This window comes from Miscanthus floridulus, chromosome 1, assembly GCF_019320115.1.
Source record: "Miscanthus floridulus cultivar M001 chromosome 1, ASM1932011v1, whole genome shotgun sequence".
Lineage (NCBI taxonomy): Eukaryota > Viridiplantae > Streptophyta > Magnoliopsida > Poales > Poaceae > Miscanthus > Miscanthus floridulus.
Window position 1 is genome coordinate 163,992,476 of NC_089580.1, and position 72,089 is coordinate 164,064,564.

The 72,089-nt window shown below is 46.7% G+C and overlaps 2 protein-coding genes across 2 annotated transcripts; both read right to left on the minus strand.

The window, feature by feature from the left end:
- Positions 1-13,258: 13,258 nt before the first annotated feature.
- LOC136500449 (uncharacterized) lies at positions 13,259-14,170 on the minus strand. The gene has a single exon (XM_066495802.1). It carries the CDS (start codon positions 14,066-14,068, stop codon positions 13,391-13,393), a length of 678 nt encoding a protein of 225 aa, XP_066351899.1. The 5' UTR covers positions 14,069-14,170; the 3' UTR covers positions 13,259-13,390.
- Positions 14,171-27,846: 13,676 nt separating this feature from the next.
- On the minus strand, positions 27,847-29,020 carry LOC136500458 (uncharacterized). The gene is made up of 2 exons (XM_066495810.1): positions 28,542-29,020; positions 27,847-28,092 (listed from the first exon to the last, which is right to left on the minus strand). Coding segments are annotated over exons 1-2 (354 nt in total). The 5' UTR covers positions 28,895-29,020; the 3' UTR covers positions 27,847-28,091.
- Positions 29,021-72,089: the final 43,069 nt, after the last annotated feature.

A 72,089-nucleotide genomic window follows, 5' to 3' on the forward strand; every position in this document is an offset into this window, starting at 1 on the left:
ACCGGATGCGTTCGGTCAGGACGATTCAGCGTCCGGTCGGTAGCAGTTTCGCGGCAGTTCGACCCCAACGGCTACTTTCTCAGTGGGGCTTATAAATACAACCCCCAACCGGCTATTTGAGGTGTGTGGAACTAAGGAAACATACCAAGGGTGTTGATACACCATTTTAGTGATCTTCACATGCATAGTGCTTAGTGTTTTATTAGGTGATTAGCATAAGTGCTTTGCGAAGTGCTTAGGTTGATTAGACCACCGCTTATGTGCTTGTTCTAGGTGTATGCCTAGTGTTTAGTGAGGTTTGCATACCTCTTGCCACCTCATGCTTGTGAGCACAAGTGTTGTACATCGGAGGGGCCTGAAGTCTTGCGAGATTATACCAACCGCGTTGGTGGTGTGGCCGCCACCATGTACCGGAGGGAACAAGGCCCGTGGCATTTCAGCCGAAAGCTTGATAGTGAAGACGGTGGGAAGCATCCGAGAGAGGCTCGCCGAGAGGCACATCGGAGACCCACTTGCACGTGGGGAAGGCCCGAGGCTATCCACGGAGTCACCCGACCGGGAGATTAGCCCTTGCGAGGGATTCCTTGCGAGGGGCTCCAACAAGAACTAGGGGGAAGCTTGCACGCTTCTCGACACCTCAGTAAAAATACCAGAGTCATCGACGGGAGTTTGCATATCTCTACCTTGCTCTTTAGCTTCCGCATTTACATTGATTACTTTACTACGTTTGCGGTAGAGATAGCAATACACTAGCAAAACTATAGTTGCACATCTAGATAGCTTATCTATTGCATAGGTTTTGCTAGGGTTAGAAAAAGAGGCCATAGTTTTAGAAGTTAGAATTTTAAGTTGCCTAATTCACCCCCCCCCCTCTTAGGCGTCACGCTCCCTTCACTCACCATAGTAATCCTGTACAGATTTATCTCCTTGTTCTAAACGCATCAATTTCTTACGCAAATCTCTATGATAAGAAGGAGGAACAAAATGATCATGCATAGCTACCTTAAGTTCTTCCCATGTACCAGGTAAAGCATCCTGTGCAGCTAGCCCATTCCACCAAATAATGGCAAAATCTTTAAACTCACTAGTAGCTTGACGAACTCTATGATGCTCAGGTATAAGGTGGGCACTAAACTTTTGTTCTACTATCATCTCCCAATCAAGATATCCCTCAGCATCGTAATGACAAAAAAATGGTATTGTGAACTTAATCTTAGCATAAGGATCATCGGGTACATGGTGATTATTACCTTGATGGTGGTGGACATCACCCATACCTATCGTGTTGCGGCAAAGACATCGTCGTAATCTTGCTTGTTGGAAGGCTGCTCGATCCATGTTTCTAGCGACATCATGCACCATGTCTTTTGGCAAGAGACCATCGATGTTGCAGCTAGAGACGTCATTGTTGTTGACCGCCACCAATGTTTCCAACTTAGTAACCTTGTCGATTAGTGTGGAAATTCATTTATCCAACCTCTCCATGTTGTTGCCAATGTTGAGTTCAATGAGTGCGTCAGTGATGGCCTTCCTGATGGCCTCATTCATCCTTTTTTGGGCATCCTCTACAATAGCTTGTAGTTGCTCTTGACTGACACACTCGCTGAAACCCTTAGGGTTGTTATCTCCAGTCTGTTCACCTCCTTCCATTGAAAACACAAAAACATGAACAAACGGTGAAAGTTATCCCTACCAAATGACTACGTGGTTGCAGTGGTGTCACTTTTCACAGCAAGTGGAGGCACCTTACCAAGCTCTTATAAAGTTCTTACCAACGCAAGCAGTGGGCGGTACAACCGGCGGCTGGTTCATGATACCTGTGAGGCAGTGGTACCGAGATTACAAAGCCCTTTATCTGTACTGATCTGAAGAATTTGTGAAGCTTGGAAGGCAAACAAAGTGTAATATGTATATCTGGCACACAAGTCAGTAACAGAAAGTAATGCTGAATTATAGTCCAAAGTACGTGTTCTCGTTGCTGGTCTAAAGTGTTGCAAGTACTAGGTGTGTGACAAAAGTATGGTGGATAGCAAGGTGATAGGTGTGAGAAAAACAAGTATGGTGGATAGAAACAGCAACACAAACAAGGAACCAGATAGCATACGCTAACACAGCTCACTTTGGTCTTCTCTATGTGCTGATCTAAATATTGTTCCTCTTTTGCCTCTCTTTTTTCTATTTTTGGGCTGTCGTTGTTTTTTTGGGAAATTTCAATTTTTTATTTTATTTTTTTGATATTTTTCCTTTACTTAGGAGCACAAAAGAAGTAACCATAGAAAATATGAGCTTAAACAAGTGAAAGACGTGGCTTGTGGAATTTTTAGAAAACTGGATCAAAATCGACAAAAACCTTATGACGACGAAAAGATGATCTTGTGACCACTTTTTGACCAATTTAAAAATCTCTGACCCTAGCAAGATTAGGGATGGATAGATCCAAAAAAATTTTCTGATCGATTTGCATATATGGAATGTCGAAAATGGAGTTCGTATGTGAAAACTAGACCAGTTTTAAGAATTGGCTCCGAATTAGAGGACAAAACAGGAATAATGTGCGCAAAATTAGTCATGGAAGCAAAGATTTGATAGAAACAATGGGGGAAAACACACGAACTGGACTCTAACACGACCTAACCAGCAACAAGACCTCGACCAGGACACAAACTCAACACGACTGCAACCAAATTGCAGATGAATGATTAAACTCACAAAGTTGGGGTCTCACAAACCGATGAACGGCGAAACTATTCTTGACAGAATAATCTAAGCAAAACCCGAACCCTAATGGAGGGGCGGCAGCTGTTTATGAAGACTCTAGGGTCATGCAAGACCCCTGAACATGCCCCTAATGGGCCCAAACTCGATACATGGTCAAACGGACCAAAAGACGATGTCGCAGCACCTTGACAGATTTTGGACGCTAACTTGTTTCAACAATTCCTATTGATTCCAAAGAGCTTTTGACATGAGACCACTTGGGTTGGCTTTCTTATCAAATAAGCTTTCCATCCATATGTGGATTGTTGAAAACGGAGTCCGGATGCGTCCTGGGTGACCAGTTTAAGGCAGACTGGTCCTGGAGGCGGAGGCAGACTCGAAATCATGTTGGACTGGGCCTCCGATTCATGTTGGACGTCCTTGCTGGTCATCATCACCTCCTCCACGTATTCTTAGTCCCTCTTGACCCTCTCCAATGTTCCTAAGCAAGATAACATCATTAGGTAGTAGTCTATTCTCAAAAGTATGAAAATGATCGCTTAAGAACGAGCTCACCTCTAAATTGAGTTGACGCATTCGAGCCCGGGTCATTGGACCTTACATGACGGTTGAGGATCAGCTGGTACATCCGAAGGAGTGATGTCCTCATCATCAAGCCACTCGATCCTAGATCAAAAGACTATGGTTTGAAGGCCAGCCCATGGAGGGCCTAAGGTCGCCTCATGTCGAACAAAGAGCTAGGGGAAAAACACAGATGAGCCTCAGTGGCCTGTGCCCATCCCACTTAGAAACAAACAAGATCATCTCAACCTTCTCATATGATCCAACCTCTAGCCAAGGCCATAGACTCCCCATTGAGGGGGAATCTATTGGAAGGTGGGTTAAGGAGAAATGGAATGCCCCCCAAGGGCTTTGCCGACCCCATTACAACCAACAGAACTAAATTCTGTTCGAACCTACCCGTCAGCGACCTCACCGAGCGCGTCACTCAAGCCATCAAGGCAAGTGGCATTAACTCAACCCCTCCGATTACAAAAACTACAGACGGGGCAACAGTCATGAAAAATAGGTTGACCCTTGACTGAATCACTGCCACATGCGGGGGCTCGAGGAAGGTTGGACTTACAAGGAGACCTAACACACAGTCGTAGAATAATAGCTAAGATCCTAGGGAGAGGGTACGTGTGAATACAAGAGATGCATTCTCCTAAGTTTCGCTATCCTCCCCTCGATTTTCAGTGACATCCGACCCTAGCAACGGCAAAGGGACGGATCTCACTCGGGGCTGATAAAGGTATAAGCAGTGTTTTCCTAAACGCTAAACGGTAAACAGTCGGTCACCTACCGTTTAGCCATTATTCGGGCAAAACATCCCATTAAATGGGCTAAATGGCCAATTAAACAGGGTAAACGAGTGATTAAACAGAAACGGCACACCACTGTGTAGCATTTACATGGTGTAAATGGGCTAAACGACCGTTTAGGCGAACAGTGGGTATAAGTATACCTTTTCTGAAACAGTCGCCATGTCAGACCTCTTCTTCACGTTAAGCCTAGCGGCAAGGTTTGTGGAAACGAATGATTGATCATGCCTGGTTGGACTACAAACACCCATGCCTCGGTGGCTATGGTGTCTTTGCTCACTAGCGTGGTCAAAGTTTTCCCCTTACACCTCGGGCCCTATGGTATTAATGAATGAAAGGGTCAGAATACGTGAGCCTTCTCTTTTCGCATACAAAAAGGGAAGGAAACAAATTCAATCAAGCAAAATGAAGTTATGAATTTTTTGATGCATAAGGGTCGGCAGTTGTCCACAAATTACAATAATGTTCATCTGAATTCATCTGACCTATATGACTAACTAGCCCCTTAGAGGGGGGAGAACTATGTCTTCAACTTTGTCCACCAGGTTCCGTGCGAGAGGAGCCACCGCCTTCTCTATCTCATCTAGCTCGGAGGCTTCATAGCCAGGCACGAAGCCAAGGCTCATTGTCTTCAAGCCAATACTATCGGTGTAGTGGGAGCAGGCGATAGCGAAGGCTTGTGTGATCCCAGAGTGAAGAGCTTCCCTCTTGAGCTAGTGCACCCATGCCTTGATATCTACGGCATGGGCCACAAGCGAGTTGGTCCCCTCTAACCCTGCCACCTCCAGACTGTCATAGACCACTCCAAGGGCAGTGCGTAGGAGATCGTGCTCGTCGCTCTCTACTTGAAGGCTCCTCCACGCCTCGACGAGCTTGTGGCTAGCTCGATAGAAATGCTCTTGGCCTCCAGCCTTTGGATTGCAGCGGTTCTGAGCTTGGCCTGGAGGGAGCTGATCCTTTGCTATGCCTCATCATGCTCTTAAATGGCCTGGTCATGCTCCCCATGGGCCACGCCGTGCTCTGAGCAGAGCCTCTCTGTAGTCTGGCATAGCTCATCTCGCTCCTTGAGTAGCTAGGAAACTACCTCAGCATCCAGGTTTGCCCTCTCCTATAGGGCCATGAACCCCTCCTTGGCTCCTAGCTTGAGCTCCAGCTCCTTCTCAACCTCAACCAAGAGGTCAATGACCCGCTGGTGGGTCTCAGCGTCCCTCTAGAGCAGCTGGTCCCACTCCCTCCAAACTCTGGCGAACTCCTCCTCATCCTGCCGCACCCTCACCGACAGTTCCTCAAATGCCTTCTCAGCCTCCTATGTGTCCCGATGGGCCTTGGCCTCCCGCAGCCAGAGATTGATCGCCTCCTCAGCTAGGGGAGTTAGCTCGGTCACCCTCTATTGGGCGATAGCAAGCTAGGCGCTCACATCCCCATGTAGCCGAGCCTCGTCGGCGAGGCGGTCCCATTTCTCCTTCTGCTCGCGAAGGAACCAGGATTTCTCCTGGCTACGAGCAATATGGGACTGAAAGAAGATCAATGTTAGAACACAAAAATACATGAAGAAAGAAGAAAAATGAGAGGAGAGATTAAGTGAATATCTAGCTAGTAGGAACGACGACATCGCGCAGGGTGCCCCTAGCCTAGTTCAGAGCTTCTAGCACGGCCGTGATCCCCTCATTGAGACTCTCCCGCTCTATGCACTCAGTAGCATCATCGAGTGAGAAGAGTATCGACGTTAGGTCTCGCGAATCCATCCACTGGAGCAATGGCTCGCCCCATGTGGGTGAGTGGCTACCCCTCAATGTCAGGGCCAAGAGCGACCCCCCGCTGGTCCTCTCCACCACCGCCACAATGCTTGGGGACCCCTTGACTGTGTCCCCCTCCGTCTAGCCCATGTCGGGCGCCGTCACTTAGGCCGCTAGTGGCATGGATCATGCCACATCCTTGGGCACCACTGCGGCTACGTCCGGCTATGCCTGGCTTGTCACAGTTACGGCCACCTCTGCTTGCATCGGCGGGGCCTCGATCGACGACGTCGTGCCCACCACAGTCGATGCCACAAAGCACGAGCGGCAGCTCCATCCGCTATGACGTCGGTAGCAGAATCACCTCCATCACTGGTTGCTCGGCGACCTCCGAGGGTGCTCCTTCAGCCTCGACGTTCGCTTGCCCCACCGAGGGCATGGGCACCACTATGGGCGATGCCTGACCGGCCGATGAGGCTATGACGTCGGCTCCACTTCCGCCTGAAATGAGAGGAACATTGGGCGATGGCCGCCGTCTTGCCTGAATGGTGACGCTCTTCTTAGGCGCCAGCGCCAAAGAAGTACCCCATCTCAGGACGCACCAGAAACAAAAGGCGTCAGTCACACTGAAAATAGAGAAAAATAGAGAAAATAGAGGAGTCAATGACTTATATCGACGCTGTCTGGCAGAGGATACATTTGGGAGATGAACCCCTAGGTCCTTGCTCCACCTCGTCGAGGCAGGGCCCTTTTGAGCCCACCCCTGATCCTAGGCAGAGGGGCTCACCTCCATTGCATTCGAGGCCACAACGGCAGAGCCACCCCCCTCTGTCGGCTCCTCAGGCATGGCGGCAGATCCACCCACCCCTACTGGCCTTAAGGTGCAGCGATGGGGCCACTCCCCTCCGCAGGCACCTCGGGCATGGTGGTAGATCCATCCACCCCCAATGGTTCTGAGGGTAGGCCAACAGTCTGGCCCGCCTCCTCTAGACTCACGGACGCACCTTCCCTTGCATGGAACAGGAAGGGTCCCTGCATGGATGAGTGGATATCTATCAGCGTATCCTCGCTCTCTAGGTCATCCCACTCGGTGTCGGCAACTACCTCATCATCATCATCATCACTATCCATGTCCTCCCCTCGCTCCCGTGCCTCCAGCTTCTACTGCTTCTTCCTCCTCTCATCCTCCTATGCCTTCTGCCACCGCTCGGCCACGGTGCGGTTGGCCACCATCACGGATGGGTCCTTCGAGAGTGGAACTGGGTGATCCATAAGGATGAGTCTCTTCAATTGGAACCCCTATCCCAATATCAGCATCAAGAGGTCGGGAGTTCAATTAAAAAGGAGGCATGAGGAAAGAAAACTTACAAAGACGATGTGCCCCAGTTCCGGCCGCATTGGGGGATGCCCTGGCACTAGATACACAAAGTCGAGGATAGCGCCGGCATTGTCCTATGGAGGCTCCATCACCTCCATGATGTGTTGCACCACTTCATAGGGAGAGAGCACTCCCTCGGCGAGCGTCGCCCCATCGAGTGATGCCCTAGGTGCCATCATGTGCAGGGCAAGCACGCGCTTCATCAGCGGCGCCACCCTTTGCGTGTGGTAGGTGCCAATAATCCTTGACCCCTTCATACCCCTCTCCTTTAGGATTTGAATGGCGGCAAGATGGTCTTAGATTCTCTTCTTGTCTTTCTCCAAGACCCCCCACTTCCTTCATGATTCTAGGACCTCTTCGATGAGGCACCTGGTGAACTCTGGCAAGGAGGCAGCTGCGTCGTTCTTAACGTAGAACCAATGCGAATGTCACCCCTTATTGGAGGTTGACATACACATCGGCTGGTACTCGCTGACCCGGTTGTTGTAGAGCTGAATGCCGGCGCATCCCATTAGCACGTTCAACTCCTGCTTCTTCTCTTCCTTCTTTAGGAGGGTGATGGCAAAGAAGTACCGCCACAGGTTGAAGTGGGGACTAATCCCTAGAAACCCCTACGAATGCTATAATGTGTTGGATTCCATTGGGATTAAGGTGCTATAACTCTACCTTGTAGTAGTACAGCAATCCCCGAAGAAACTTATGGGCGAGGGTGGTGAATCCCCACTCGTGGAAGTGAGTGAAGGACACGACATAGCCGTCGAACGGCGATGGAGCGTCCTCATCGCCGGGCAGCCGCCACTCCTCAATGGTAGTCCATGCGGAAAGAAGACCATGATGACCAGGCCCTCCAGGTGCTGGAGGGTGATATCGGAGCGGCACCACGGCTCCATTGGAGGGTTAGGGTGGGTGGATACAAATTCGACGATGATTGAGATGCGGATGTGGGAGGCTTAGGCGATTAATGGCGGAGGTTGTAGATGCATAGGCAAAGAGGCAAAGTACAAAACCCTAGGGGTGAACCCTTTGGTTTTATAGGGGCAACGGATGCGAGGAAGGCAACTGTCCACCTAGATCTCTGCGCCTGCCACGATCCACCACCACGTCACGTCACAGGATATGTGCCCCCAATCCCTATCCTTTCCCTCTAAAGATGCGCCAAATGTTTCATCTCCCCGGGCAGACCAGGACTCTTTCTAGCAAAAGGGATACAGGTCAAAAAGCATTCCTCTGGCCCGCCTAGGCCTAGGAATTCGAGGGCCGGCCCATCAACGGTTTCGATGGCCGACCCAAGGCACCCTTACGACAAAGGATGGGCTTGTAAGTAGCCAAAACTCTGGCACACGAGCTTCACAGGAGTCTCGACCATGATCGAGTCTCAGCCGGGCTGACCCTAGTCGGATCCTCATGAATGGGATACCAGGATCCCAATTAAGCTATCCGGCTAAACAAACCATCAAATCTCACGACCATGCCCGCAAAGGGTTCGACCTCGGTGAAGAAGAAATTGCCATCTTCAGGGCACGTAGTGGGCAACAATAGAGGGCCAAGGCTATCAGAATCCTCTCTTTAGGAAAACCCTCCAAAGGAGTATCCTACTCCTCTGCAGGCTCGGAGGATACACCCACCGGGTACGATCGCACGCACCCACTGGTAAGTTAAAAAATCCTCCAGGCCATTCTACTCGAATCGCCCGGGAACTCGGGGGCTACTGTCGGGGACCAATATTAGGGTACCCAAGGAGGAGGAGCTAATGACCATCGACGTTAATTCATCCACGCAATTAAGAGCGTGACTACACCGCTTGTCGGGTCACTCCTCGTCCGTCCACCGAGACCATGGGCCCCGCCTCAAGCTGACTCCTGAGGACTGGCTCCACCTCGCCTGATGTCTAAGGGCTTACTCCGTCTCACTCGACCCCCAGGGGCTGGCTCCGCCTCGCCCGACGTCCAGGGGCTGGCACCGCCTTGCTCGATGTTCGAGGGCAGGCTCTGCTTCGCTCGACATCCAGAGCTGGCTTCGCCTCGCCTGACGTTCGGGGGCTGGCTCCGCCTCGTCCGACGTTTGAGGGAAGACTTTGCCTCACCCGACGTTTGAGGGCTGGCTTCGCCTTACCCGATGTCTACGCGCTGCTCCTTCATAACTACGCGCGTAGATAAGACAGGGCGCTCAAGTCAACCGCAATACCGAGGACCATACCATGAACATCTGCAGGAAAGTACCATCAGGATATAACAAGATGGGTGCTTTAAGCCTCCCAGGCATGTCAAGGCCTAAACAATATTGTAGGCGCCGATATTTGTCTTACAGTGTTGTGGGCGCCGCCATTTGCCCTCAGGCGTAGATCCTGACAGAAGCATACAACATTCACTACGGTCCAGGAGGGAACTCGCATAATCTATAGTAGCGGTCGGGCGGTCATTGCGTCGTCTGCTCCCCGTAAGGCCGTAGATCAGCACCCTGGTTTGTCGTGTTGTCCGCTGGGGCGGGATGAGACATGACCACTTGCTGATCAAACCAGAACATGGCATCCTTAGCGGACAGACGCCCAGCGCAGCCCTATCAGGATCAGTGAACATGCACCCAGCATAGAGCTACCCCTGGCACCGTCTGCTGTGTCAGCAGGGCTCGCTCAGAGAAAAAAAAAGACCCGACATCTTTGAAGGACCTCCTTGGCCTCTGATTTTTTTTCTTTTCTCCCATCTATAATCCCTACTTCCCCTTGGTCTATAAAAGAGAAGGCATGACACCTCACTAAGAAGACCGATCGATTCAACACACCACTCATATCATCACACATAGCTGAGCAGCAACCAAGCTCTCGGCATCCATTCGACCTTTTCATCAGAGACTTGGGACCTGTCCCTCTCTTGCTCGTTTATAACCCTTACTACAAACTTTTCAGTGCTAATAACACAAGCAGCAGCCACGAACGGGATGTAGGGACATTCTACCCGAACCAGTATAAATCTTATGTCTTTTTAGTATACCATCCAGATCAGACACGCAATAACATAAATTTACTCGTCGGTGTTTACTCGAAACACCGATACTAACCAACAGAGAGTCAGACCGATTATTATGCTGCCACCAATTGAGGTATTCACCACATGAATTGCATCTGCAAGCTCAACCTCAAGTGCATCCGAAAACATTAGACCACGCTGTTAGAGTTAGCATTTCATTTACTTCCACTAAAGGAGTCCAATAACTCAAATGTAAGGCCGGGTTTAGTTGGCGAAATTTTTAGAAAATAATACTGTAGCACTTTCGTTGTTATTTAACAATTAGTGTTCAATCATAGTCTAATTAGGCTTAAAAAATTCGTCTCGTGAATTTCGTCTAAACTGTGTAATTAGTTTTATTTTGTATTTATATTTAATGCTTCATGCATACATCCAAAGATTCGATGTGACGAGGAATCTTGAAAAATTTTATAAAATTTTGGGAACGGAACAGGCACTAAGTCAAAAGAAATATGTAACATTGACCTGTACAAATTCTCTGGCCGTCCAATCCAGACAATAGGCATTTGTCAGCTTGGAGAAAACGCCAACTTCATAGTTGCTCTCAGACTGTATACCTGTCCGTGGCACACGTTGCAGATTAAAGAATTGGAAACACAAATTCCGTGAGCAGCAGGGTGAAAGGTTAAGCACTCAATATTTAGACTACATAAAAAGGACTATATCTTTTTTTTATGAAAATCGAGACGAGAACAAACCAAAGCATGTACAAGTACATGAACAAAACAGACCCTGTACTAGAAATACTGATTCTACAAACTAGAAGGTAGACGTCGCCCGTGCATAGTGGCTCTTATCAAACTGGAAGTAACCCTAGCCTCCAAGTGTAAACCCAAAATATGGCTTAACTAAGACAATATTAGGTAATCGGCTGTTTTTTTTAGTCCCGAAATTTAGAGTCTGCCTCTGCATGAATCGCGAAATGATATCTAAAAAAGCTCTCAGTCGTCTATCACGAAACCAATACTCCGTGACACCTGAATCACACAGATACAGTCCAACCGTCAGCTGCACATAGCCGGAAATTTTTTATATTTTTAATCCTCTTTTATTCAATATTTTAATAATAATCGTACTTTTTTTTTTGCGGATTTGACCCTTTTGTCACGCCGGTGCTGCTGGCGCGACCAAATAACGCGGACGCACCGCATGCATTGGTGCGACAACACCTGCCACGTTAGAAAACGTTTCCGATGTGGAAAACCTTGTCGCGCCACTCTGGTTGACGTGACAGTATTGTTTTGTCGCGACATCGGGGTAGCGTGACAAGGCTCAAACTTTGAAAAATCATAATTCTTTGATTCGACGTCGGATGAATATGATTTTATATCAAAATTGTAGATCTCGACGAGATCTACAACTTTCTAGTTTTGAATTTTTTTTCCATTTGAGGATATTAAGATGCTTAAAAAATATATATAAAATTTCAGCAGCATAATAATCTCGTACTATCGCTTGTCGCATTAGAAAAATAGTATCATCTTTGTATGGTATTAAATGAAGATACTTCTTATACCAAAGTTATAATACTCAATGAGATCTACAACTTTATAGTTTTAAGTTTTTATATTTAAGGTTCTTAAGATGCTCGACAAAATAATATAAAATTTCATCCTGGTATACCGCTGAATTTAAGATCCTCAAAAAAATTTCAGGTACGATTGTTATTAAAATATTAAATAAAAAAGGATTAAAAAAATAAAAATTCTCATGGTTCAGGTGCACACTAACGAACAAAACTGAGTACTATCAGAGGACAACACATCATTCAGGCAGTATGTAAAGCAAACACCTGTATACAGCCAGAAAGCCAGCAACCTAAAATCAATCAGTGATCAATCTAGTGGCAGCCTAATCATATACTGTACAGTAGTAGGAGTATTAACTAAAATGCACAAACAAACGTGCATCTAACAATCAAATCAACCAATTCAGACACGGATTCAAGAAAAGAAATTGTATATGTATACTATGTAAGTATGCAATTCTAGCTCCTCGGCCTTATCCAACAAAGAATGCAATGGGTCCGGCTTTCAGGTGCATCCACAGCTGCATGCCTCTTGTCAGCCACACACCACCTCTCCGCCCTACCTTCTCACAAATCTCACCTGCAATTTGATTGACATCAATGCTCGTGTACCGATAGTGTGACTAAGGGGCCGTTTGGTAGGGATTCTCTACCGGATCCTGGAGCTCTTTTGCGGCTCCCTCAGCCAAACGCCAAAAAACGGAATGGCTCCTCACTAGGAGCTCCTGAAATCGCGCTGAGACGATCGAGGAGAGAGAAGAGGAGCCAAAAATACTAGCTCCCACCGGATTCGACTCGCACCGGTGGCCCCCACGTGCGGCCATGGTCACCTTTGACCTTGCGGAGGGCGCGCGCACGGTCGAGGCAGGAAGGGACGACGGCGCGGCCGCGCGACAAGGGACGTAGGCGGAGGCGGCCGCAGGGACGAGCGAAGATGGCATGAGGATGGATGGCCGTGGAGGGACGAGCAGAGATGTCGCGAGGGAGGAGCCGAGACAGCGCGAGGGTGCGGCTGCAATGGCAGGGCAAGGAGGCGCATGCGGGGAGGGAGGGAGGGAGGGAGGGAGGGCGTACGTGTGTAGAGGAGAGAGCCGGCATGGAGGGCGGAGCCGACGTGGGCGTAGATGGCGTATGCGGCTGTGGAGGGAGGAGATAAGGTTGAAGATGCGGTTCGTTCGCTTGAGGCCTTGAGCGGGGAGCAAATAAGGTTGGGAAAGAAAAGAAAAGAAAAGAAAAATGAAAAGAAAAAATGAAAAGGAAAAAAAATGAAAAAAGGCTATTATGGACATTTCATTCATTTGGACTGTCGGACGAAGCTGTTTTGCCAAACGGTTCAAAAAACTGCTTTAGCTCCTCAAGTGAATCTGCTCCCCTGATGAAGCCACAACTGAAGCTGTTTTGATTGGAGCCGGAGCCCTACCAAACGGGCCCTAAGGGTGTCTGCGAGCGGAATAAAATAGGGGCATGCAGGTAATCTTGCTCGGTTGCTAATCTGGAATATGCAGTAGTAATAATTTGAGAGCAACAAAAGAAATTTTAGAGAAAAAATGTACATGTTCGCATATCTATAGACGAACTAGAGCTCCTCAAGCTTAACTGCTGCTACTAGTTGTAATCAAGGATAAACCAAGGAATGAATGAATCTAGCTGATGCTCCTCTCCATCATCTCGTTGTACTGCACCCACGAGATCTGGCGCTGCAGCTTCATCTGCGCGTAGAACCTGGCGATGAACTCCTCCGCCTTGACGTCCACCCCGGCGTCCTCGCCGTTGTCCCCTGCCACCGCCGACCCGGCCGTGCTCGCGCGGCAGGCCTCCACCACCACGTGCTCCAGCAGCTGCTCGTCGTCGCCGCAGCAGCTCAGCTCCTCCTCCTCCTCCTCGACGTCGCGCGCGCTCCGTGGGTCGTCGCCGTAGCGGTAGTACCCGGCGTCGTCCTCGTCCATCTCCCGTGCGGCGGCGGTAGCGAAGAAGTAGCGGTGGTCGTCGTCGCCGTAGAGGCCCGGGGTGTCCGGCACGGCCGGCGCGATGCAGGGGATGAGGCGGAGCACGCGCGCGGACGGGGTGCGGAACCGGAACGCCGGCGTCTCGTCGATGGAGTACTCGCGCTCGCCGTGCCGGAGCCGGTCCCGGTCGCCGCGCGCGCCGCCCAGGCCGGCGAGGCCGTGGCCGTGGCGGCGGAGCGTGCGGAGGAGGCGCAGGCTGTGCGTGTGCGCCGCGCCGCCCTTCCGCGCCCACAGCACCGCCAGCCGCAGCAGCCGCCACGCCCTCGTCCCGAACGACGACGACGGCTTCTTCATCGCCGCCTTCCCCGCCGCCATTGCGCCTGCGCGTCGAATGGAAAACGCCGCTGGATTGGATCGTTGCTCTGCGCTGCTTTGCTCAGGTGAGATGCCGAGATGAGAGAATGAGATGAGTGGGGCAGGGAGAGGGAGAGTATAAATAGGAGCTGGCGGGGCGTTGCTTGCGTGCTCGCTCCCGTTTGCAGCGGCGCGGGCGCGGGAGGAGGAAGCGAACGCGTTTAGCTAGCAGCTGCCCGACCGCTTACCTGGAGGCAGTGGGCATGATTGAGCGGGGGCGCCGGGGCGGGCGTGGCGTGTGGGGCCCGGTCGCCAGGACGAAGGTGGCCATGGCACTCGCCGGTTCACACTTTCGGGATGCTACAGCCGGAAGCCGGAGCAAAATGGTGTGCGTGATTGGGGGCTGGGTACAGAGGCCTAGTAGAGCAGAGGGAACAGGGAAGTGGCTTCGGGCAGCCCGGGTCCTGTTTAATTGAAGCTAAAATCTACGATATTTTCCACTCGCGATAAAAACAGCCCCCCGGTCATAGAGGGCTACCTCTGGTTGATGGGCGGGACGGGGGTGCGGGGTGCGACCAGCCGGCCACGGCTGTACGACCTGTGAACGTGGGGGCCGCGCCCCTGTCGTGGCCTTGGTCGGCCCTCGATGCGGCGAGCGAATTCCTGGGATTCCCTGAGCTCGCAGTTGTTTTCGTTTTCCCCACACGGTTTTGCCCTGGCCCCTGGCCCCTGGGGGCGGGGAGACGGTCCATCCCTCGTTTTGCTGCGTTTCACCGCGCCGTGGCTCCGGGCTGCACGCAAAGTCGGCCGGCAGTGCGTTGCTTCTACCCGACTACCCCTACCACTACCGGGCTGCTTCGCGCTACCTGTTGCAGTATTTCGTTTCCAGCCAGTTGTGAGCTGCAATGCAGTACTTCCCTGAGGAACAGTATGGTGTGAGATCACTCACTCCCTCCGTCAAAATAAAAATAAACATTTCGTTTTGGATTACTCAATCAATTTTAAATTTGACTATATTTAACTGAAATAGTATTAGCATATCCATTTCGAAATTGGCTTTGTCAGTAACACTATAAAAATGTATTGGATGATTAATCTAATGATATTTACTCGATATTATAAATACTAATGTGTTTCTGTATATTTGATTAAACCTGAGGTTGGTTAATTAAGCCATAAAAATGAGATGTGGGACGGTAACGGGTGGATTCGGATCGGGTGGAGTCTGTGCACCCGAACCCGAAACCCGAAACCGCATCGAACACCGATTCGGGTGATAATCCATCCACAAAACCAAACCCGCGGATACCCGAAACCCGCTTTGTATGGCAACATAGTAAGAGCAATAAGGACTTTCTATAAACATATGCTTGATATATGTGGCAGAACCGCCTAATTTAATGCCTCACAGGAGTGCTTGTCTTTCATTAGACACTAAGCACTCAGGGGAGAACACTAGATTACTCGGTTCCATCGGACACACCCCAGGGGAGAACCCGAAAATCCACATTTTTACCACCAGAATCACAAATGAGAGAATAAAGCTTACATCATTCGTAACCATTTCTTACATCACTTTTAATACAACATCAGAGTATAATATTTATTAATATAACAGCGGAATGAAATCATGTTATCAGAGTTATAAACAATTTAATATACAGCGGAATATAGACATGTGATCAGAATTACAGCGGAAATAGATATCTAATCATGGCATGATGAATTATTGATACGTAAATTATGACACAGTTGTAGTACTGTCATTCATAAAAACATTTGGTGAGAGTTATAAATAACAACTACGATCGCAGCGTAAAGGAAATCCTCTCTGAGCCCACCAGGAGGAATCCACACACAAAGGTCAGCTCAAGCGTCCACCTGTCACCTGCAACAGGGGGAAGTAAAACCCTGAGTACTCAATTGTACTCAGCAAGACTTACCCGATAGGAGAAAAGAAAAGACTCCAAGGATATGCAAGGCTATCAGGTTTGTGGGTTGCATTTGCAGAAAGCATTATTAAGCGTGCGTCCTTATATTTGATTTTTATTAATAGACGCATTGGTTCATTAACTAACCATTCTATGTAAGCACCTGTGCTACTTTCAAGCAAGTGGTAAGCAATCAGATTTCCTTTGTCCATCTTCCATCTTTCATCTTTCAGTTCTTACTACGATGCTAAACCGTAGACAAGCCGTACCGGATAGCCCGGCGATTCGCGAATCAATGCCCCCAGCTGGATACCCCGAAAACACACGCCCCGCTTGTACCCCAGGCACAAGCAGGACCGACCCATCACTCTCCTGTCCCGGGTGTCCAGGTCCCTGTCCAAACTGGGACTCCAAGCCCTCGCTCCTAAGTCCCGGACTCAGTGCGGTGCAAGGACCTCCTCCACCAAAATAAAACCCTGACAGTCGGTCCGGAAAGAGCCAGATCCGCGACAAGAGAGCAACAAGCTTTCCAAGCGCCCATACACAAGTATGTGCTCGGGATAATAAGTCTGTGACCTGCCTAGAGTCATATGCACGATCGGTCCTTAATCGACCAGACAGGGAGAAACGGTGTAACCAAGCTATGACCCGCCTCCGCGGCGACACAACTTCTTACACCCACCAATACCCAAATCATATCCCTGCCCGGTCACCATTTTTCTTTCCACAATTTTCATATTTTCCAAGTGATAGTAATCCAATAATAATATATTTCCTATCTCTCGCGAGTGACAGTCAATCACTCGACTTCTACCGGAATTCTGTAGCATAGCAATCTACCCGATCCTGTCATACTAGTAAGACTCATAGGATAAAGATATATATGCAAGTGGTGTCATTCAACTCCTTGAAACTTAATGCACAAGTATAATTTAAACTGCAGAAAGTAGGGGTTATGCACCGGGGCTTGCCTGGGTAAGATATATTAAAAATTAGTGTCTGCATCTTCAGATCATCCATCATCAACTGGATAGAAGGCCCATTGCATCATCTTCGGATTCCCAACCATCCTTCGATCGATCCGTTGATCCATCATCGTACCTATATGATATGCATGCGATGCAATGCAAAGATGTAATTAATCAACTGCAATCGTGACTCGTATAAATACACTTTACGACTCTCGAGTAACGAGTTAGTTCTAACGACGACTGTACATAGGCTACATATTCCCGTTGTCGGATAAGGCGTATTTCCCAACGATTAATTTAGTTATATAAACCGACGGTGTTTCTTTATTTTATCCTATCGATTTAATCATTATTCGAAATAAGACATCATTATCTAATTAGCAACTAGTTATTCCGGAGCTACAAAAATTACGGCGAGTAACTACTACTGCTAGGAGTCTACTATACAAATTTTAGATTCAACAATATTACCAACTTACCATATCAATTCCTACAAGTTCCCCTTTTCGTAATATTAGTATTAATTATCTCTAATTAATTATATAGCTTCCTAAGAACATTATCCACTATGTGAACAAATCATACTAGCAGGTAGATCATGATTTTAGGAGACTACAAAACTGGTTTGGCATTTTTATAATTTTTCTACACTTCATTCTCAATTTTTGAAAGGCACTAAATTAACTAAAACTAAAACAACGCAACAAGACCAGGCCTAGGCGGCCAACTCGGCCCGCAGGCGCGCGGCGGCCCAGCAGCGCGGTAAGGCGCGGCGGCCCAGGCGGCTGAGCGGTCAGCCCACAAGGGCGCGCGCGGCCTTCCCACCCAGGCGGCCCAGCCAAGCCAACGAGGGCGCGCGGCCCAGGAGGCAGCAGACCCAGGCCGACCCATGATGGGGGCACGAGCGGCCCAGCGCGCAAGTCACAGCGCGGGCGGCCCAGGGCGCGGCAGCAGGCCGACCAAGCCGGGCAAACAAGGCTCAACATGACGTGGTGGCCGCCTATTTATGAAACGACCCCTACACTTTTCTCTAATCAATCCTAGGTCACTAGTACTGTTCAATGAGTCATGTATTTTGCAAAAAGGAACCCCGTATAAAGCTGCGTCTTGGATTTATACCCTCACTCACCTCATCTTCTTCCCAAGAACAGAGCGCACGGAGCAGAGCCACCGGCCGGCGGCGAAACCCGGCAGGAGACCGCGGCACAGACGACTGTGGGCCGTGGAGGCGGCGTGGTACTGCGACAGCGAGGCATTGGTGCTCGCGCGATGTGAGGCGTGGCCACAGTGAGGACGCGCGACGCGAGGACCGAACAGATCCACGGCGGGACGCTTCGGAGCGCGGCACGGAGGTGGAGGCGTGCGCTTAGCCAGTGGTGAGGGCGAGCCATACGTCCGCACGACAAGGCCACCGATAGGTGTGACGGAAGCGGTGGAGGACGAGCTCGGCTCGCAGCACCCACGGCGACAGGCGTGCTCGCACGCGTTGGCGACGATGGGGCGCGGATGCGATGCGACTGCAACTCCAGCACGGCCAAAGGAGGAGCCGCGGTGGCTGTGGAGTTGTGCTCGACACGGTCCTGGGCAGTGGCGGGCGCAGGGCGCGATGGTGGTGCGGACACCGGGCAGAGCTCGGCTGGCTCGGCCAAGAGCAATGGACCCAGCGCGGCGGGGCACGGTGGCCGCGGCCATGGCGACCAAGCGTGAGCCACAGAGGCACGGAGGAGCAAGGCGCGGAGGAGCTTGAACGGCGGGGCAGCGCGGGACCAAGGGGGCAAGCGGGAGAGGTGGCGCTGCTGGCACAAGCAGCGGGGATGCGGCCGTGCCTGGCACGGGCGCGCTGCGCGTGGAGCTGCTGGTGCCACGCGGGACCGCGGGGATGCCAGCGCGCGGCGGCTCGGGCGCTATGGCGGCTGCGTTGAAGGGAGAGGAAGAGCAGCAGGCAGACGCGGGGCCGAGGGGCGTGCGAAGCACGGAGGGACCGCGCTCGCGGCCTGCGCCCGGGTTTCGCCGTGGAGAGAAGGAGGAGAGACGCCGATGCCTCACGGGCCCAGGCGCGCAAGGAAAAGGTGACGTGGTGCTGCGGTGACCGCGAGCGGGGAAAAAGGAAGAGGAGCGCGGGAGAAACCGACGACGGCGGACTGAAGTTCTTGTCTGGGGCGCTCGGCTCAGAAGAGAAGAGTTGAGACCGAGACAGACAGGCGCACGAGGCAGGCGTGGGCTACCGGGAAAGAAAGGTGGCCATGTATCCGACAACGGAGGCAGGCAGGGCTTGGCGCGATGCACATGAAAATGGAGGGGTCAACGCGAGCAGTGCCCTCCGATGGCTCTAGCGGGACAAGCAAGGCAGGGGCATCCCATCGCCATTGATACCGGGCCCCAGGGGCCAAGCGGTCGGAACAGTGACCAACAAAATTTTTAAAACGTCGACCAAAGCCAAACAAGTAAGACAACTTATTACATGTTTCCTATTAGGATCTCATTAGTAGGTTTTCACCTAACATGAACTCCCTACAATGTTCGTTTAGTTTTTCTTAATCGCAAAAGCGACTCACGTAAGGTTTGTTTTATCATTGCATGCGAGTTTAAAATTTAAAATCCATGGAACTCGTGTTGATAATTTCTCTTAAGCCTATATCACGGTGCTAAGTAAACTCGTAACACCAGAGGTGTTACAATATATATACGCATATTCACATGTATAAACAAGAAGCAACAAATAATAAATATTTTCATGAGTCAACTTAGAATAAATTTAATAATCTAAGTAAACAAGTTATTATTAACATATTATAAACACATGAGTTTTAATTCCAAATAATTTATTTCGGATATCCATCGGTGGAAAACCAAACCCAAAACCGAACTCGAAAAACGTGGGTGAGAAATCATTCCCGAACATGGACCCGCGAGACTCGAAACCAGCGGATATCCAACCCGAACCCGCCCGTTGCCATCCTTTGTGCACTCTTTTTTTTTTCCAAACCACGTCCTGGTGGCTAGCTCTGCCTAGCTGTTCATTTTGGGGGAAGTACCACTGTACCAGTACGTGTCATCGTGGTTTCTTAAATTATTTATATATATATAAGATAAGATTATTAATAAGACGTGAACCGCGTAATATCCGCGTTGGAGTACCACGACAACAGCATAGCATGAACGGCCTATAATGCGGCACAGGACCAGTTGAAATCATACAACAGCAGTTCCGTGTGCCGCACAACTGAAATCATACACGCCACTCGCAGCGGTGCCGCTCTCAAACATAATGAACACAGCGTTGTATATTACAGTAAAATTTCAATGATTCCACCTCACAAGATAGTGTGGAAAAAAAATGAGTTAAGCATTCCATTGAATCTGTACAGAGCATGTGAAATATATCCAATGAGCATTTAAATCGAAAATGTAGAGCCCGGACAAGGTACGTTCAGTTGGTTACCCCAACTTGCCATGCCACGCTGCAACTTCCATGCCCAAGGACGTGTTTGGTTGCCATACTGTCCTGAGGCTGCTCGCCCAGGCAAGTTGATCCGGTCGCCCGAAGTTTTGGTTCATTGCCAAACTCGCGGCATGCCGTAGCCTCACCATCACACCCTAGTTCATTTTTTACGCCAAAAGGTGCCGCAAAGTGTGACAGATGAATTGCTCACCTTAGTTTTGGCGTGGCCGCAACAGCGGCACCAATCAAAAAGGGCCTTTAGGCCGTACCATTTTAGGTTTTAGGGCTACACACATGACCTTTTTGGCACGGCTCAAAACACGGCATTAGCGTGGCACAGCACCATATAAAAAGGCATAAATTTTGGCTCATGCCTAGATCATTGACACGATGGGGCTACATGGCAGGATCCACATGGCCACATCTTAGGCTGTGCTTAGGCAAGTCGCGGGGAGAATTATGCACATCTGTTGGTGCTTGCCGGCCCTGTTCGCTTTGCTGAAAAGCCCGGTTGAAAAGTACCGTTCGCTGATTTGTTGTGAAAGTAAAACACTATTCCTTTGCTGAAAAAGTACGGCTGATAAGCCAAACAAACAGGGCCGACATATCATCTACAACATCGTCTAGAACACACAATCAGATCTCGATGCAATAAAACTGGGCAAGCTGATAAGCTACCAAAAAAAATTTGTATAGTATGGCTGCGGGCTACGGCACGAATACGGCCCGACGGGCCATGAGCCATGGTTATGCGAAGGAAAAGACCTGACCTGTCATGGCCTGAATGAAACAACATAAAGCACGAGAGGGGCGTGTCGGCCAGCACAGCACGAGGCCAGGTCCCACCTCTACTCAAATGCACCAAGATGTTCATTCTGCTAGGATGCATAAACTTAGCAACACTTGAAAAATTGAGACAAGATTGCATAAAATTGCAAAATTGTAGACAGCATTAAAAAAAGATTATCAACATGACATGCGTAACAAATAATTAATGCAAAAAAAAAAGCAAACAAAGGAAGCTTCCCACAAATTTCAGGCAAGCAATAAACGCCAAGTGGTAACAAATTTCTAATGCCCCTCTGATATCTGGGGCCACACACCCACATGGTATCCCCAGGCTGACAACCAGAAACAGTAGTCACAAGCTGGAAAACATATAGTCGAGTCAAAGAGTGCTGTCGTGCACATACTACCAAACTGCTCCTCACAAACACACCTCGTTGTCACATTCAGAATACCCAGGTTGCTTTTGTGCTAAGGCTCAACTAAATGGACAGTTCAACTGAATTTGGAGCTTTGCATACGGGAGATATGCAAAAAGGAGCAATAATACAGGCCATCAGCAACCCGAGTACATCAAATTAAGATCACTGCTGTCAACCACCATCTGGTATTTTGGTTTGGATCCACTAGTAACTAGTAGTCCAGTATTATCTAGCTACCTATTAGTTGGATGTCGTTTGGATCCACTTGCTAAAAGGTAGATGTACTGGTGGTTTTGTCTTTAATGCCCTTCCTCTTCTATTTGTTATTGATAGAAAACATGGATAAAAATAGGTGGGAGGGCAGAAGTGTCTTTTTGTAATCTATTAGCTGCTATTAGATGGGTCCGTTTAGACCCACCCTAGCTAATTTTTAGGAGCTGGATGGATTCGAATGGGGCTTAATATAGTAGTATCTACCAGTTGCCAAATGCTAATCATGGGCGTGACGCATAGGTATGACGAGCATTGGCAGCTTAGCATTGAACGAAGACAGGAGAAGGTTGCCCAATGCCCACACCAACAACCTGGGACAGCACAAGTGCACTGTGCACAATAAGGTGAAGTACAACTACGACAAATAGATTCAGGTCGAAGGACCTTGGAAAAGCCAAGGCCCAGACTGGATGTCCCAGATAAACGGCATACAAGACTTGCTTGATATGCTCCTTTCAGTTATGTAGAGACACCAACAGTTTTGGGTTATGAAAAACAAGATCTATACATGCTTTTGAAGAATATACGGCCTTTAAATTACATCTAAAATAGTATTTTCCCTAAATTAAACTTTATGCCCCCTTGCTTAAGAGAAAAGGAGAACGTTTGGAAAAAAAAAAAACCCAACAACAACAACAACAACACAAGGGAACATAAAAGATTTCCCAAGGAAGGCACTTATCAGTCATATGCCAGTATAACCTTCTCAATTTATCATATCAAATGAGAAAATGAGCTTCAAGTGCCTCGATTTTTTTCCCTTTTCATTTTTGGGGTTACAGATGCATGCACACTCACTAGTCTCTACCACACAACTAGACTGCGAAGCCCAAGGCTAACTCTATGACCTCGTGGAGCAAAAGCTTATGCCACTAAAACAATCATTGCGCCTCAAATTGGACAACCAGAATTTGAACCCCAGTCGGTGGAGTTGCTATACTCGCACAACTTCACAACCAAATAAAGAGGTAGCTCGGAACAGGGAAAAAGCCATAAAGTGCACCAGATCTCGTACTAATTGAGTAAATTTTAGGAGGCTTATATAAGAAGTCTAAATGCACTAGTAACGACTAGAACTCCAATTTTAATAAGGAACCAAAGTATGAGGCATAGGGAAGTACATGCCTATCTAGAAAGGCGAAGAGTAACTAAATTAGCCATCCAACCTGTCCAAATCACAGCTCGATAATGTGCAATGTGGGATGCTTATAAGCAGTAACAGTCCCATGCAACTGCATAAGTTTTAAGGTTTTATTAGTGCTGTATGGCACCATTTCTAACATTTGTATTTCAGATGCTCCCTTTTCAGAATAGGGCCTAGCACACGATCCTCAAAGTTCAGTACTAGTATAGGATCTTATATTGAGACCTGCTAATCGATAGATCATTCTTGTTGTGGAAGTAAAGAATACAGGTAAAAGCAGGCGGGGCTAATACACTATGCAGTTTCCTCCTCATTGTTATGCAGTACTTAGACTACCCTACCAGAACAGAATTCAATCAGTTGCCTAGCTCTGATACTAGACTTTTTGTAATCCTTCAGAAGGTAAACAATAAGAACAAACCAATTTGGGATAAGATTAGGAAGTCAGCCCTAAGAAAAGCAATAATTTCATTTGTTCCATCACAAGCTCAGAAGCATACACAGGATCACTTAAGCAGGCACTGACAATCAGGATTTATATTATGCAGAAAACAATATGAAGTACTTTAAAATAAAGCATCACAATAGTGCCAGAAAAACAATACAGTCTTCTCTGAGGAGAACTGAGAGTCACTTGGTGCTGATATAGTTCTAGATGGCCATAGTACCTTAGCCCTTAAACTGCCACTCTCTACGGCACATGGGGCAAAGGGGTGTGGATGTTTGAGAATTGACCCACTTCAGTATGCAGTGAAGATGATAAGCATGGTTGCAGGCACCCCAAATGAGCGGGCAATCGTCACCAGGGAACTTACAGTCAGGACAGCAGCCATCAAAAGCCATCCTGCATATGCCACATGTCTCATCCTGTGCATCCCACGTCCAAGAAGCCACTGCATGCCACTGAAGAATCTTGACCTTCATACTGTTACCTGGAATGCAACAATATATAGATGAGGGCCGTTGTACTCCTGCAACTTGTCATATGCAGAATCCATCGAAAAAGTAATGTATGGACAGTTTGAATTAGTACTCCACTACGCAGCAAATAAATCCTCAACCAACTGATGGAGAGAATGAGATATTTGGACTTTAATATATTACTGTTCAGAGTGACTCTTGCAGGAAAAAAATAACGAATCCATTGAAAATAGGGTTTCCCACCAAAATACAACCCCAAATCCAGATAGGTCTCCTGACAGCAATGCCAGTGCCAGTAGAGAGGAGGGAGTAGGAGTAGAGAGGAGGGAGTAGGACAAGAACTAGTGATGGAAAAGTTCCTTCAGGGTTGCTGGATGCTACATAAGAAACAGTGCCCCAGAACTGAATCAACAGGATTGCTAACTATTACACGAGAGACTATGGGATTTTCGCATCTATTGATGACTTGATTTCAAGTTTCATGGTGAGGAATAGGTATGCAGGGCGGGTTGTCCACGAACCCACAGATAGGCTAAATTTTGCGGGTTATGCTCAAGCATTTTTGCTAGTACATGCTTGACGCCTCTTGATACTACTAAACGTCCCAATTAAGTACACGATAAAACTAATCAATACATTTCCATTCCCAATCATACGAGCACTGAACTACTGATTGTACCAAAACTTCTGCAATCTACAGTACACGCATCATTGCAATTGCAAATCCGATTGAAAAGCAAAGGCACTTAGGCGGCAGTTAGGCACACTGCTGCCGACCTGCGCTCCAAGAGTCTCTGTGCGGCGTGCGCTCCTCCTACCGCTCAGCTCCCGATGCGGCCGGCCGCTAGGGTTAGGGACGGAGACGCGAGGAGGAGAAACAGAGGGGAAGACGCCACGCCTCGCGCACAGCCTCCCACGTGCACGCCGCCGCCGCCGCCGCCTCTGCGTTCCGAGCCGCTTGACGCCGCTGCGGCGTCCCGCGTGGCTCACCTCGCGCACAATCCCGCTGGACAGCTTTTCGCCGTCACTGCCTCACTTGTGCTCGCCGCTCCCGCTCCGCTGGATGTAGCCTTTGCCCGGCCTAAGCCCACAAGGCTCAGTGGACAGCACAGATCCTGCTAAGAACAAATGTTCTCGGCCCAAAATACATATTTTACCTATTGGAAAAAGTCCATATCATCTCTCTCAACTTTTGCGAAAGTCTTGTTTTTTCTTTCTGAACTCTAAAACTGGCCAAACCACCTCCTTGGACTTTTAAAACCGTTTGTTTTACCCTCTGACCGGTTATAAGCGGTTTTCAAAAGCGGTTTTGTCTTTGTCTTTTTATTTATTTATTTCGGCTTAATCTTTGAAAAATAATAGTAAATCACAAAAAATCATAAAATAGAAAATTTAATTTTGTTGGACTCTACATGTGTAGATCTACATAGAGAACATATAATATGGTATGCTTAAGTACAAATTTTTGATGTAGTTTTAAATCTATGCTTTTCTATAATTAATCCATAGCTGCAGTATTTATGGTCCAATCGTGGTGGAATTTTTAGCATGGGCTAATTATTGTATGCTTGAACTTTAATAAAAATTTCATACTCATTGGATCATGTATAAAAATTTAAGTCTCGTTAGTGTACCTACCTGTTGGCGTGGAGCATGGCAGCCGCGATGACGCCGAGGGGTCATAGGGGCTTCGGCAACTGCGGGGGCCAGGGGTCGCTGGGGCAGCGGCAGCTACGCATACTCCAGTGATGTTTGGAGCTATTACTCTATGAGGGCTCCAAGGGCTGAAACGCCTCGAACGATGGGACATGTGGGAGCACCGGGGTTGCAGGGGCGACGCCGCCCACGGGGACAATAGGGGTCGTAGACACTGAGAGCTGTTGGAGCACCGGGGCTCCGCACAGTACCGCGGTAACGGTGTTTTTAGAGTTTCAGGGGTGGAGAAGAAGACAAGGACATCGACACATTGAGCCCATGTCGCATACGCTTGACCAAACTACTCCCTCCGTCGTTTTTCGCGAAGTCAACCAATATAAGTTTGATCTTGTTATTTTTTCTATAAACCTATTCAAGAGATTATTTGATCTCTCAACAAATAAGATTTATATTATTTTTATTTAAGACGGAGGGAGTAAAAACAAGGACAATCTTGTCCATGCAACCAAACAACAGAACCGGAAGTCTTGTTCTAAAAAACAGGTATGGGACTGTCATGTCCTCTCTAGTCTTCGAATCAAACACAACCTTAAGTTATTTTTGGAACGTAGTAATTTCATATTGTCCAAAAATTTCACAGGAAACGATTTATTTTCATTGAAAATGGAAAATTTGTGGCGTTCTAAATGGGAGCTTGGGCATATTGCTGTCATCTCTGGTTCTCTTTCTGTTCTTTTCTACATGTCAGTATGTCACATAAGGTGTGTCCTAAGTCAAATATTTCTATCTTTGACCATCCATTTTTTAAAATCCTTATAGTTTACAACATATGAATTATATATTATGAAAGTACTTTTTGTGGTAAATTTAAAATATAAATTTTATGTTATGGATCTATTTTTTTTAAAAATAAAGGTTATATTTAACTTAGGACAAACCTAATACGATGTTTAAATAATAACAGAGAGAGAGTATCGGATAGTGACAAAAACACGTGCACCATCGTGCCATTTTTGCAGCCCAGCAGCCCTCGCGGTCCGGGGTTCCCAAAATCGATTGGGCTTGCTCGAAAGATGGCCGTATAGCCCAGGCGGAACAAGAAGCAGCGGTTGGTTGGCAATGTGCAGTAGAGGCGCAACGATTACGTATCAGGCCCTGTGCATTGCGCAATACATGGCGTGTTAGCTTTGAACAGGCGTGACAGAATCATATGATCTAGACTAGATCTACCGATCTCCATAAACCGCTAACAGTTCGTGCGCTTCATCCGGCAAAGGCAAAACACTCTCCTGTTCCAGAAAAGATATACTACCTATCTATTCAAGCTACAAGCAAAGTAAAATTATTTTCCTTGTTCCGCAAAAACTAGGACCATTCTTCTGTCTGAAGCTGAAGAAGACCAACGATGAGAATGGTATGTATATACTGCTGCACCACATGCGGTATACACGGTCGTATATCTTCTGGCCTGGTTTCCAGCAGGCAGCATCACGGCACGACCGACGACCGCACGAGAGAAAGTCGGCTCCAGGTCCCGGCGCCGGCGGACAGCTCATCCCCGACGTGCGCAGACGCGGGTTTAAGGCCCCCGCCCAGACCCCGAATTCGCGCCGGCTCATCATGCACCGACCCCGAGCGGCCGCAACACCTGCTTGGTAACCATGTGGTTGCGGCAGGGTCGTCTCACACGGTTCTCTCGGCAGGTACACTGGACTATGCTACAACACATGGATTAAATTTAGCTGGACCAGTTTAAAAACTTCAAACAAGATGGTGAAACGCACGCAGGTAATATGACCAGGTCACCTTTGGGAGTTCAGAGACACTGGCACAAGAAGTACAGTATATCGAAGAATCGGTAAATATGGCCACTTGTGTGCTAAGATCACCCCCACCCAGAGGGTCTTTCTCGATTCAGAACATGGAAAAGGAAGCCACGCTGAGGTGCAAAATGTTTCTCACCCTCCCATGATTCAGGTGATCATGTCCATATCATAGAGCGCTGAAATAATAGACCTTTCCTCATCGAAATAAATGCATGAAAGACCGGCTACGCAATTGGAAAGCAGCATGTTCGCTGGGCTCATAAGTACTGTTGGCTGATTTGTTGTAAGAGAAAAATACTATTCGTTGGCTAAAAATAAGCCAAGCGAATGGAGTAGCATGATGGTCTGTATATTTTCCTGACCAGCGACCAAATTGCATATGAGCACACGAGGAGAACTATTAGAAAAGTATTATCACGCAAAGAAATTTTCTTTTCCGACATTCAATTCTTCTTGAAATATTTTTGAACAAAATTAGGGGTAATTAGCAGGCAGCGACAAGCAATCTCAGCAGAGCCACTAGTTCTTTTCCTATAACCAGGGGCAACAAGTTCTCTACACAATCTCAGAACAATTTCTCTTCCACATTTTGGGAGCGAATTAGCGAAATACACCCGACAACCATCCATCGCGCATTGTAGCTGCACCTTCCACCATCCCAAGATCCCAGGTTCTGGAAAAGTAGGGGAAAATGGAAATTAGAGGCGAATAGCGCGTCACTTCATCAGAAAAACGAGCTAGCGCTATCTTGCTGCTTAAGAGGTGAGCCAAAAGGATGACAACTTGTGCTGATGAGCTTGTAATTTGCTAGAGATCTGTCCCATGTACCTGTGACTTCCCTAACCATTTCAGGAAGCAACGATGAACGATGTATGATGAGAGGCACAAGGACAATGGCAATCAATCGTACCAATAGTCCATACAAACAGTAAAATGAATATTAAAAGCTTCTGAACTTGCTGGGCAGAACCCATTACCCAGGGGAAGGACAGGACGTCAGGACCCATGCTCGGGAACCAAAGCAGCCGGCCGTCGCCGTTAGATGTCCGAGAATATTGAGAAGAAGAACGGAGGACCCGATAAAAGGGGGAGGGGGGAAGAAGAAGAAGGCGTGATCCGTACCAGCCATGGATGAGCTCGGAGCACTTGGCCTTGATCCAGCGGAACCCCCTGCGGAACGATGCCTTGACCTTGCCCTCCACCGAGTAGGCCTTGTAGCTCGCCACCCGCCGCCGCCTCTTCATCTCCGGGTCGCTGAAGCACCACACCGACCCCGCCCCTCCGCCGCCGCCGCTCCTTGTGGATACCGGCAGCGGCGGCGGCGGCGACCTGGCGGGCGGCTTGACGACGATGTCGAGGCGCCGGTCGCCGTAGGGCACGACCTCGTTGCGGTAGGGGCGGTCGTACTCACCGGCGGGGGCGGGGGCGGGGGGCGCGTAGGGGCGGTACGCGCGGTCGTAGTCAGCGGCGGCCATCGCGAGGCTAGAGCGAGACGACGCGGGGGCGGACTGCGTGGGAGTCTCGCGGCGTGGCGTTTGTGGAGAGAGAGAGAGAAACGCCGCTGCCTTTTCCGTTTTGTTTTTATTTTTCTGCTTCGGTGCTGTTGATGTAGCGCTGGCAACTTGCGAGCCAGTTTCGTTTTTATGCTTACGCTTTGATAGGCTGCCGTTTTCTTTAGAGTAAGGGGGGTGTATTTAGTCGTTTGTAAAATTCATGTCACATTGAATGTTTAGATACTAACGAAGAATATTAAATATAGATTAATTATAAAACTAATTACATAGATGAAGGCTATTTTTTGAGACGAAATTTTTAAGTCTAATTAATCTGTCATTAGCACATGTTTACTGTAGCATAATGTTGTCAAATCATGGACTAATTAGGCTTAAAAGATTCGTCTCGTAAATTAGTCATAAGTTATGCAATTAGTTTCGTAATTAGTCTATATTTAATACTCCATGTATGTGTCAAACATTCGATGGGACAGAAATTTTAGGAGTTTCTGCACGAACCAAACAGCCCCTAATATTAAACTTCACTTAAGTGATTTCATTTGAGTGATTTAAGGTTTTCTTACTCGATTTTTCTACCAATTCAAAAATAGAATACAGGCGTTAGGATTCCAAATCCGAAGGCCTACACGAGTCTATTAGGCTTAGAGCGATTACTAGAAGAGAAGGTCGGTCTTTCGGCGGTGGCCGACATAAGACGACATCGGGAGGAGGCGGCGGTGGCGTCACCCGTTAGGTTGCAGAGGAAGATGGTTGGATGGGGTAAAGACCGGGGATCTAAAGACAAAAGATGAGGAGAACATGTGATGTCCTCAACAGTCTCTATCGGATTACCGTGGCGGTGATTTGGGCCTGTTCGGCTGGTATTAAAGCTAGCTGAAGCTGTTTTATTATGAGAGAAAAATACTGTAGATTCTAGCTGATAAGTTCAAGCGAACAGGACGATGCTATTAGAGCTAGACGAAAGATAGTGGCGATAGAGGATCCCATACAGAAATAAAAAAAACAATGAGAAAAGATACATTCGATAGATTTTTTATGCCTAGCACAAGCTATTATTAAAGATATGAAGGCACGCCAAATCGGCGGTCTTCTAGGGTGTCCACATAAGTTCTTTTTATTTGGTGCGTTAGATCGAAATTCTACGGCTCAGATGAGATAGATGCATCAACTGCAACTGTACTCATTAAATGAAGTACGGCGCCTGCTGATTGTACGCGACACGCAAATCGACGGTGACGCGTAGCAGAGGGCAATGGATTCTCAACATGCATGGTCGGTGCATGGTGGTCGGCACGTATCCTCGCATGCCGCTGGGGCCTTGCTTGCATGCATGCAGAAGCTGCTGACACTTGCTTGCTTCACGAATAGCTGGTTGCCCGTAAAAAAATATCAATTGAATGCTCACGTTTCTCTCTCCTTTTTCAGTCTTAGATGTCATCCGACGAGGAGGCACCGGTGGCGGCCTGCTGCGGTGCTGCCTACACCGCTCCCCCACTGGCGAGGAGGCGTCATGGGACAGCAGCTTCGACGTCGGTGCCGGCTCGTCTCGCGTCCGCGTCCCTCCCCCTCCGATGGCTGCTGCGGCGGGCTCCCACCACCATCACCAACTGCCCTGGCAGCGCGCGGCCCGTCCCCAACCCTTCCCCAACCCACGGCGGCGCAGCCCCGCTCCTCCCCGACCGACGACGCGCGGCCTCGCCTCTTCCCTGACCCACGATGGCGTGGCCCCTCTCCTTCCCCGATCGGCGGTGGCGCTAATCCGCCCCTTCCCCGACCGGCGGCGTCGGCCCCTTCCCCCACGCGCGCTCAGCTCCCTGGCAGAGGTGGTCTCTGGCTGCGGTGCGGCCCGACCCGCAGCCACGGTGGCCCCTTGCAGCGGCGTGGACTCGCTCCTCCGACCCATGGCGTCCTTGCTCCCGTCGAGTGACTAGCGGGCTACAACGAACAACGGGATGGAGATGCCGGTGTATGGTGGTGGGATGTGGCGGACGACAGCAGCCTGGCCATGGAGTCGATCGGGTGTTCCTCAGGTTCAGTTCCATCTTCTAGCTCCCCCAGTATCCTCTTTTATTGGATCCAGGCACCGCTCAACGCAGATCGCAGAATCCATATCGATCTCGAGCAGGTACCTCTGTCCATGCCTCCATGGTCGGCCTGGTAGGGAGCGCGGCGCCCTGGCCACGGTCAAGCCAGTAGGGAGCGCAGCGGCCTAGCACTACCGGCGGTGGTTAGGAGCACCACAGCCTGCCCGACGCTGTGGAGCCGAAGGTCGTTCCCAGCTGTTAGCAGCCGTCGTCCGTGTCCGCTCTTCCTACTCGCGCTGTCGATCTCCCACCCGGGCCTCGCCAGCTATTGCGTTCGTCACCTCACTGACAGCATCATCTCCGATGATTTCAACTACGTCATCAGCCTACTCGCCGTGCGGAGGACGAGCAGGCGCTAGGGCCACTTGTCAGGCTCTTCTCTACTTGCGACTGGGACTAGCCCCACCTCACTGGCCCCAACGATGGCTCCTCATCCTACTCTAGGGACCACTCTAAGGGCCACGACGACCTGCTCCTGATCTGGTGGCTCTTCGATCTAGTAGCTGCATCTATGATTTGGTGAGTAGCTACTGCCTTTTAGGTGCTCGATGATATGCCCTGCTATTGTTGGATGGACCAATTTGCTTATATTGCCTTCCTTCTTTTGGCCCAGCTGTACCAAATGCGCAGCACAGACGCAGGGATAGCATTGGCGTGCAGCATGCTTGGGCTTTCAACTTCTTTTTATTTGTTGCCAGTCTTTCTTAGCAGAGCTTTGCATCTCAGTTTTCAAGAACCCTGTTGATACTTCTTAAGCCATAGTTGCTATGCCATGTTTTGATTCGATTTGGTCACAGCATTGTAGGAACATGGGGTTGCGGCAAATGAAGAGCTAGCAATGCAAGGAAGCATGGTTTTCTATGCAATATTGATGCATCCATTTAGAGACAAATTGTTTCTGTCCTTGCATACATAAATTTCTATGCATAGCAGTTATGATTTGACAATCTGCCTAAATAAAATATGTGTTGAATAACATGGTCATCTTTTCCCCTCAAAAGATTATCGTGTTCTAGTTGATGACTTTGGTCACGAACAACAAATTTAGGGTGCTTTGCTAATCTTGTAGTTTGAAGACCCTCGTGATGCTAAGGATGCAATTGTTGGGCAGGATGGATACAACTTTGATGGACACCGTGTAAGAGTAAGCTAATCAGTGCTCTGATAAGCTACATGGTTGCTCTCTTTCTCTTCGATCTGTTGATCCAATGCCTACTTCTGTGCTCTGGTGGAGGCTGCTTATGGTAGTAGAGGTAATACTTCCTGGTATGATCATTCTAGTGGCTTTGGTGATGGTGGTGGAGCGCGTCGTGGTTTGTCGAGACACTCAGAGTATCGTCGTATGGTTTCTATTCATGTTGAACACCAGTGATTGCTCTTCTCTTGTCTGTCTGCAGCCTTTAGCTTGAATCATGGCAGCATTTCTTGTCACTGGATTGCCTTCTTATGCATCGTGGCAGGATTTAAAGGTCTGACGCAAAACCTTTTCCCTCGTGTTCTTCCATAAAACTGTATCGTTGCTTCATGATTTTGTGTTTCTAATAAATTCATAAAATTGAGCCATGAACTTGGACCAATCTGGAATGACTGGCCAACTTCATGAGTTTAGGTGACTGAATGTTTAGACCTATGTCATATTATTTTTTCAAAACTAATTAGTAGGGATCACCCCCTCCTCTTTTCATCAAAAAAGAAGTTAGGCAATCCTCACTCAGAAGTACAACATGAAGTAGAAACATAAACGTGTCAATGATGTTCACTAAATGGAGTCCCAATGGCATTGTCAGCTTTTTATGATCTATGCTTGCACGTTTGCTGTAGACAGCACACGTACTTCCTTAATTAAGTTTGAGATATGCTTGCATGTGTGTGGTGCAAGATACAGTCGAATGTTTGATTACTAACAAGTATATAAGACGATTGATATATGATAGGCCAAATGCAAGGGCAATGGGGTGCCAGAGTAGAAGGACATTGGAAGAGGAAGGCCACCAGTTGGAGGGTGGAAATGCCCTTGGCTATATAAAAGATTTGGGCATAAGCTAGATAGGCTTGGGAGGTATCTGAAATTCAATTGTACCAATGCTTCTGAGAGATTCAAATGTGCCAAAACACAATACAGCCTGCATGTTCTAGGTTTTTAGTTTCCCCCTTCCTGAAGGCCCAGCCGTGGACATGAGGGCGCTTGGGTGCGTCATGGCGGAGCTTCTGTTCTAGGCAGAGATACAGCAGGAGATGATTGAAGAGGTGTGTGAGTTGCGAGCTCTGCTACGGGGAAGCTTGATCCACTTACTTTATTGTTTTTATGCCTTCATTCCCAGGATCATATGCGGAAGGCTGTTGATGTTTGTTTCTCTGAAGTCTATTGTGAAGAGGGTGGTAAGTAGCATTTTGGTTAAAGCTGCTGCCTTTATTACGGTTTGGAAATGTCCAACAGAAATATTTAGCAGCAGAGGTGTGCAAATATTTTTGGGGTGCATTTTTTTTCAAAAGCAATAAGGGTTGATCTTTCTGCCCCTTTGGTGTCATCGTCATGACAAAACTTGTGGTACGTATCTTGTTACATACTGGGGATCCATGTATGGCTATAGGAGGTGCCCCGTTTTCCATTTTATTTTCCTCTTTATACTTTCGTTTCTCAGAACAGAACACTATTAGCTCTTGATATTTTTAAATACTTATTGATAAAATACAAACTGTTTAGTTGAAGGTAATTTAGGGACGGTTGAAAAATGCTTGGGGTTGCAAGAATGCTACTGCCACAAGAAAGTTCAGGCTTGCTTGGGTACATAATAGCCCAATGTACTACAACAACAATTTTAGCATGCTAGCACCGCTTGAATGGATCAAATGTATTGGGACAATAACTAGAGCTCATAGCCATTAGTGAAGTAATGTGCTTGCCGTACTTAATCCCTATGATTCAAGTAGCTTGAGAACTGAATAGTTGAGGATATTGCGTTTGAAATTTGCAAATGGACTTATTTTGTTGGTGAAGCTGTAGGCTGCCCGCAATTTATGGGGGCATTCATCGCACATCCTATATTCTCAATCCCCATAAAAGGCCATCGTTTCATCAATAATCTCTCTCTCTCCTTGGTCTGGGATACGGGCACGTCCATTTTTATGACATTTTATAAAGTTTTAGAAAGAGCACCTACTTAGCCTTCCCGTATCTGATGTGCCAAAAAAGTACTCATCGTTGCTGTTTATTCTAGGATTTGGGCGCATGTAAATGCCCCATAACATGATTACTAGCATCTCTTATTATTTATTGTGGAGGTTAGTTTCATTTGGTTGCTTGGTTTTCAATCTTATCTTCTTCACGGAATATGGTGTAAAGCTATCTATGTCCTTAGCAATTCTTTTCTTTTTCAGGTTCTTATCATGAGCTGTGCGCCATTCCCTTCTCTGTACGCCGTGATGGGTGGCCCAATGAAGCCATTGGAAAAGAAGAGGATAGAAGAATCTGGATAGAATCTTATGTATTTTTTATTTTAATTTTTTTCAAGTGCAATCTGGGATGTACTGTGCCGAGTTGTAATATAATAACCTTTCGTTGGCAAAAAAGGAAAATATCCAAATTAATATGTACTGTGCCGAGTTGTAATATAATAACCTTTCGTTGGCAAAAAAAGGAAAATATCCAAATTAATATTGTCCACAAATATTTCTCAATGCTACACAGAGCCAAGCCATTGTCTCACATAATCTTAGTGGCTGCCATGGATAAATGTGTAAATGAAATCGAAGTTGCATTTATGACCGATCACAAAACTAGACCAAAACTGGAACCATGATATGACAATGTTAGGCTGAACCGAATATTCCCTATAAGCCTTAAAATAAATCTTCAACCCTGTAGATTTCAGGTAGCTAATCATGTGTACACACTTTCATCGTTTTGAGTAGCAAAATTCATGCTCCGACCCATGGCCTTGGAGTACCGTCCATGTGTAAACTAGCTCACCCGCCGCCTTAAATGGTTCTCCAAAACCAGGGTTGAGTGATTGAGATGAAATGTGGATTTTCTAACATAAAATTCTCAAATTTGTTCAGCCAATCCCTGGCTGGTTTCCCATGGCGGTTTGGTTGACACGGTTTAGATATATTAATAAATAAATTCATTTCCTTTTTTGGCCGAAAAGCGTTCGTATGTGTGAACTACGTACCGGCACCGCTGAATGAATATATGACTATATATGACGCTGTTCCTTTTCCAAACTTCAATGCTGCGACTGAGATTAGTCGCTCTTTCTTACTACGGGTAAGGTAAGCACTTAACCTGGGTGGCTGGGTCAAGAGGCTGAAAAGGGAATAAAAAAAGGGAACACAAAGAACCCTAAAAATACATGTCGTAAAAGCTCTAAAAAGTAGAGCGCCTCAAAGTACAGCCTAGAAAAGAAAAACTGAACGAAAGTGAGCATCCATTTATCTAATCACACCCTCATCCTTCCCGCTTTCGCGTACTAATCGCGCCCTCGTCACTGCTTGCCAAAAATGCCGTTACCTACTCTATACGCCGGTTCATACAAAAGAGGCCTCCCGGCACACAGCAGCACCTTGCTGACCCGCCCCTCCTCTTCCACTTCCACTCCTCGCTCGCACCAAGCCAGGTGAAGAACACGAGCAGGAAGGAGGAAGAAGAGGAGGAGACCTATCAGAGCCAGATAGCTAATCAGTATCTGTACCAGTACCACTAGGCACCAGATTACCAAAATCTTGTAGTGGGAAGGGAATGGCGCCGAGCAGCTACAAGATGGGTGGCCCAATGGAGGTTGCATCACGAGCGGTGTTGTGGGGCCATGGTGCGGCGTGCGGTGGGTGGCGATGCATAAGAGGCAGTGGGTTTGGAGTAAATGTAGCTAGCTCGGGCGCACCCAAGCAACTGGGAAGTGCAGGCAGCGTGGACGGGAAACACTGGTGGGTCACGAGGTAGGGAGAGCGTCAGCCATGGTGCGTTCCTTGCATGAGCTTGGGTGGATGGAGGACAAAGGAGGGGAGAGGGCTTCGCTCGACGAGGACCTGTGCGAGCGGCCATGACCAAAAAGAACAAAAGGGATGGGTCTGGTATGGGGGTGAGGGCGAGAGTCGATAGCCGACAAAGTGCGGGAGAGGGAGAGAAAACGAACTATGCGAGTGAACAAGGCGAGCGCGGCATAGCCAAACGAGAGCTGAATGCAGGTGGGTCCTGGTCTCGACATTGTACGTTAAAATGCCACCTAATCTCTTCGTCGTTGTCATTTATTTAAGAATTTTGTCACCTAACATACAATGTCGACGAGGCGAGCGTTGGCATTTTGGCAATTTTTTTGGCATAGCCTCCGTGGTCAAACTAGACATTGGGATTGGGGCACGACATCAATTTAAGTATTTCAATCACTCCAGACTACTCGAATACTAACTTTTCCTTGTTGCTCTTCTCTCTCCTGTTAGACCACAAGGATATTTTTTCGAAGGAGAATATTCTGTTGTGATAGTGATACCATGAAGTAGGTTGGCAAAGGTGCCTGGTTAACCACCTCAGCCTCGCCATGTGGTAGCTGTTCCACAGGGGTCCTCTGTTTGGTAGCGGCCCCATAAGCATCTAACCAAGCAACTTGACCAACTTACGCACGTCAGGTCGCTATCACCGCGTGCCCCACGCACGTCGTCCGTGTCGGGCCCATTAGCACCCTATCATCACATGGCCACAACATCGTGCTGCGCTCGCCGTCCTCACGCATTTTGTGGCTCTACTTTTCTCCACCTCTCGTGCACTTTTGATAGTCGCCCTCGTCCCCATACCGGCCCCCTCCCTTCTTTCTTCTTTTGGGGACACGGCCGTCTACATGCCTTCCTTGTCGAGCGAACCCTCTCTCCTCTCCTTTATTCCCCCTCCGCTCGCTTGCGCAGGTAGCACGCCATGGTCGGTTGTATTCCCACAGCGCTAACCAGCAGTGTATCTCATCCATGCCGTCTCCACTTCAAGTGCACTGCGCCCCATATCCGTTCGCCACTATAAGATGCCCTTCGGCCTTGCTCTTCTCCTCCATCCTCATCCTTCTCAAATCCGAACCAGAGCTACGAGAGCCAGTCGTCATTGTGGAACTAGGTTCCTCTAACAAAGGTGATGGTGTAATCTGATAAGAAGGGATTTGGTTTTCAAAGAAGTTCAAGTCTACCGTTGGTTAGTTTGGTCTTAGGGTTCACGATGTTTCACTTCTCAGTCTCCTGTTTTTGGATCTGTTGGTCATACGCCATGTTTTGGATAATCATTATCTTGTTGTTTCTCCATTGCCCTCATCTATCCCAACTTCTAGAGTAAGCCTTGTTGTACTAGGTTGCTCCTGACCATGTAACTTTAAATCCCGGTGTAATTTAGTGTTCGACGCCATGTAAACTTTTCTGTGATCCCATCTCTACGAAATGTGTTGTAGTTTCGCTTAAGGGGAGTGGATCGTAATTCACTCTTCTGTAAACCCTCATGTTATGAGGCATACTTATATTGTAGTTTCTGCTCTTTCCACCTATAATGTAATCCCAGCCAATGTTGTGCTTTGAATCTAAGTGTTTTGGTTGCTTGAGCCCAACTCTATTAAATACTTCTTTCCACTAACATGCCATTGATTTGCTGGCCTACAATAGGCACCATGTAATGACAACCGGCCTCTATGGTCGTTTACAACATTGTAATAAAAAAACATGTTATCTTTACTTCCCATATCTACACGTTTAATGTACCAAATAGACCAACCTTTTGTACCAACATGATGCAAAAACATATTAGACATATGAACCACCTATACCAAGCACATCACCCACAGCAAAGTGCGAGCAGCAGTGGTTAGGCCATTCTCAATGCATTTGATACATGGACTATCAGTTTTAGCACTTGCGCACAGCTTTACTCCATACCCGAGTCACAATGATTAGTGTGCCATTCTCAATGCATTTGATTAGTGGTTGAAATACCTCCCACAGTTTATGGTTTCATTTCTTTTGTGTTTCATATTTGCATTTAGTTCTATGACACATTCAAACTTGTAAAAGTTTCATCTCACCTATATGAAACTCTCATTTCATCTCTGTTGTTTAGTTATTTGCCATGTCACCAAGCTTGCTTAGTTGACACCCTATTAATTGAGAATACAGTTACCACTAAGAGTGGCCCTACATAGAATGCCAGAAAGGGCTCTCTATTTATTCAATGGGACCAACAATATACTACTATTTTCCAATACATGATCCAAAGCATAATGACGATCAATATTACCAACTATATTGCACACGGGTCTGTGTCTCTCCTGCAGAATTCAGGCTGGTTGAGTTTCCCATCCTCTTCCACCTTGCCATTTTTTCCATTCCCTAAGAAACAAACAAGTTCCGTAGAGATTATTACTTGAGTTCTTAGTAACACTAGGTTCAAGTTGGCCAATCAAATTCCAGTATAGAGTGGTACGTAGTACCTTTCGTGATTGGACTGCCACCTCGTTGGCTTGGATGCTGTTCAGCACGAAAACTAGGGGATTCAACGCCTCCTCGTACCTGCATGCGTACACACACATAGAAACAATTTCGTAGTATTATATATTACTTTGCTGTTTGCAGCCATGGAATACCCTGAAAGGTGATTGTACGCGGCATGTAAATGGCGGTGGAGTCTTGGCATGCATGCCATGGTGGTCAGCACACATGCGAGTACGTGTGACTATATGCTGCTGGGGCCTTGCTTTGCATGTATGTATGAGCTATCTGTTTGCGTACTTTGCGTGCATGTTGGGGCCTTGCTTTTTTGCTTCCCTATAGGTGTACTTTGCATGTAAAAAGTTTTGCAAGTACGACCATTTACATCACTATGCTTCCATGTGTCCTTTACGCAAAAAATGCTATGCCATTAGTAAGTGGCCACATTAAATGAAGTACGGTGCCTCTGATGGTACCCGGCATGCAAATGGACGGTGGCACATAGAAAGAGGCGATGGATTATCGCATGCATGGGCGGTGTTTAATTAGCATGCTGGTTGGCACACATCCGAGTACGCGTACATGCATGCTGCTGGGGCCATGCTTTCTTTGCATGCACTCATCACTTGTCGATTTGTATGTGCAGGTGCCCTTATGCAGCGCCCTAGCCTCAACCCATCCTCATTTCTAGTCCTCATTACCTATTTAGGCCACCAATGTCTGTGGGTGATGACTCACTCATCATGAGAAAGAGGCTTGGTCTAGTCGATGGCTAGGATGGCTTGTTTAGAAGAAGAATGACTCTACTTGCAAAGCTTCAGCCAAACCAGAGTTCGATCGTATGATCGTGGTTGATTAGGGCTTCCATAGGTGATGTTCCATGACATCATGGTCTCAACTAGGGAAGTTGATTAGGTTTGACACCCTCCTCTACTCATCCACTGCTTGCCCAGCCTTGCCTGCCTGCGTACCCGGCTGCTGGGTTCCTGTGCCCAAGCGCCAGTCGGCCCCAGTTCAGCGCCCAAGCCAGTTGCCTATCTGCCAGCCCTGGCCCTGGCCCGACCGTGCCGCTGCCCCCTGCCACCTGCTGGCGGCCACCTCTAGGCAGAAGCCGTGCGCTTGCACCTCTGGTAGGTTGGGCCCTACCCTACCGGGCAAGCCGGCCGATGGCGATGTCGCCGTATCTAGAAAGTCTTAGATGTTGCCCACGCATGGCCGAAAAACATAGTGCTACCAACACATGTAAACACCTATTATGCGAGCCCTTGCTTCCATTCTTAGAACCGCAATTAGTTCCTACCCACGCATTATTTGCGTGCTGAAAAGTGAGAGATGGATACCATACCAGCGGTGCATGCGCACAGGTGGACCGTGCGATGTAGTAGCCCGGTTTATAACTAAAACAAGATCTAATTTGCTGTAGCCATATATTACAAACGTCGATAGACATGTAACAACATATCTAATTATAGACCTATGCTCTCCATACTGGCTCCCAGCTGTACGCTCCTCCATTGCGTATGCGTCAAAAAAATGGCGCGCATATCGAGTGGCCCTTGCGTGATGTTCTTGGAAGCACTGAGCGGCTAGATTCAGCGGCATCCTCCACCTTGAATGGGTGCTTGGGCAGCCCAACGTCCTGTGCCATGTGAGTTGCAGCCCCTTCCTACACAACAATGCCTCAAAGAAATGATCAGCAGGCTTAGGGCCACGACTATTTATTAAAAGCGAGGAAACAGGAACCTACGTGTTTGCACTCAATGGAGCAAAACTTGTATGCGCTCTTCAGTCTCTGTCTGCAACCAACACATGCAAACATCTAGTGGTACCGAGGCTTGGGCCTAAACACCGAGCCTTTACTACCAAACCATTTCTTGAGGTAAACGACTTTGCACCCGTTACAGACACACTGTTGCACCTCTGATATGTCAATAAGACTCGACACATCTCGTACATGTATGACGTCTCTCGTTGCTTTCTTTAGCACCTGCACGATGAGTTCGGTGGTTATTCAGTTGAACATAAGCTACTTAGGGATGGCCATAAAGAAAGGCTTAGAGTTGTGTATAAAGGGCAAATCCTAGAACCTGTACGGTCCGGTGGGATACATGGTCTGCTCTGCAGTGTAGGCACAAAGCTTGTTGATGTGGTGCTTGGCAATCTAGGCAGATGTAGTTGTGAGCTCTATGGTGCAGTGGGCATGGCTGGCAAAACTGGTTGCCAACCAACGCTGCCATGCGCTCGGCACCTAGCATGCTGCATAATGTTTGTTCTAGACTCTAATAAGGGGACTCGATTCACAGGATGCATGAACTATCTACGCGCTGTAGTTTCAAGAATGGCTACTTAAGGGACTTGGTGGTATTGCTATATTGGACAAACTAGGCTACATCATAAATGACAATGGTATACTAGACAACCTATGATGTCCCATAGATGTAGACAACCCGAGTGGTATATTGGACAAACTGCCCTGTGCCATAAATGTGGACACGAGAGGGTAGTTATGACCTACCAAACCGTACCTTGTCCTATTGCTTGTAGCCACCTATAGAAGTAGCAGATGTGATTGTGATAGAACCACGTAGGGGGCCTGAAGCCTAGCTTCGCCTCCACTACACTCTGCCACTAGGTCTATGGTTCGGCGCACAGGGCAGCTGTGGCTCTAGTGGGATCAGCAAGCAGCAGCGACAGGCTCATGGGTGAGCGGTGCCCTTTTCTTTTCTTACTTTGTTTTGTAAATTAGAAGAAAATTAGAAATAGACCTGCTAGGAGATGAGTTCTACGCATTCTAGTGATTATTGGAGAGCTGAACATACAGGCTACAGCAGAAGGGAAAAACTGCAAGTAACTTAGTACTTCTAGAGTTAAGTACATCTAGACCTATGCACAACACCAGCCAACATAGAACTATAGGCGATGCTTGTGAAAGCTTATCGGTATTATCATTGCTTCTAAACTTTCCAATCAATGGCATGCTTGGGTTTATAATATGGTGGGTGACTTCGCATAATTTCAGAAAATAGTGGTGGTTGTAGGGAGAACCTTCATTATATCGCTGCATTTCTTGTGATAGAAGACCTTCCACAGTTTGAGTGTCGCTGCAATGCAGGTCAGGTCTTTGGAACCAATAGAGGATTTACAGCAGCAGCTCTCATCAGAACAACATGCATATCTAGAAATGCTTACAACTTCATCATCCCTGTAAACAATACCAGTTATAGAACTAGGGAAAAGAACATAAGGTCAAACCAATATATCGCTAAGGAGCATATAGTAGCTAATCTAAAATGTAGATCTTGTTGAATAAAGCATACAACAAACAGATAAGATGATGAGGTGAAGAACATTTTGTGGGAATGTGGGTGTGTGGTTTGTAAGGGTTCTTCCCCATTCCCTTCTTAATATAATGATAAACAGATCTGCTGCATGCTTGGTAAAAAAACACTAGGCTTAGCAATATACAGATTGCTTTTTAAAAAATGTTCTTGTTCAGAGATATAAAATGGGAAAGCTATTGTCATCAAATTGTGAGGCAAATACCAAACTCTGGATGTCAGGCAGATAAAAGGAAACACCAAATTGCATGCTAGGCTTCTCCTATATCATACGAGTATAGGCCCAAAACGAAAGCCTGCTTGTGTCCCTTACCTAAACTAGGGAACTTCTAGTCGCACAAGCTCAGTGTGAATCTGGACACCTAGAGATTGTGGATGTAGTTCCCCAAACGCTGCAAGCCGAGGTAGCTCCTTCTCAGGCCCTTTTAGACATTTGCGAGTAGAACTGGAGATAGCAAAAATCAGTAGATGCTATCGTAATCAGCTAGCTTCAAATCAATGTAGTCCAAAAAACATATTCCGCTGGCCAAATTTGGTTCTTTCCTGCGATGGTTCATGGTACAACTGGGTGCTAGTGCCATGGCTAACACATGATTTGTTGTTGGGTGCGTATAGATCACCCTTGTGCCTAATAAGTAGTCAAAATACAAGCTTCACCGCTTGTTGATCAGTTGTGGTCACACCAGAGGCTTGTTTCTCTAGCGGAATTCAGCAGGGACCAGGAAGTTTGGCTTTTCGAATGGTTGTCTAAAAAAATCAGAAAGTGATGTGTGCGCCTGTAGTTTTGCTTTAGAACTATGGCCTCATGCTGTCCTGCGCCTGCGCTACCATCAGTAGGGTGAAAGGTCTAATAGACAAGGAGTGCCTAATGTGTATGCATGTAGGCAATAAAAAATGTGGTCCTCTGTGCACACATGCGCATAGTGAAACCAACACAGACTCCTAAAAACCTATTTAGGGTAGGCGCCCAAACCTATCTATGGTATGATGTAGCTAAGGTGCACCTACTACACACTGACATAGACTCCTAAAAGGCTATGTAGGGTGGGAGGCGCCACCTAGAAGGGTCCTCAAGTGAACCTGGCAGTGGACAAAAGGTACATTTCGTGTGATCGCGGTCACGCATGCACCCACTAGGCCCTAACGTGTTCGTACCAATGCACTGCATGGCCATCCAAACGTGCATGCGCACCTTATTTAGGTTGGACCCCACTCCCATTGATGAGGTCCTTGCACCTACTGGTAGCGGAGGCACCCATGCCTCATCCAAGCCTCCAGCTCTTGCCTATATAAGCACGTGGTCTGCCGCCCGGTGCTTCATCGCTTCCTGCCATTGCTTGCAACTGCCCTCCTTGTAGTTCATATAACATGTCCCTACAGTAGTTTGTGCTGTTGTTCCTAGGCTTTGTTACACTAAAACTGCCAGCATAGATACCGTGGCCTTTCGTAGGAACAGCTAATGGCGTAGTCAGCACAGCCTGCCTAGGAAGCACGACACCATAGGTCTGTGCTATGAACCTATCGTAATGAAAGATTCTATAAAATTAACGCCTAACTATGAACATGCCGAGTTGCTTGACAAGCCTTTGAATTAGACGCCGCTTAGTTAGCGTGTGCATATGAACGTGACAAGCACATTCTATGCATATAGACATGTTCTGATCATGTCCGAACAAATCGTTCTGCTTTGCCTAGATGTGTTTAGCGCATGATCTCGATCCTAGGAAGTGGCGCCTACAGCCTTGCTCGTGGCCTTGCTGCTGTACATCTAGTTTCCTGTTCTCTTATTTTCTTTTCCTTTTGTTTGCGTGGGTCCTCTCCTCTCCTAACCTTAGTCTCGTCATTCTATAATTTTTGTGGTGGTCTGAACGACGTGTGTAGGCACACATTGATGGCACATGGAAGGAGCTTCCTCTAGCCGGGCAAGCAAGACGCAGCGTGGGGAGAGTGCAGCTTCAGTTCTAGGTGTTTGGTTGTTTACCATGCCCCTTTCATTTACGCTAGTCCCAGCACTAATTAGACATTCCTCGCTTTGGCTGTCTTCCCTGCACTCCGCCTCTAGGTATAGTTGAGGGGACAGCACGTGAAAGGCAGCAACGTCCAAGTTTTAAAAGACGGCTAAAGAAAAAAGGTTGGTTGTGTACCTTCTTGTTTGTGTAGGTGTGTGTGCGTAGGTGTTGCGTTGCTTTCCCCTTATGTTAACGTGCGAGTTTTGATTCCATACGTAGGAAGTTGTGGTGGGCCTCAACAAAAAATAGCTGCCAATATATGACCTACAAATCTATAATTACCCTACAGACATATGTACTAGGTGGTGATAACATGGATTCTTAGGTTGTCTAATGGCCTGTGCCTTGTCCAGATTGCCTTTCCACTGAAACTTCGTATTACGGCCCTCCAGCACATGAGTGCCAGCACTGTGGTGCGCAGTTTTGGTACCAAGAGCGTGTGAAAAGGTCATATCCAGGTGACGCAGGCATTGTTCGTTCCCATCTTTGCTGTAGAGGAGGCAAGGTCAGTTTGCCTTTCCAAAAAGACCCTCCTCCATTCCTAGATGGGCTATTGAATCCAAATGGTGGTGTTCTTTCCAAATATTTTATGAAATTTGTTCGCTCCTACAATTCTATGTTTGCTTTCACATTGCTTGGTGCTAAGATTGACACAGGTGTAAACAAGGGGCCTAGTCCATATGTGTTTAAGATTAATGGTTAGGTCCACCATAGAATTGGCTCTTTGCTGCCAGATGAGGGTGCGTCCCCAGTTTATGCATAGCTCTATATTTTTGACACTAAAAATGAAGTTCAAAATCGAATGGTGATTTTTGATAGGCATAGGGAGTCTAACGATGGTAGGTAGGTTGACAAACATATAGTTGAAGGCTTGGTACGAATGTTTGATGAATCAAATGCACTGGTAAAATCATTTAGGGCAGCTAGGGACTTACTGGTACAGAGCCAGTGTCAGCTGTTACATCTTAGGTTGTTACATGATAGGTCCAAGAATGCGCCCCAATATAGTGCGCCGATAGGGTCTGAGATAGCTACTTTGATAGTTGGGGACTTTTCTGAGGAAAAAAAGAGCCCAGATATAATCGTTCAGGCTAGGGGTGGCGGCCTTAAATGAATTAGCAACCTACATGCAAACTATATGGCATTGTAGTACCCGATTTTGTTCCCTTATGGGGACCAGGGCTTCAAAATAGGAATTAGGTACAAAAGGTCGGTGCCCTTGAGGGTTGGAGCTAGAGGTGCGGTCACAATGCTTGAGTACTATGCTTATAGATTACAGCAACATAGATGTGAGGCAACCACATTGATATGTGGCGACTGATTATTCCAGCAATATATTGTTGATGCCTTCGCATCCGTGGAGGAGAATAGGCTTAGGTTTATAGTTAGAAACAATAAGAACCTAAGGTCAGAGGTGTACAAGGGCCTCAAGGATGCGCTTCGTAGGGGTGATGTTGATGGCAGTGGCCTTGGTAAGAAGGTTATTTTGCCTGCTAGCTTTACAGGGAGCAAACGGTATATGGTTCAGAATTACCAGGATGCAATGGCCATCTACCGATCATATGGGCCTCCAGATATGTTTATTACTTTTACATGTAATCCAAAGTGGTAGGAAATAGTTGATGCCCTTACATTTGTTCTAGGGCAAAGGCCTGATGCTAGGCCTGATATAGTTAGTCGAGTCTTCAAGCTAATGGTGGCCAAGCTTGTTTCTGGGTTGAAGAAAGGAACTTATTTTGGGAAGGCATGTGCAGGTATAGCTGGCAATTCCCACCCTCCATCACTATGTTTCCTATTTGGAAAATAGGCTTCCCCAGGCATCTAGTGGATGCTTACTGCACAATGGATTTACTAGGGCAAACCATTTGGGTAGCTTATTTGTCTAGGTGTGGTCCCATATGTTATTCCTTACCATCCAGTTAGGGATGTACACAGAAACAGTGTCCCATGGAATGACTTATTTGATTGCCTGCCATCATTCTAATCCTGATACCGCCATTTCATGTTTCAGTGCTCTACACCGTCGAGTTCCAAAAGTGTGGCTTGCCCCACGTTCATACTCTAGTTTGGCTTGAAGGTAACACTAAAGACCCTCGTCCTTCTTTTATTGACTCAATAATATGTGCAGAGATACCGGATAGGGCAACTGACCCACTAGGTTATAGTCTTTGTCGATGAATTTATGGTGCATGGCCCTTGTGGTCAGCTGAATCAGAATTGCCCGTGCATGAAAAACAAAAAGTGCTCCAAGTTCTTCCCAAAGGGCACTCAACCAAACACAATTGTTGGTGAGGATGGCTTTGTGTAGTATAGGCGCCGTCCTAACACAGGGCAGTTTGTTGAGCGATATGGTGTTAAACTTGATAACGAATGGGTTGTCCCATACAATATGACGCTGTTGAAAAGATTTAGAGCACATATAAATGCTGAATGGTGTAATAAGACACATCTTATAAAATACTTGTTTAAATATATTACAAAAGGGCCAGACCGTGCTAAGGCTACCATTAAAACTTGTGCACCTAACGTAGCTAGGGACAGTTTGCACGCTGAGGTTTGTAGTAGCTGCCATAGTGCCCAACCATTAGATTCCTAGAGGCAGGTTGAGGATGTGGATGAGGTCCGTGAGTACATCGATTGCCGCTACCTATCTTCGCATGAAGCTATCTGGCACTTGTTTGAATTTGATATTCACTATAGGACCCCTGCGGTGGAAAGGCTGGCTGTGCACCTTCCTTTCATGAATAACGTTGTCTACCCAGCTAACCAACCCTTGTCTACTATTGTACATGACCATAGTTACATGCAAACAACCCTCACTGAATGGTTTTCTGCTAATAGGAAGTTCCCATGCGCTCGAGAGTTAATGTATATAGAATTCCCAACAAAGTGGGCCTAGAATAAAAAGTACAAGGAATGGCGCCCATGCAAGGGGCCTACAAAAATTGGTAGGGCTATATATATCAATCCTAGCTATGGTGAGCTGTATTACCTTCGTATGCTCCTCAACGTTGCCAAGGGTGCTACTTCCTACGCAGACCTCCACACTATTAACGGTGTTCTATATCCAACATTTAAGGATGCATGCCAGTCTATGGGTCTTCTTGGTGATGATAGTGAGTGGCGTGAGGCCCTTAGGGAAGCATCTATGTGGGGATCATCTGCTCAGATGTGTCAACTTCTTGTTACTATAATCCTTTTTTGCTCTATCTGTGACGTAGCCTCCCTGTTCAATGAATTCTATGAATATTTTACTGACGATATACTTTACAGCATAAAAAGGATGGTGCAACTGCCTACCTATAATGTTCCAAAGGATCAACTAAAAAACCATGTATTGCTTGAACTGGATACCTTGTTTGTCAAAAATACTAGTTTAATGACTGATTATGGTTTACCAGAGCCTGATCGAACCATGCATAGTAGAGTTGCAAATAGGCTTCTAGCTGAGGAACTAGCCTATGACTGTGAGGATCTCGTGCGAATCCATGGTACCCTCGTTGGTCAGCTGAATGTTGAACAAAAAAAGTTTATGATGTTGTCACATAGTCGGTCTATAGGAAATCAGGCTAGTGTTTTTTTTGTGTATGGATGCGGTGGCACAGCAAGACATTCCTTTGGAATGCAATTATTTCGCACCTGTGGTTTGAAAGGCTTATCGTCCTCACTGTGGCCTCATCTAGAGTTGCTTCCCTACTAGTACCTGGAGGCCGTACTGCCCATTCCCGATTTAAAATTCCTATAGTTATTGATGAGTCGTCCATGTGCAATATTAAGAGGGGAACTTTTCTTGCTGACTTAATAGCGCATAGCTCTTTGATCATATGGGATGAGGCGCCCATGACCCACCGACATTGCTTTGAATCTTTAGATCGTAGCATGCGTGACATTCTTGGGGAGACAAACTCTTCGTGTCTTAATAACTTGTTTGGTGGTAAGACCGTGGTGCTCGGCGGAGATTTCCACCAAGTGCTGCCTGTGGTCAAGGGCGGCAGCAGGTTAGACACCATTGATGCATCCATAACTAACTCTTATCTATGGAAACATGTTAAGATCCTAAAGCTAACAATCAATATGCGCTTACTTGAGATGTCTCGCAATGGTTTGCCAACTGATAAGGTGAGAGCATTTAGTGATTGGGTGTTGAGTATTGGGGATGGCACTGCTGCTGGTAGTAATCATACTGATGATGGAGACTCTGAGCTGGTCGAGATACCTCATGATATCTTGGTTCTGAAACTTGGCTCCCCTATTGATAATATCATAAGATGTACCTATCCCAACTTAGACACATTCTACTCAGACCCAAACTACTTAAGGGAACGAGCTATCATTGCTCCAAAAAATGATACCATCAATGAGATTAATAACTACGTCCTTTCTTTAATCCCAGGAAGTGAAAAGGTATACCTTAGTTCTGATTCTTTGGTTGAAACCTCCAAGGACCATGGTAACGTAGACCTACTTTACCCTGTTGAATTCCTAAACTCCCTACAATTCAAGGGCATTCCTTCTCATAAACTTATGCTTAAGGTTGGCTCACCTGTAATGTTGCTGCGCAATTTAAACCAGAGTGTTGGCCTTTGTAATGGTACACATCTTATAATAACCCAGTTAGGTGACCGCATGTTGGAAGCTCAGATAATAACTGGCTCTCACATTGGTGACAAGGTTCTGCTCCCTAGGCTTTCGTTGCATGTGTCAAGCACTAAATGGCCATTTGTTCTTAGCAGACGCCAGTTTCCAGTAAGATTGTGCTATGCAATGACTATAAACAAGAGCCAAGGGCAAACTTTGCATAGCGTTGGCCTATACCTACCGCGCCCAGTTTTTTCTCATGGGCAATTGTATGTTGCTATATCCCATGTCACATCTAGAGATGGGCTGCGTGTTTTGATTGATGACGGCACAGGCCTAGCCTCTAACCTTACTGAAAACATTATGTACAAAGAAGTCCTTTGAACGCTCTGGTAAATTGTTTTCCCCTATATATGGTGGGTCCACACCTTTGTAGTCTATGGTCTCCTATCTTACCTGCATTATGGTGCTTTATTTAATACACTTCTTCTTCTTTTGGTGATGGCCCTCCACCAGATGGAGTACACCTTGGTATCATAGATTAATCCAACAAGGCACAATTGGACCATCAAGGTTAGAGTTGCTAGGATGTGGAAACTATCTTCGACTTCTAAGTGGAAGGGTGTAACTGCCATGGAACTTGTTCTGGTTGATGAAGAGGTATGTCCCTTACTGCATGTGGCTACATGCTATTTCTCCTTAACTGTGGCTGTGCAATCTGAGACTCTCTACATCAGGGCGTGGGTATTACCGCTTGCATCGGGCATAAAGACCTTAACAAATTTGCTGGTTCTTTAGTTGAAGGCAGCTCCTATATGATTAAAAAGTTCCAAGTTAGCAGGCAGGCAAGGAAGTATAGCCCTGTACCGAACCCACAGACAATCTATTTTACACTATGGACTATTGTAGAGGAGATACCTATAGAGATGGCCACCCAGCTTCCCCTCTATGTTTTCAATTTTATGGACTTTGAAGAATTAACCCATAGACGAGGGAGCGGACATGGCCTAGTAGGTATGCACTGCCCTTGCCTTGCCTGTTCAGGTTCCCTTTTCCTATTTTCCCTGATTTACTTCATAGGTAACATGGTGTTTGCATTCCCAACAGATGTTATCGGTCAGCTTGCAGTCATACATCCCGTGTTGCGATCTAGTGGGCTAAATGGTGTGTGCGTGTGGCGGGTGGTGGAGCTACATGATTTAAGGTTGATTCCATGGTAGTTTATGAGTATTTTGGTTAGCATAAACTTATTGTGGCTATGCTTGCAGCGACCATCTCTTACAAATTACATTGTGGGGCGAGCATGCAACCTCGTTTGAAGACCAGGTCCTTATTGAAACCATTGATAAAGATGAACCCGTTGTGATGGTTTTTGCTGGGTGCAAGTGAAGCAATACTTAGGTGCATGCTATTTATTGTATCCTTTCCATGTATCCTCTGCATTACGCCTAGTTCCTGATATAACATGTCCTGCCCACTGCCAACGTATGTGCCACAACATGTGCGAGCGGTGATGGCACTAAATGGTACATGAACATTGACCTTCTAGAAGTGAACGCTTTTCGTGTTAGGTAATATGGTTTCCCTGCTGTTCAGCCTTTACTAATTTGCAGGGTGTGTAAATGGCTGTTGTCCTTGTCCTTAGTTTACAAGGAAGAGGCTCCGAAGTTGTGTTCCTGCCTGGCAATGATGATGTAGACGCGGGTGTTGTTGATGAAGTAGGCACCAATAGGAAAACTGTTGCCGAGCTCCTAGCATTGGATCCCCATGACAACAATGTATTGCCTCCTTCATACCAATTACCTATATGCCCTACTCACGTCGGGTTAATAAAATTTAGTCTGCCCTTCCATGTAGGCTGTTCGTTTCACCTGCAGCGCAGTGTAAGAGAAATAGACGTTTCCAGTGGTTGGTGTTATAAAGGTTGCAATACATGCAAGTAGGGGTTGAAGGCTACTTTCGATGGCTTTGAATGCACTAACTGCGATGGGGCTAAACCAGTGGATGTTCCCAGGTAATCCTTGCTTCAGACGCAACTGTTCCTACCCAGTAAACAAAGGTCGTTAACTTGTTTCTAATGTGTCTTCTTCTTTCCTACCCAAGCTATAAGCTAAGTGTGATCATCGAGGATACCACTGGCCGCGTGAAAATATTTCTCTTTGGAGGAGTAGCTGAACAGGTTGTTCGGCGGACTGCTACTGAGCTTGTTGAAGAAAGCTCATCCAATCAGATTTTGCTGCCTGCACCCCTTCGTGGCCTTGTTGGTCAGAAGTATGTCTTCCAGGTGGTTATCAGTGAGCAAACATTTAGGATTGGCCAGCTCTGCTTGCAAGCTAGGAGGGTGTTCCTTGATCCAACGGTTGCTCAGGCTTGTGGTCCTACTGAACATTCGCCACATTGTCCTAAGGATACCAAAGCTATGAACAAGATTGGGACATCAAGTGTTGCCTCTGGAAAAGATGATTAGACACATGTTCTTGTCATTCCTGAGGTTCCTAACAATGCAGACGATGGCTCGACCCCTCCTCCTACCCCTACCATAGTGGCTAATACCAAAACCTCATCCAGCAAGGGAAGGAGGTACCCTCTGATGTCCATGAGGAGCATGGGTATGTACCTTTGTGTACTAAGTAATTTAAATCATTTGCCATATCCACGTACTGCACTCTTCACACCCCTCGAAATTAGTTTAAAAGGTATTACATTAGGTTCCTCCAACATTGAACGTTAAGTATGGCTATGGTCACCTTCTCAGGTGGAGTATGAACCCTGTATGGCTGATTTGCTTATATAGTTTTTCTTGTAGAACTATTCTAGGTAAGAGACCGAGGTCTGCTCGCAGGGATTTATTCCCTGTAAAGAAAGCCGAAGCAAGGTACCCTATTCATTCTTATACTATTTTATTTTTTGGTTCCATCAGTTTGCTGACAAAGTATTTCTAATTTCCAGCGATGAGTAGGCCTATGTGCTTGGACTCCACCATCAACCACCTATGGCTACATAGCTTCAACCAATGAATCTGATGCTGCTCTATGCGATCCGTGTTGGCGCCATAGTCGGTGTTCTAGTTTTAGTTGTGTCATGTACTGGGTAGTGTCCCGTTGTGCTATGAACTTGGCCTATGAGTCCTTACTTGTGTTGAGCTTTGGAGATCCCTAGGCTCATGTATCTATTTGTTCGCTATGCCAGTTTAGTAGATAGGGATCTTTATGTCTTTGTCTTAGGTGCAGTGCCTAAACTAGGGCCTTTACCTGTCGGCCAGAGTACCTTGGTGCTGTGTTGCCACCAGCCATTTTCGGTTGGTGAGCAAATAGTCTGTATGCCCCCTATTTGTTTTACCTCCGTGTGTGCTAGCTTTAGGTCAATTAAAGTGTTCTGTCTAATTGTCTTCCTTGTGAACGTATCCAGCTCCTTGTACATTACGCTACTATCTATGCAATGCCTGCACTCGCACCTTGAGTCCTATGTGCTAATAAGTTTGTGTGGTTTGGTCCACATGAGGATTGTACCTCTTGGCTATGCTTTGGTTGGTGAATGTAAAAAAAATAGAAAGCAAGAACGTTTGGTCACGGAGATTGTGGAAATCAGGATGGAGTAGGGGCGATGAATGCTGACCTGATTGTTTTGCTGTTTCTACCGTTCAGTAGTATGCATTGCCTAGTTGCCCAGAATTTGGATGGGCTGTGCATGAAAGCCCTGCCAAAAATTGCCAAGCATCAAAGTGAGATGTTTAGTGCCTATGATGGCTGCGCTTTATCGCTCTCACCATTGCCTAGGTTTAGTTGATGCCAGATCTTATTATTTACTCTGGCCATAATTGTGGTCATAGAAGGGGAGTTATGCCCTACCTAACCGTACCTTGTCCTATTTCTCATAGCCTCCTGCATGCAGTGTTTCTGTTCCTCATTTTGGGTGCCTCATGCAAGGCATTAGATGCACTGTAAATTCCTGCCACCGATAGTAAATTCCCTACATGCAGGTGAGTAGCTGATATTAATTTTTTTTGCATGTAAAGGAATGCAGTAGCTGATAGTGCTTTTCCTACGTGTAAAGGAGTAGCTGATGGTAAATTTGTACATAAGTGAAGAAAACACATTTATCATGTGGGTTTGTTAAGACAAAGTTTGTGGAATGGTCCCTATCCTCGGACCCTCTACAGCGACACATTTGCCGCATATGGCCTTCCTCTCACCGACCAAAAAGGAGGCAGCATGGCCTATCGATGGAACTGGGTCGTAATTGGTTAGCACAATCCCTGAACCACTCTACCCATTTACCTCTATGGACAGTCCGTTATGATGGCTTCTAAATGTCCCATCCATCCAACTGTGCAAGGGTTTACAAGCTACATTAATGTATTGTTAGATATGTTTCTTTGTGTGTGTGTGCAGGTCATGACACTTTGCCGAATGAGTGTGTGCCTGCAAGATAGGTTCCTGTTAGCTGTTGTCGTTTTTTGTGGCCGAGCCTTCCACCATTGACCGTTAGGTTAATACATGATCTGACCAGTGGAAGTAATAGAGCAACTAAGTGAAGTATGGTCGTGCATCTATGCTACCATCAGCGGCGTGCAAGGTCTAATACATAAGGGGTACCTAATGTGTGTTTTATCATGGTGTGGGTGGATGCATGTAGCCGGCCAAAAATGTAGTTCTCTGTACACACGTGCGCATAGTGAAACCAACCCAAACTGCTAAAAACCTATCTAGGGTGGGCACCCAGACCTATCTGCGGTGTGAGACAATTGAGGTGCACCTACTACACATGGTGGTGTTCCAGAAGTGCATCTCATTGAAGGTAGCTACTGTCATAGAACCGTCCAATTTATAAGAGCACAAGTACAATAGCAATCACCGAAGCGATCAAACCGTCATACTTGAGCCCATATAAACCCGGTAGTCCAACGAAATCGTGAAAGATCTCAAACAACCAACATACAAACCAAGATCATAGAGATTCAACACAACCAGTCACATGTTACATCACAGTTCACAAATATGTCTCATACATCAGAGTTCGAATAATTATTATAAACCAAGTTTGAAAGTAGCGGAAGCAAAGTAGTTTAACATAAACATCACACGTAGTTTAATACAAAGCCAGTGTCATAGTCATCTCCAACCAAAAGCACAAAGGTGAGATGAAAAACAGAATGACCATTGCCCATGGTCCTAGTCCTCATCCATAGCAGGAGCAAGACAGTTCTTGTAGTAGCCATGAAACATAACGTTATCTGCAATAAAGGGAAATAAAACCCTGAGTACGAGAAGGCACTCAGTGAGACTTACCTGTCCAACTAATATACTAAGACACCAAGGGGTATGCAAGGCTTTATAAGTAGAGCTGGTAGACATTATTTGCAGAAAAGCATAAGTTATCCAACCCCTCTTTAATTGGAAATCACCAGTTATTAATCCTGTCTCATACTAGATTAGCAACTATCCTATGCCAAACATGTTGATACCATTAATTCATCATAATAATAACCATATCCAGTTGAGTTCTTGCACAATCTCATAACCATCATTTTCATCCTTTCCATAACTTACTACGATGAAAGGAACTCAAGTCAAGTTCTCACTATCCGGGAGAGACGGCGATTCGAATCGATTCCTACCCAGCTGGGGAAATATTCCTAACACACACCCAGGCATGCCTCGCGAAGGTAGCCTTAGGTCACCTTTGGTACAAATCAGGAACCAAATTTGCGGGTACGACCAGCGCCGCACAATCAGAGAACTACTCTGCCAAGGGTGATCGGGACTCTAACCCGCCCTTGGGCTTACACCAATGGCTCTCCGCACATCCTTACTACCATCCAGAGTGCGCACTTGAACTGCTCATGGTCCCGGCCTGAGATGAGCTACTCGGCTTCGTGGTCGGAATGACTTATCCAACCAACTATGTGAGAGGCCGCGTTCAACATGACAAGATGACCTCCAACGTCCGGTCCTTAAACGACACAGGTGGAGTCACTACAATACCACATATAAGACTCCACCTGGTCTCCATTTATTCAACAATACTAGGTTATGTTCCACGATAGCACAATATAGCCAACCATGATTAAGTTATCACCTATAGCTCGCAGGTGACAGGGAATCACCCGACTTCTACCGGTCTAAGCAGAGCTAAGCATGATAAACATTCCTAGACTTAAATAAGATCCGTGGTAGATATATCTGGTCAAGGAATGGTAGTATGCAGCAAGTGTTTACAAACAACTCCTGTCACGTAATGCAGCAATACGAATAACTTTAAGTGACATTAATAAAATAGGGAGACTTATAATGCTCCGGGGCTTGCCTTTCACAAACGTCGAAGGCTGGTGATCGGGGCACTCGGGAAGGTGATCGGCTTCAGGCTCTCCTTCTCTGGAAACCTCCAGGTGCTGAACTTCCTGATTCTCCTCCTGCGGCTCGGCGTCGAGTTCCACAAGTGTGATCCCCTCGGTTGCACCTATTGCATGCATATGCATAAATAAGTACCATGAATGCATAAGATGGATCACGGAGGATGTGATAACCAGAGGTACATGCTATGACAATGATGTGAAGTAGAAAAATGATAACAATGCTAACTCCCTACTAATTGAGTAGGTGCATATCTCTTCTCAATCTACTTACCAATTTCACACAATGTCATGTCTAAACTACATACGGCAGTTACATGTTTACATCATAACTGAAGTTATACTTATCCAAATGCTTTGATGTTAGACTTTCTGGAAAGCTTATAAAATTGCCTACAACTCTTATTTAATCCCAAAAGACGAATCAAAATCTATCATAGCCAAAATAGTAAATCTATGCTTTGCTGTCCAGAATTACATAATGTGAGAAAATAATTATTAACTTATGTTTCAAACATATAATTGGACAAGACCAACTTTAATAACTCATCACACATATCAAAATAATACCAGAAAGTAGGGTGTTCACCACCAAATCATTTCTTTTAATGTTTTTCTTAATTTATTTAATTAATCAGGGGAAATGGTAAACATATATGAAAACTCTACCATTAAATCTACAAAAATTACAGTAGGTACTACATACTCTAAGTAGACTACCATAAAAATTTCACACCATTTGAGTAAGTATAACATCTCACACAAAAATGCTAAGGCATAATGGCTCAAAATGAAATAATTAGGAAACCTTAGTGAAAAGTGTCAAGCAACAGATTTCATATTTTTCCTAGCATCCTTAAGGTACTAGGATACTTCTCACAAAATTTCATGGTCAAAGGATTCCTATATAATTTATAAAAATTCACCCAAGTATCAGTCAGTGATAAAAGAAAAATTTATAACTCAAAAACCATACATGCAATGACTCTCAAAGTTTAACCAGAGTCTCTACTAAGCCAGACTAGCTTACCCACCAAATTTCATAATTTTTGGATCATAGAAACTTAAGATACAATTCAAACAAGTTTACATGCATTTGAAAACACATTTCAAATCCCTATTTAATTCATCCAAAATTTCTACAACATATGCTCATATCATATTTTTCTTAAATACTAGACTTCCCTGTGAGTCTAATAAAATTTAAATCACCAAATTTGGATCTACACATTTGCAATTACAAAATTCACAAAATAGCAACAAATCTGCATTTTTGAACTATCCTATTGCTCAACGGTCATTGGCAAGCGGGACCCCCGGGTCAGACGACCCCACCGGTCAGCGACAGGAAACAGGGGAGGTGGCTTGCGACGGCGCGGCAGACGGCGTAGCTCGCCGGCGGTGACTCCCCCGGCGAAAAGGAGGACGCCTACGTGATCTACGTGACGAACCGCATCGATCAATGCTACTAGTGGGACCTAGAGTTAACTGGAGGTAGCTTGTCGCTGGTGATGGCGGCACGGTAGAGCCTCGGCGTGAGGTGCCGATGGCGGCGAGCTCTTGCTGTCACTCCAAGCTCGGTACGAGCTCCATGAGGTCCCTATGGTGCTACAAAGGCAGAGAAAGGGAGACGAGGGAGACTCGATGGTGGTTGGCCACGGTGAGCTCCGCTTCGGCGAGATGCGGCCATGGAGACGGCGGCGGAAAAACGGTCACAGGCTTTCACCTAAGGCACAGATGGCATGGCTAGACGGTCGATGAGGTAGGTGAGGTCACGGCGGAGCTATGGTCGAGCTGACAGTTGCGTTTTTGCAGTGGCTACGAAGCTTGGCGACGGTGGAGCTCCCTGGCAGCAATGGTGGAGCGGTTGCACTGGCTGCGGCACGCGGTGGAGGCGAACGAGAAAACAAAATGGAGTGCGAGCTGGTCGGGCAGGCGCGTGGGGTGGTTCATGTCATGGCCGGTTGTGCCAGGACGTCCACGATGCGTGGCCAATGCGGTCAGACGGCCGACGACATGTGGCACCACGCGGCGGTGGTCTTTTGTTACCGGTCGGCACTGTGATGATTCTGAAATTTTGATTCAGAAACAAATTTGCCGACTGACAGTGAAACATGTCGACCATAGATCTCTCAAACCGTGGCGATCCAGGTTAAGTCGTAATTAACAAAGTTGGAGATCTATGTGTGTACTACAAGTTTGCTAATTGGAGCTCGAGCTAGTTTGGCTTGGATAGTGAGATATAGTGCTCCAAACTAGGGTGCATGAAATTGAAATCCAGTAAAACACTTAGAAAAATTTTCAATTGTTGAAACAGCTTTCAATTCTGACTTGTGGGTCCTTTTAGAACATGTTGTGCACATTTTCATGACTTGGCTTCTAAACAAAGTTTGTTCCTTATAAAATTTGCTACAACTTTGTTTTAGGTTTCTCAGACATGCAAACCTCCTAAGCTACACTTTTTAAACAGTCAAACCAAAGTGTTAGGGGGTCAAAATGGGTCAAACCATGACTTGGGAACCTAATTAGTCAAAGTGATCAACATGAACAATGTCCCAAATGACATTCTAAGTGTAACTAAGTTACTTAAAAGGATTTTTAGCCACACCATACATTGGTCACACAAGAATCAAGCAAGGTATGTACCGAAACAATGAAAAACACATGAAATGTTACAAATGTTTCATAGTCCTGTTTCACATGTTTCATGATCTTGTTGCATAGCTAACTAACTTTGTTTCACTAAAGTGAGTTGAACATGTTGTACACTAGTCATTTCATACAACAACACACATGAAATATACAATATGTTGCAATGTTTCGAAAACATGTTTCATGCGATATAAGCTTGTGAATGAATGAATGATGCTCATGTTCATGAATGCTCCATGATGATTGTGATCATGAAATGTCAAGGTTAAGTGCATGCTTAACACCAAGGGTGTTACAGCTACTGTTAGCAGTAACAGCATCTAATCGGCTAGCCCATCCTTGTCGTGCATGTAGTTCACCTACCTGTGGGTTCATGTAAGTCGGCAATACTACACCTGCGTAGGCTTCTCTATTTATATGGCACGTTTTGTGTCTAGGACTGCACCAGCAGTCTGCAAGTAGGCATAGTTCAGCAGTAGGTGCTTCAGCCTTCCAGATCTCTCCTTGCGATAGGTTCCTCATGTAGGTGCAAAAACAGCACTTTTTGTGGTCCATGTGCCAGGAAGTGGTTGAGTGGATAGAATGCAGAAACATACAGTGTCAAACTATTAATGTTACTTTCACCAGCTTTATGTTATTTGGTCCTCTTCTCAGAGCTTAGCATGTGCTGGTCTGAATTTTTATTTGGAACAAATATATCTACGCCCATGGACTCATAACTATATTTGCTTTTGTTTTAGATGTAGAAGCTATGTGGCCTATGTATGCACTACTGTATGTTATATATCTCACAAAGTAGGTTCCCACTCATCTAGTAGGAGCATGGATGGGGGTAAGAACATCATCATCAATATAAGTTTGTGTGGTTTGCTCCCTAGGAGGGTTGTACCTCTTGGCTATCTCTGATTGGTGAATGGGGACAAAAGAGAGAACGGGAAAGTTTCGCTGCTGAGATTGTAGAAACCAGGATGATGGAGTAGGGGTTGTGCTTTACCAGTCTCACCACCGCCTATGTTTAATTGATGCCAGATCTTATTATTTAGCATGTCCATAGATGTGGACAAAGGGGAGGAGTTATGAGGTACCTAACCGTACCTTGTACTATCCCTCAGAGCGGCCTGCATCCTGTGTTCCTATTTTGCGTTTCATCTGCCTCATGCAAGGCATTAGATGTGCTGTAAATTCCTACCGCCAGTGGTGAGTTTCCTACATGCAGAGGAGTAGCTGGTAGTATTTTTTTTTGCATGCAAAGGAATGCAGTAGCTGATAGTAGCTTGCCTGCGTGTAAAGGAGCAGCTAGTAGTCAATTTGTATATAAGGGAAGAAGGCATGTGGGGTAAATTTCTCCTACCATAGTAACTATCCTACTTAGGAAGAGTAGGTGTTTTTTGTCCTTTTATGCATGTCCCATCAAATGTTCATACGTTTCATTGGATGCGTGTTGTTTTTAGTCGTTAGACCCTCCACAGACTTCAACAGCAACACATTGAGCGCATGTGGGGCTTCCTCTCACCGACCAAGAAAGAGGCAGGATGGCCTTTCGATGGAGCTGCATCATAATTGGTGAACCCAATTCCTGACCCACCGTACCCATTTAGCTCTATGGACAAGGTGTGATGATGGCTTCTAAATATCGCATCCATCAAACTTTGATGCAAGGGCTGACAAGCTACGTTAGTGTACTATTAGATATCTTTGTTTTTGTGTGTGTAGGTCATGGCACCATACCGAGTGAGTCTAGGCCTACAAGATAGGTTACTGTTAACTGCTGACGTCTTGCCGGCTGAGGCTTCCACCATTGACCATTAAGTCAGTACATGAGCCGATCAATGGAAGTAATAGAGCAACTAAGTAAGTGAAATATGGCCATGCATTCACACTACCATCAGCAGGGTGAGAGATCTAATACAAAGGGGTACCTAATGTGTGCTTTCTCAGCACGTGGCTGGATGCATCTAGCCGGCCAAAAATGTACTTCTCTGTGCACGTGTGCCCATAATGGAACCAACACAAACTCCTAAAAACCTATCTAGGGTAGGCACCCAAACCTATTGACGATATGGGACAGCTTAGGTGTACCTGGTGCACACTAACACAGACTCCTAGAAACCTATGTAGGGTAGGAGGCAGCACCTAGAAGGGCCTCAGGTGACCCTGCCAGTGGACAAAAAGCGCCACTCGTTTAATCACAGTCACACATGCACCCACTCGTGCCTAACATGTTCGTGGTGATGCACTGCATCTGACATTGTTGCTATGCCCTCCCAAATTGGTAGCGTGCCTGAGGTGCATCTCATTGAAGACACCTACTGTTAGCAGTACCACCATCTACTCAAGTAGGCCATCCTTGTCGTGCATGTAGTTCACCTACCCATGGGTTCATGTTTGCCGCCAATACTACACCTACATAGGCTTCTCTATTTATATGGCACGTTCCATGTTTAGGACTGCACCGGTGGTCTATAGGCAGGCATAGGTCAGCACTGGGTCACTCAGCCTTCCAAATTTCTCCTTGTGATAGGTTCCTGGTATAGATACCAAAGCAGTGCTTGCTGTGGTCCATGTGCCAGGTGGTGGTCCACTAGATAAATTACAAGAATATACATTGTGAAACCATTAATGCAACTTTCAGCAGCTTTATCTTATTTGGTCCTCTTTTTAGGGCTTAGCATGTGCCGGTGACAATTTTTATTTTGAACAAATATAACTACAAACATGAAGTCGTAACTATATTTGCTTTTGTATTAAATATAAAAGTTATGTGGCCTATGTATGCACCAGCGTATGTTATATTTCTCACAAAGTAGGTTCCCGCTCATCTGGCAGGAACATGGATAAGGGTAGGAGCATCATCGTCAACATGGATAAGGGTAAGAGCATCATCGAGGATCCAACGCCGCCACTTCCATTGGATGGTTTAGATGCCCATGATCTAGTGCCACCACTTCCATCGCCTGGTTTGGGTGCCCATGTCCCCGTGCCACCACTTCCATCGGGCGGCTTGGGTGCCCATCTCCCTGTGCCACCACTTCCATCGGGCGGCTTGGGTGCCCATGTCCCCATGCCCTAGGTACTACTTTATTTAGTTGGCTTTGAATGAAGAATGATGGTATTGGCTTACCCCACTCGCGTGCCTAAATGAGTTCAGGTGCTAGCTTAATTCTCTGGGTCCACCTATACATGCGCAGATGTTCTGACTCTTCATATTTGCTTAACTTTGTTGTAGGATCCAGTTTTACTTGACATATCACGCACAAGCATTCTAAGACAGATCCTTCCCAAGATAGGCACGGTTATTCGCACCGAGGGCGCAGTTAAGGTGAATAGCAAGAAAACCATGGCCTGGCTCAGCATTGAGCTTCCTTCCCAACCGGGCAGCAAGGGCTTACTGGAAGTTCAAACTTTCCACAGCATCCCTTGCATGACCGAATATAAGGCACAAGAAAGTGTTTCTGAGCAAGCAATCTGCTATTTTATAGCGAGGCTGAATATTTGCATCAATGATCTAACTTATCCTGCCTTTAAGGAAACCTACAAGCAACTGAACCACTTCATGTCCTGGTCCCAGCTTGTTCAGACCAGGTATGATATGCTACGCATACAGACGGATAGCCTATTGAAGTCTCATAAAAAACTTCTTGACCGCCTCGGCTCCATCTGTTCAAGCTATGGTGATATCCTTTCGTTAGCGGCTCCTCTTACGTCCATTGGAGCAGAGCCCTATCCTGGACTAGACCCATGGTATGTCCAACTTGTCGAACAGCTATTCAGCCTTGTGCTGAAGGGCAGCCCTATGTACATCCCTTTTGGGATTCTTTAAAGGTATGCATGCTCCTTGGTTTGCGCTAGCTCCCAAACACTCTTCTGTTTTCTTCCGAATGACTCGCTAACCTGTACTTATGCACTCCCTGCCAGGGACACAATCACCAAAGCTCTTTAGGAAGTCTGGGGGTTCTACATCTAGAGCCCTATGCTATCCTACCAGTCTCTTGAGAACGCTGTAACTTAGTGCTATGGCACAATGCTATGTACCATCCAGCGAATATTTCATCGCTAATACCAGCACATGTGCAGCTAGAAGCCCATGCCTCATTCCATCTGCCTAGAGTCTCAGTCTCCAATATGTTGTTTAGCAGTGTTAGCCTCCTATGCTATTCTAGCATGTGTGTTGTTAATTACCTATGTGTGTACCTTTGGTTGTGTGTATTCTCGCATATGTACTGTCCAATGGCCTTATTTGCCACCTTGAGATAAATGTATGTGTTGGGTGTTTGTGATGGCATGTATTCCATATTGGAACAGCAGTACCATTCCCTAATCCAGATATATTATCTGGTAATATGCCCAGCTACATTGGAGCCTCGCCAATGGCAGTTCATTTTAGTGGTGCTCTAATCAGTTGTTTACAAATACAAGAAAGCGGAACAACTAATTTAACGCCGATTGAAACACTCTCAATACACCCATGCCTAAAACCTTTATCAGAACACCACTTACCTTGTGTGCTAATAACCACTGTGATCTAAGAGGTGCAGCTCCGAATGCCTTGCAAGTAACAAGCATAGGAACAAGAACAGACCCAGAAAACTATGTTTGCCAGCAAGTAAAACAACCTATAGAATTCTAAAATGATGCGTGTATGCATTTACTATCTGAGAAGAGAATCTAGCACAACCACACTAGTAGGTTCAGGGTCGAGTCGGTGCTTACAAAACATCAAAATATGGTCCCCTCCGTTTTTTAACTTCGTACTTCAGTAATTGGCCAGCCAGGTAGCAGTACACCGGTCTGTCTCTGACCGCGCGTTTAAAAACACACCCTCTGTCCCATTCATCTCCACTCAACACCACCGCTCTGCCCTCGCTCAAGTTTCTTGCACGCTACAGGTGATGAGCTATGCCAGCAGCAGCCACGCCAACTAGCAACGTAGCACCAGCGAAGAGGGGACGTTCCCAACAGCACCGCGGAGGGCATCCCGCTATGGTGCTAATAATGTCCAACCGCCATCGCCCATAGAAGGGCCTAGGCTGGATGGGCATACAACAGTGGAGTTGGGGCAGCTGGGCTACGGAGATCTGCATCCCACACACCCAACTCAGGCTCTGGATCGGTAGGTTTAGGCATGCCCTTGAGGCGGCTCTGGCCTATGATGCCGCCATGTTTTGCTTCTATGGTGAGTGCCTCCCTAGACAACGCAAGTTCAACTTCCCGGCCATCCAGCGGCCTGCCATCCCTGACCACCTTCGCATCCACCTCAACATAGCCACCATCAGGGTGATCGCTGTAGACTACAGCCGAAGGTGTGCTCCATTCCTCGCACCCCTCGTGTGCCCCGAAGTACTAGGAGCGCTGTTGGCACCACCTCTAGTGGCGACAGTGCCAGGTACTGATGGTGCTGCTGCCATTGCCGGTGTTGAGGCAGCCACCCTAACTAACAACCATCGTGGGAACAACAAGAAATATTTTTTCTAGCTGCTTAGCCAATGAACAATTGTTTTGAGAGGGACCATCCCTTGGCTTTGTAGTTTCCTTTTTGGTTAGAAATAGTTCTTCATATGTTACACCCACTGTCCATTCTTGTGTTATGTCCAATGGAAATTAGTTGTGTGTGGTGTTAGGTCCAAAAGATCTATTTGTTGACTATGATTGTGATCGCACCTAGCACTGGCAATTGAAGCCCTACCATAAACACCTATTGGAATTGCAAATACAAACATGCGCACCATCAAAATTCACCCAACAACTACTAACATGGGGCACGAAAACAGTCTATTTAGCTAGCGCTCTTGTAAAATTCCAAGCAAGAGGAACCAAAAACTTACATGAGCACCTATAGGTGGCGGCAAGCACTGCTGCGGTCATAGGCGTGGCCTTCCCCTTTGAGCCTCCCTGCACAACAGCCACCGATTAGCGTTGCCTCCGTGTATCACGCCATCACAATCCCTAGCTTCAATATGCAACCACAACAGCCGGTTCTTACCTCCATGCGGAACCGCCACCGCCGATCGTGGCTGCCTCGCCACACATGACCGCGTTGGGGAGCCACCACGTCGATATAGGCCGTGCGCTCTTGTTTGCCAGCTCACTCTTGTTCTTGTATATTCAACTAGCAGTTCACAAATTCCCCTTTTTCAAAATGTTTGACACATAAAGTGGAAATTAACATATTCTCATGTACAGCACCTGAGCAATTTTGTGGATACATTTGTCACGAGATGTTGATTTTCAAAAACATCGACAAAGCTTGCTTGCAGCATGGTAGCTTTCCCACAGTTTGTATAGCCTTGTGCTTGAGGCGCACACCGAAACTGAGTGCTTTGCTTGACCTCACATTCAAAGATCAAATTGTTAAATATGTATAGCCACTCATTGTTCTGTTAGCATATGCACTGTAGGCTGCTAAATCCTATTTTCACAATGCAAACAATTTTGTCCATTTTAGGATTCTACATTTAGGTAAGTTTGCAGCAATCAAAATTCAGAACAAACCATAGTATGCAACATGAAAATTCAGTTGTAGGCTTCATGTCTCCTGTCCTAATGAATTATTGTAGATAAGATAATGCTACACCGCAGACTATACAACAGTTTAGGAACTTAGTTTTGATGGTTGAGGTACAAACCAAATTCGATTCAGAAGTAAGCGGTCCCTACTTGCTAACCCAAAGCAGAAAACCCTACCATATAGAAATGAATAGCAATTGGAACCACATTTGAGAGTTGGTAGTGGAGGTACATTGTGCTGATGCCAAGGTAATAGTTGTTACCTTGTCTTTATAAAGTTTGTGTTCCATGTCTTTTAGGGGCTGCTGATTTTGGTCCGGTCATTTCTTTTAAAATCTCCAGGTGACCACTTTATCAGTTTTTAGCAGGTGCGTGTGTGTGTCTCTGGATCTATGTACGACTCTTTCTTTTCCTTTTAATGAAATGATACACAGTTCTCCTGCGTGTTCGAGAAAGAAATGTATGCTCCACCCTATAAATTGGAAGCCGTAGAAATTTAGGTGTAAAATTGGAAGCTGTATAGGTTATCTGTTGTCCTAATTGAACATATAGCTGCATTCACCAACCATGTTATTAGGTCAACAAGGCCCAACATTAAGCCCATCGCCATATTACATGAGCTCATTGGTGAAGTGTCACATTACAAGGATATCTCCCTCTCATAGACAAACAGTCAGCTCAAACTAAAAACTTCAGCATCCAAGTGAGCCGGCCAATCCACTAACACCACCATCCCACTAGAAACACTAATACACTATCCTTGGTACCATATCTAAGACACTAAGGATCCAGGCGCAGTAATGGACAATGTCTAACATGATCAATCCAAACCTAGCTAATTGACCCTATTGAGTCAAGGTGTAGGCGAATCACAAACAAGGGCAAGGGTAGTCAGTAGCTCGGTACCTTCTTCATGTTCGCATCCAAGAACTCCCATTTCATGTCTGGCTTGTTCTCTGGTGAATCAAGGTCCTGCAATAACAATAGAAAACATCAACTCAGCTGAGCTATCAACCACCAAACAGATCAGGCAAACGTGGGGGGAACACATCCAAGAAGTGCTCACGTAGTTAGGAGCCGTGGAGAAGGCCCTGGTGCTGGAGACAGAGCCCCTAGAGGCGGCGGCGATCTAGAAGGAAAGTTTTCCACAGAGGACATCAGATGATTAGTCTGGGGAAATAGTGGGGGTAGGGTTTGGGAAAGAAGAGGGCTAACCGGAGACGAAGCTAGACGATGGCTGATTACTTCCGACCCAGACGCGGAAGCGAGGCCAAGGAGGTAGCAGGCCATAAGGCGCGCGGCCGGTGGCACCATGGTGGCGTGCACGACGGCGGAGACGACAGAGCGGGCGGTGCTGGAGGTATCGGCGTGTGGCCACCTTGCGAAGCCTACGAGGTTGGGAGAAGATGCGACCTGTCTTCCACTCATGTTACGTCGCTAAGACAGGAGCCCTACAAGCCCAATGGGCTAGACCTAGCTTTCCGGGCCCATTTTTTTGTTGGGCTTAGAGGCTGTTCCGTGACAAACCGCTAACGTAACCAGGAGCCCTCTGGTTCTACTGGCCGAACTTTCCAGTGCTTTTTCTCAGTGCTAAAAATCGTCTGGCCTTCTCCTTAGTAGTAGCCTTCGCAAATTACAAACGGCATGATGGAAGGACAGAGCACACACATGCGTTTCTCCTTGCCAATTTTTACGGCGTCTCGCTGAAGAGGTTAAGGCATTTGCCACTTAGTTGTACTCTCTCTCTACTTGAAACACTTCAAATCTCTTACAACAAGTACATCACCCGCAACGAAGTGCGCGAAGCAGTGGTTTGGGGTTGGTGGACACATTTAATGTCTCTCCTCCTTACCATCAGATAAAAACGATTTACCGACCATGCAGGACCATTTGCAGTAGTATCTAAGTAATATGAACTCGTAGGGACGTTGTGGTAGTTTCTAAGTAATATGCAGGACCATGCAGGACCATTTAAACTGCTACGATTCAGGACACATGCATGGCCACGTTGCTCCCAAGATGGTCGGTGGTTGGGGTTGATCTCCATTACTACATCTACCATAATGGCTTTGTGCTTTGCGTCGCTTGCGGTTATGTCTACCATGACCCAAGTCTCCTCGCGCTTTTTAGCCCTCTGTCGGAACCTTGCCTTGCAGCTGTATTAGTCCTTAATGTCCGGTAGAATGTACTCCATAGAGGTGAACACACGAACGTGCACAGTAATGGAACTATATACTTATATGTATGCAATGATGAGGCCTAGCAGGTGCCAGCACGCTGTCACAAAGAGCAAAATCTTGTAGATTCTACTACATGCCTAGGTGGTGAGTTGAGGTGTAGCCACGTAGTACGTACGACGATGATAAGTGCATAGGACATGCATTAATGCATATCCTGTTTATGCATTATTGTGCCGTATTGTTGGTAGACACGCCATCCTTAGGTGTCACACATGTCGTTGTGTGCATGACCTACACGTGCTTGTTACAGAATTAGGTCTGCACTGTACCTTTGTGCTCCACGTTCACCCGTGAGTCACGTCAGTAGTGACCCACGTCCCCTCATACCCCTTTTCTGCGCTCTTGTTGGACCCTTGCCCTGCAATCATACTACTCAGTAATGGCACCGCACGTCACTCGCCTCGAACGTGTGGAATTTGGTCAATTTGTTCGTAGTGATCCCACGTAAGAACCCTGGTGAACCACGCCAAGACCACAGACCGCTCTACCTTTATAAGCAGAGCCTGGCTTAGTCATTAGCACTCTTTTTTGAGCTCTTGTCGGAACCTTGGCTTGTAGCCGTATTAGTCATTAATGACCTCAGACATTGCTCACCTCAAACGCGTAGGCCGTGCATTAATGCATGGCCTGTTTGTGCATTGTTATGCCATATTACTGGTAGATACGCCATCCATAGGTGTCACACGTGTCGTAGTGTGCATGACCTATTCGTGCTTGTTACATAGTTAGGTCTACACTACGGCTTTGTGCTCCGTGTTCGCCCGTGAGTCACGTCAATAGTGACCTATGTCTCCTTGTACCCCTTTTCTGCGCTCTTGTCGGATCCTTGCCCTGCAGTCGTACTACTCAGTAATGGCACCACACGTCACTTGCCTCGAACGTGCAAAATCTGGTCGATTCGTTCATAGTGATCCCGCGCAAGAACCCTAGTGAACCACGCTAGCACCACAGACCGCTCCACCTTTATAAGCAAAGCCTACCTTAGCCATTGGTACCACCACTCGTCGCACTTTAGCTCGCTTAGGTTTTCCCTTTGAGCAAGCTTTTTACTCGAGCCTTCTTTGTAGCCACGACAAGAAATGGTAGGAACCTGGGTTAGTAGTTATTGCCTGAACATTGAGGGTTTTCCTAGAATCCTGCATGCCACCCTGCAAAAGCTTGGAGTCAAATATCATCCCGAGTATGAGGGCCGTGAGTATCAGAAACATGGCACCGATCGGTGTGAGGTTACCGTTTACGTTGAGAAGAGTGAAGAGTTCCCAGACATCACCGAAGCCTGGAGTGTGACCGCAACCGGATTTAGCTTCACCGACACCTACCAGGTTGTGGCCCGCAAAGCTTTGTGGTACCTTTGCCAGCTCTATGAAGAGCCCGTTGCCCGTACCCCCATGAAGTTCTTTCCACCCTTGGATAGGAATTAGCGGCCATGGATGGCTCGCATGGAGGCTTTGCAAGGGCGTGATGCGCAAGAAGATAGTCCTACCGTGGTGCACTTGACCACGTACCTGCTTGCTCTGGATGAGCAGTATGACCGGCAAGCCTTGGAGCTAAGGGCGTGCCTCCGGCGTGCCGAAGAAGCCGAGATCTTCACTCGGATGCTCCAGGTGTAGCTCGCCGAAGCGCATGCCAGTGCCGCAGCTGCTGAGAGCCGGGAGACTGCAATGTCAGAAGCTCTGAAGGAGGCCGAAGATCGGCATGTTCATCAACTGGGTGAGGCCTATTTGTTCACTAGGGCCAAGCGGAGGGCGCTGGTTGATGAAATGCGGGATGCCCCGATCTTGGAGGGGATCCCTATCCACCCAACTGAAACAAGGAGAACCGGTGATGTAGAACCGCCAGCGCCTCCACCTTCGAAAGTGTTAGAAGTAGAACCCTTGGTTCCTCTCACTCAGCCATTAGCGCGAGAAGCTGCAGATCCATAGTCAGGACAGTAAAAGAATCCGCCGAGCACAGGAATCAAGATGCGTGGTTCCAAGGTAGATTAGTTGCCTTGGGATGCTGTATCCATAGTAGTAGTGCTTTTCGTCGCTGTCCTCCTGTATTGTACTCTTGTCGTTGTTGTCATCCGTAGTTATTGGATGCGTGTTGTAGATTCACCTAAGAAGAGTGGATCCTAATTCACTTTTTGTAAACCCTCCCGTTAGGAGAAGTATTTGTGTTTTAGTTTTTGCTATTTTCGCCTATAATGTAATGCTATCCAATGTTGTACTTCAAATCTAAGTGTGTTAGTTGCTTGAATCCAACTCCATCAAATACTTCTTTCCACTAACATGTCATTTATTTGCTGGCCTAGAATAGGCACCATGTAATGACAACCAACCTCTATGTTCGTTTATAGTATTGAGACCAACCTTCAGTACTAATACGATGAGAAAACATATTAGTCATATGAGGTTTCCTATACCAAGCAAATCACCCACAACGAAGCGCGGGCAGCAATGGCTGTACTATATAAGCTTTAGCACAAAATCACACCATATACACACACTATGGCACCTATTTGGTTGGAGCCTTGGAGGACTGAGAAACTTAATTGCCCAGACAATGATCTTAGACATTCGATACTGAGAGCATGTTTGTTTGCTCTATTATCACCCACCAAACAGCCATCACAGCTCCAAATGCCCGAAATGAGACGTGTGAGAATGCTGTCTGGACCAAGAGCCGTTTGGGAGGCACGAACCAAACAAGCCCTAAACGCTTGAAAATGGATCAAGCTGCCTGGCCATGGCTCCGAAGCCAAGACGGCAACCAAACACGTGCGGCTACACACTGTTTGTTTGATCGTTTCTGTGGCTTATAAATCGACTAATACTATTTTATTATGAGAGAAAAATACTATATCATGATTGATAAGTATGACTGATACCCTCGAGCAAACAGACATGCTGCTGACGCTCCACTCGGCACATGCGAGTACCCTACGACGAGCCAACTGCTCGTTCGCCGCCCAGTGCATTTTAGAGCCGGGCCTGCTAGGACTAGGATAGGAGCAGCAAAGGGCACATGACGAACGCTTTTTTCGGGAGGGTCTTCGACCTGCAACTCGTGCTCACCACTGGGCGTACACGCAGCAAACCTGCATCCCACGAAGCTGAAGCCGAGATTCTTGCGAGGACTGGCACTGGCAGTCGGCCGGCACGTCTCAGAGGTGCACTAGCTACAAAAGTCAAACCATGAGAGTACCGTAGGCAGTAGCAAGGACGAGGGCAGAAAAGGAAAGCCTGGGGTTAGCCAGATTCCGAGCGCAAAAGCAGCTTTCCCCCACCCTGCAAAGCCAACGAGAACTAGCCAGTGGCTAGTAGGACCGTAGGAGCGTGGAGCAGCGGTTCTATTCTGCCGACCACGGATCGATCGAGTCCAACGCCACCGAAGGGAAAGGCAGCACGAAGACGGAAGCATTTTTTGGGGAGTACTCTACGTTGCTTCCAGTTCCACCGAGCAACAACGCGACTAGAGGAGGCGGAACCTCGGAGGCAATTCCGCGGTCAGCTTGTCTCGAGCTAGTGGTACCAATGATGGAAAACTACATCGGCCTATTAACTTAATTATTAACCGGAAGAACAACCCGCGTGTTGCTACATAAACTACTGATTTAGAATAAAATTTAACTATTTATATAATTCTTAGAAAGAGATTAACTATTATCAATTAATGTTAGTGAATAGCGTGGCATGTTGATGTGGACAACTAAATATGTGTCAGTGGATGATGTGTTACGCTGACGTGGATTTCATAATTGCTTGTACTAATGAACTTTAATTGTAAGTGATAGTGGACTGATGAGGTGGACATCGTGCATGCAATTGATAGTAGACTGCTGAGGTGGATACCTTATATGTTAAGAAAAATTACTAGTGAGATTTTGGTTTATAAGAGTACATGATCATCAAAGCATCAGACATCAATCAGCTGAGAATCCACGCATCACCATTCACCAGCTAGCTCCTCCTTCCGCACGGTCACGGTGCATTGCACACAGCGACAGCATTGGGCCAAGTGTTATAACCACGTACTCCCTCCGTCCATTTATCGGAAACGTTTAAGCCTCCCGCACCAAGACCAAGGTGGCCTCTCCATTCGCGTGCTTTTCATTTAATCGCAGCTGTAAACTTAATTACCTGGCACCGTTTCGTTTTCCCAACGTAAGCATGCCTAACACCACGGAAAACTCCGTTAACGCGCCATCTATCACCCGCGCGAGCGGAGAACATCATCTTCGCGAGACTGAAAATTTGGCCGCGCACTCTCCCTCGTCTATGGCATGCAGCAGCATCGTGGAAAATTTGAAACTTTTAAAAATTACGGCGCCCTATTCCTTTGCACGCCACAGACATGGCCTATATAAGCTGGCATGGAGGCAATTCGATTGCCATGTTTCTGTGCCTCTCTCTCTCTGCTTCATGCTGCAAATATGTCTGGAATAGAATTCGACTTGAATGAAAACCCTCCCGAATCAGAGGTAGACCAGAATATCGACTGGGATTCCATTGCAGAACTTGAAGCAGATGCCGCCGACGGCCTGCAAGATTTTTATCCTGCATCTGTACTAAAGAGCTTCAGGTTTCAGATTTCAGTTGGTAGTCTTCAGGTTTCTGTGAACTGTTGGTAGTCTTCAGGTTTCTGCAGATTGAACAACATGCACGTACTGGACCTCATCATCATCGTCCTGGCGATCCATCGCGTGCAGCAGCGTGGTAGCGTGGCGTGGTGGCGGCGTGGTGCGACTCGGTGACGTGGTGCGACTCAGCGGCGCGGCGGCGTGGTGCGGTGCCGCGGTGGCGACTCAGCGGCGCGGCGGCGTGGTGTGCTTGTGACTTTCGTGAAGGCTAACGGAGGGAACGGAGGGCAACAGGAGAACGGCACCGCATCAAGGGCTTGTTTGGTTTGCACCGTGGACTGATTTTGCCTGGCCAAACAGCTGCCTGGAGTGCATTTGGATGGAGCCCTGGAAACGTGTCTGGGCTAGGCGAGGCACCCTCTGCCAGGCCACCGAAAATGACCGCCTCGCAACAGCACGCTGCTGCCTGGGCTAAATCAATACGGTAATGCACTTTTTGTCTTGTTTTTTTTATTTGATGTAGTAATTTAATTTTGTTTTTTTTTTGTCTCACCATCAAGATATAAAGGTGTGACCGAAACACCTTCCCATATTTTCTTATAATATCCGTCCCTTAATTATATGTGTAAATAGTTGTCAAGTAAAATAATAAAATTATTTTTTTTGTTTTATATTATTTATTTATAAAAGCAATGATTTATACTAAAAGACATAATTTATCAATATATTTCCTATTTAATCTTATTAAACGTGATTATCTAATATTAAACACGTGGCAACAATTAAGAAAATAAATTAATTACCTCTCCACCAGAGAAGAAAACACATGATCTCTATTCATTAGCTTTCTCAGGCCAGGCATCTAACCAAACGAATAACTCTCAACTTGCCTGGCCAAGCAGATTCTCTTAGAATTCCAGGCAACTCTCAGGCAACACTTTTCTCCAGACAAGTCATCCAGACTTCCAACCAAACATGCCCCAAGTGCCGCGCTTTGAACGAGGAGCCGTGAGCGCCTGGGACGAGGTGAAACCGTGGTCCTGGCTTAAACGACGCCGACTCTTGGGGGGAAAAATTTCTCAGATGACGCCGATTAATGGAGGGAGGGAGTACAGTGAACAAATAGTATTTTCTTTTCATAATAAATCAGTATAATTATCTGTATAAGCCAAATTTTAGCGAAAGCGTTCTCTGTCCTAGCAACGCATCATGTTCTTTTCTCCCGCCTAGTAGGCAGAATAGACGACACGTGTCCCTGCCGTGCCACTTTCTCCACCAAGAAGAAAGACTTGGCATTCAAAGCTAGCCAAGAGAACAAGGGCAAAGCAAGAATTGAATATGAGAGCTCAAGTGATGATGAAATTGATGATGCAAGTCTTGCTCTCATGGTGA

Coding starts and splice junctions, on each gene's coding strand:
- LOC136500449 (XM_066495802.1), bottom strand. CDS start 14,068: ATGGCGGCGGGGAAGGCGGCGATGAAGAAGCCGTCGTCGTCGTTCGGG.
- LOC136500458 (XM_066495810.1), bottom strand. CDS start 28,894: ATGGCCGCCGCTGACTACGACCGCGCGTACCGCCCCTACGCGCCCCCC.